The 72,089-nt window shown below is 40.8% G+C and overlaps 1 protein-coding gene across 1 annotated transcript; it reads right to left on the bottom strand.

Moving 5' to 3' along the window:
- Window positions 1-26,869: 26,869 nt before the first annotated feature.
- dnajc8 (DnaJ (Hsp40) homolog, subfamily C, member 8) lies at window positions 26,870-65,100 on the bottom strand (the record flags this gene model as incomplete). Its single annotated transcript, XM_043717118.1, has 8 exons — window positions 26,870-27,404; window positions 30,883-30,958; window positions 32,287-32,378; window positions 40,205-40,276; window positions 51,488-51,582; window positions 59,524-59,590; window positions 61,371-61,427; window positions 64,972-65,100. Coding segments are annotated over 8 exons (708 nt in total), but the record flags the coding sequence as incomplete, so codon positions are not given.
- Window positions 65,101-72,089: the final 6,989 nt, after the last annotated feature.

Below are 72,089 nucleotides of genomic sequence, written 5' to 3'. Positions count from 1 at the left end.
GTGAAAACTGGCAGCCTCCCGGCAGGTTCTTGGGAGGAAAAGCCTTCTGTCTGGGTACTAGAGTGATGTACTAGTGGTATTATTACCACACTATTAATCTACAGACCCAGGTCATGTTCTGGAAGATGTGGGTTCAAATCTGTCATGGTAGATGTTGGAATTTGAATTTGATTTTTAAAAATCTGTAATTGAGAGTCTAATGATGACCATGAAACAATTGCTGATTGTCAGGAAAAACCCATCCGGTTCACTAATGTTCTGAAACTGCCATCCTTACCTGGTCTGGCTGACATGTGACTCCAGACCCATAGCAATGTGGTTGATTGTTAACTGGCCTCTCGCAATTAGGGATGGGCGATAAATACTGGCCCAACCAGAGATGCCCATATCCCTTGTAGTGAATTAAAAACACCCCCACTGAGCAATGCCCCAACCATAACAACGATGACACTGACACACAATTAACTCAAAACACTGGCGTCCAACTGCTTGGCCCTAGCATCCTCTAACCTCCCTGAGCCCTTGTCAAAGTCACCCTCTCCTCCAAACTGCAGCTTCAGCATGCTCTCCCCTGGTGTTGGCACTGAACCACCCACCCTGGCTCGGCTGGGCTGGTACCTTTTAGAGATGAGAAATCCACACTCAGTTAGTGACCTGGTGGGGCATTATTAATTGGTGGCCTGCTGACATGATCAACCCCCAACCCAAGCCAAGGGCCCTACTGTTGACTGGCACAGTATCTGCTCTTGTGCGGAGGCCTGGCACCAAGACTTCACCGTTACCAACAGCATCAAGTTCTCTGGGTCATCCTGGTCCATTCCAAAGATGTGCAGGTCAGGTGAATTAGCCATGTTAAATTGCCCATAGTGTTCCGGGATGTGTAGGTTAGGTGTATTAGTCAGGGGTACATGTGGGGTAGGGGAATGAGTCTGAGTGGATAACTCTTCAGAAGGTCAGTGTGGACTTGTTGGGCCGAAGGGCCTGTCTCCATGCTGTAGGCATTCTATGATTCCACAAGGATGGAGTAAGTAGTATAATTCACTGGAGTAGAGTGCTGGAAATCAGGTCACACTTACTCCTGGCATTATCACCAATGTGGAAATTTAATGAAACCACTGAATTGCTCAAGTCTAATTAAGGTTAAAGGATTATGCACACAGGAATTTAATTGACAAGGAAGTAACTATGTATTGCAGTCAAACAGTTCATATCCAAAGGCAAGCAACGTGAATTGCTAACTTTTAACTCTATAACTTAAACTCTATCCTTTTCTTAAAATTCCCAGACACATACAGACCCACAAAGAAATAAGGAAAGTCAGAGGCATTGTGGGTGGGAAATGAAAAGAAAGTCAGAGAAGCACAGTTCGGGCACCAATTTGGATCAGAGGTTGATGAGTTTTTTTCTTACAGATTTCCTCCAATGATGTGAGGTTGTGGACAACCCTAATGTTCTGTCTTTCATTTGCTGGCTGTGCATTTACTCTTTTAATGCCTCTGAAAGAGGCTTTTCCTATTTTCATTTCAACAAGGGAATACATAGAGAAAGCAGTTTTTGGGGAAGCAGTAAGTAATATCAGCCAGCAGGAGATTCACTGTGACTTAACCACACAGGAGGGACACAGAGGTTTAGGGACTTCTTCTCTGTAGGCTAAAAGCTACTGCTACACAGCAAGGCCTGTAGTTCAGGAATCAATTGAATGGTGGATACCTTGTTGAGCTCTCCTGAGCCCAGAACAATTGGTTAATTGGGCAAAGACCTCCAGACAAACCTGCCCTGAACGAAGACACACAGACACACACAGATGGACACACATACACACAGACACGGACACATGCACAGACACACATACACACATGCACACAGACACACACTGACACAGACACACGTGCAACTTGGATATGGCATAATTACAAAAACACAACTCACAATGAGTTCCAGTAAATATTTTAAAAACTGCAACATCTTCTTTCAGTTACCTTGTTTTAAAACAATATGCTTTTACATCTCTCACTCTACAGTTGAAAAGAAAGTAGTGACTGAAAACGATGGTTTCTCCCATCATGATGAGTAGCAGAAAGAAATGGAGCTCCCCGAAACTTGCTCAGCAGGCAACTGGTTCAGTTTGTACCTGACATGCAGTCAGTTTCTAAATCAGGCCAGGGACAAAACCCACAAACTCTCTGCCCTAGCTTACACCTTGATCCCAGCGCAGGGCTCCTCCCAGAGCCCTGGGACCAACTCATTGAGCCCTGTCATGAACTCTTCTCAAAAATGGATGCTTGGTGACAAGGTGTCTCATCAAATTAAATACATTGAGCAACAGATGGGGAGGTGATGGCCAGGTGGTATTATCGTTAGACTATTAGCAATATTTGGAATGCTCTGGGGACCCAGGTTCAAATCCTGCTCCGGCAGATGATAGAATTTGAAGTCAATAAAAGAAATCTGGAATTAAGAATCTACTGATGACCATGAAAGCATTGTCAATTGTCAAGAAGAGCCCATCTTCACCTGGTCTGTCATACATGTAACCCCAGACCCACAGCAATGTCATTGACTCTCAATGGCTTAGCAAGCCACTCAGATACATCAATTCCTATGAAGTCCCATCAAAGAAATGGAACTGGACAGACTCATTGACACTGACATAGTCACGGAAAGGACAACGGCAGAAGCAGCCCTGTCGACCCTGCAATGTCCTCGTCACTAACATCGGAGGCTAACTCAAAATTGGAAGAGCTGTCACACGGACTAGTCAAGCAACAGCCTGATGTAGTCACAGACTCATACCCAATGGACAGTAACCCAGGCACTACCATCACCATCCTGGTAATGACCCAGACAAGGTGGCTTTACACTGGGAAGGGAGTTGCCCTGGGAGTGTTCAACATTGACTCCAGGCAGCCCACGCCCAGTGTTGAGTTGCTAGATCTGTTCGAAGTCTGTCCCATTTAGCACGATGATACTGCTGCACAACACAATGGAGGGTATTCGCAACATTAAGTCAGTCTCCACAATGACTGTGAGGTCATCACTCTTATCAATACTGTCAGAGGCTAGGAATACTGCAGTCAGTAACTCACCTCCTGCCTCCCCACAGCCTGTTCACCATCTACAAGGTACAAGTCAGGAGTGTGCTGGAATATTCCCCACTTGCCTGGATGGGTGCAGTTCCAACAAGAAGTTTGACTCTATCCAGGACAGAGCAGACCACTTGGTTGGCAACATACCCACAAACATCCACTCCCTCCACCACTAATGCTCAGTAGCAGCAGTGTGCACTATCTCCAAGAGGCACTGCAGAAATTCACCAAAGCTCCTCAGACAGCACCTTCCAAACCCACAACCACTTCCATTTGGAAGGACAAGGGCAGCAGATACACAGCGACACCACCACCAGCAGCTTCCCCTCCAAGCCACTCCCCATCCTGACTTGGAAATATATCACTGTTCCTTCACTGTCGCTGGGCCAAAATCCTCCCTAAGGCCATTGTGGGTCAACCCACAGTGAGTTGTCTACAGCAGTTCGAGAAGGCAGCTCCCCACTGGTTTCTCAGCCTCCGCTGCCCACATCCCACGAATGAAAAACAAAACAGTCTCAGAATGTAGTGGGCCCCAGCATTTCAATCAGAGGGCAAACACAAGAATGCAAAAACTGGAAGTGTTAGAGAAACTCAGTAGGTCTGGCAGCATCTGTGCAGAGAGAAATCAGAGTTAATGTTTTGTAACCAAAGACCTTCATTCAGGACTGGGATTTGAAGAATTGCAGAGAATAAGCTTTGCATTTAGAACATTAACTCTGTCCTTCTCTCACACCACAGGGAATGCCAGAACTCTGCCTTTCTCCAACATTGCTATTTTTATTTCTGGTTTCTCGCATCTGCAGTATTTTGGTTTTAATGTAAGAGGCAGCTTGGACCAGTGATGTCCATGAACCCAGGAGGTAAAATTTGCAAAATAGTTACCTCTTTGCGGTGGCAGAGAGCACTGAATTGGTCATTTGCAGAGCAGGACCTTACTGCAGAGATCCTGGAGATGCACCAAAGCAGTGGACCTGACCTGAAGGAAGATGACTTGAGTTAGGGAAATAAAACCTTCCAGGAGATAGTGAGATGCTGGAGACGTCACAGTCGATAAAGTGTGGTGCTGGAGAAAGCGCAGCAAATCTGGCAGCATCCAGGAGCAAGAGAGTCAATGTTTCAGGCATAACGCTCAGTCGGAGGGTTGGATCTGGGATGGGGTTGGGGGGAGGGGAGATTTGGAAACTGGTGAGTTCAATATTGATGTCGTGTGGTTGTAGGCTCCCGATGTGGAAGATGGGGTGTTCCTTCGCCAGTTTACAGATGGCCTTATGTGGGCGGTGGAGGTGGCCCAAAATGGACATGTCATCGAGGGAATGGGAGAGGGAGTTGTGATGGATAGCCACAGGAAGGTGGGGTCATTTGGTGTGTACAGACCAGGGATGTTCCCTAAACCATTCTGTGAGTTTGCGTTCTGTCTCTCTGATGTAGAGGAGACCATAATGAGAGTAGCAGATGCAGTCAATGCAGTTTGGTTGTTTACTCGCAACTTTACTTCCCTCCCGCCTCGACAGTTCACAGATCAATGACAAATTAAAGCCTTGACGTATGTTTCTAGTTTTGAGTTTCTAGCTAAATATAATTGATTCTTATCACCCACAAGCCTATATGTGAGGGTTGTCATCACGTACACTTTGATTCCAGTCCCAGAACTATGTTTATATTTCTTAACTGGTCCAAGTTCCTGATGTCTTTTTCCGCCCCCATGGATTATAACTAAGACTATTGTAATACTGAGAACTTCAAGGAAAACCTGATCTGTCACATTGCAGACAGCCTCAGAATGACACGTAACCTTACATATTTATTCTGTTGTGAAAGGGATAAAATGAAACCACAAAACATTGCCAAGCATTGCACAGCACACTAACCTAGATGTTAAAATTACATGTTCATCCTGGCTTTCTCTCAAGATGAATGGCTATGATTTGGAAAGCACTGCTTATTGTGTTGGTGAACATGACTCAGCAATAGGGCCTTCTCGATTGGTTGATTAAAGAGGTAAAGTTGCAATAATACTGTTCACACACTAGAGTGAATCAGGACTGGTGATAGTCTAACCTGAGGACCACCATGCCTCAGGTGAGGTTGAAAAGAACAGCCTTTCAGGGTAACCTCAGTCCGATGCAGGAACTGAACCCATGCTGTCGGCATCATAGAGATGTACAGCACGAAAACAGACACTTCAGTCCAACTCGTCCATGCCAACCAGATATCCTAACCTAATCGAGTCCCATTTGCCAACACATGGCTCATATCCCTCTATATCCTTCCATTCATATACCCATCCAGATGCCTTTTAAATACTGTAATTGCACCAGCCTCCACCACTTCCTCTGGCAGCTCATTTCACACATGTACCACCCGCTGCATGAAAAGGTTGCCCCTTCGGTCTCTTTTATATCTTTCCACTCTCACCCTAAACCTCTGCCCTCTAGTTGTGGACTCCCCTACCCCAGGGAAAAAAACCTTGTTTATTTGTCATATCCATGCCCCTCACGATTTTAGAAACCTCTGTAAGGTCATGTTACATTTTAGACCAGTCATCCAGCCAACTGAGTTAACAGACCCCCTAATTAGTTGGTTATTTTAATGAGAAAAAATACAAAACAAGAGCTGGAGAGTGGGATTAATTGCATTGTCCTTTCAAATAGCTAGGGCAGACTCAATGGGCCAAATGGCCTCATTCCATGCTGAGGTGCAGTTCACCAGGTGTCAGAAACTTTCCCATTGTTCAGCTATGTGGGTTATTTATCCTGGTCAAAACTGGGTAGTGAATGTCCACGGGCTATTTAACTGCGGGTATTGTGTAGGGTCACTGCAACCAAAGATGAACTTTATGCTATTCAACGTACACAATCACATATATTTCTAACGTGGTTTCCGGTTTTATCACAATTTTGTGGGGCCTTGGTAAGACCTCTTCTGAAGTATGGTTACAAACCTTGATCTCTTTAGAGGGAATGCAACAAAAGTTTGTTAGACTAATTTCTGGATGAGAAGGCTTTCTTATAAGGAAGATTGAATGGACTAGGCAAGTTTTCCCATAAAATTTAGAAGAATGAGAGAAGATCTCATTGAAACATAGAATTCATAGGTTAGGAGCTGAGAGGTTGTGTATCCGGACTGTGGTGACTAGAGCCAGGGGTCGTACTCTTAGAATGAGGGGTCAGTCATTTAGGACTGAGATGAGAAGAAATTTCTTCAGTCGAAAGGTTGTGACTGTTTGGAATTCTCTACATCTCTGTCATCATCACTTTTAAGACAGAAAATTGGTAGAACATTTTGATACCAAGGGAATTAAGGGATGAGGGAGGACTGAGTAATGGGGACAGGCTCCGTGCCAGAGACCTGAGCCCCGTTCTCTACATCTCTGTCATCATCACTTTTAAGACAGAAAATTGGTAGAACATTTTGATACCAAGGGAATTAAGGGATGAGGGAGGAAAGTGGAAGAAAATTAATTTGAGGTGGACAATCAACCATGACCAGGAGAAAGAAAGGACTGCAGACGCTGGAGATCAGAGTCGAGAATGTGGTGGTGGAAAAGCACAGCCGGTCAGGCAACATCCGAGGAGCAGGAGAATCAACGTTTCGGGCATAAGCCTTTCATCAAGAATGTCCCTCGGCCTACTGCATGTATTGCTTATTGAAAGCTTCATATAACATTGAACAAGTAAAGATATACTCAGTGAGGGTGGAAAGACAAAATAGCAAATGATATGCAAAAAAAAATGAAGAAGAGAACAGAAGGGCTGATGAAGGGCTTATAGCCGAAACAGCGACAGTCCTGCTCCTCGGGATGCTGCCTGACCTGTTGTGCTTTTCCAGCACCACACTTTTCGACAATCAACATGACCTTATTGAACAGCTAAGTAGGGTCAAAGGGTCAAATGTCTCAGAGGCCAACCCTCAAGGGAAGAGATGTCTGACGAACTCATGCAGTTTGTAACAATTACGGAGACGCGCGGGTTTTTGTCAGAAGACAGTTTGGGTGTTGTTTATTGAAGCTCCAAGTGAGAATCTAGCCCAGCCGACTTGCAGCACCATCTGCTTTGAACCTGCAACTACTTGGTTTCAAAGCCCTTCCTCCTCTTTTCAGCATCTTCATTTTTTTTGCATATTATTTTATTCTTCGCCTTTCCAGCCTTACTGAGTATAACTTTACTTGACTGAAGCTTTCAATAAACAATACGGGCAGCAGGGCTAGGGACATGCAAGTCTGAAAACACACCCAATCCAGTCTGAACTCGAAAGCAGCCTGCTCAGTACTTGGATGGAAGACCATCTGGGAATAGTGTGGGCAGTAGGTCATAAGTTCTTGTGGCACAGTGGTAGTGTCCATGCCTCTGGGCTGGAAAGTCCAAATTTAGACCTCACTAGGCTATGATAGCTATGCAGGAGGGTCATGTGCAAATTCCTTATGTACAAACCGATTTTAAAGTTAAACAAGCAGTACTCTCGACAGTGAAGGTACATGTCTTGTTTTAATCAGTTCACTTTGCTGCCTTTACAGAGCAGACTCTTTTATCAAAGTCACACTTCAACAATTTGCAACATCACCCCTGCCCCACTTCCTGAAAGCATTTAACGTGTTGTGACTTTGCTGTTTTCTCTGAATATGTCAGGTTTCCAGCATTTGAAAACGTGCCCTGCAACCCATTCTAAAAGGTGAAAGACTTAGTAGTAATCCAGGTTTGTTCAATATATGGTTTCAGTTGCATGACACTGTAATCTTTTGCTATAAATTCTGTGTCTTATGATCCTGCTCCACAGCCACCTGGTGAAGGAGCAGTGCTCCGAAAGCTAATGCTTCCAACTGAACCTATTGGACTATAATCTGGCATTGTGTGATTTTTAACTTTGCCCACCCCAGTCCAACACCGGCATCTCCACATCATAGCTACGAGGTCATTCAACTCATTGTGTCTGTGCTGGCTGAGAAACAGCTGGCTGCCTAATCCCACTCCCCAGCTCATGGTCTGTAATGCTACAGAGTCTGCCATTTCAAGGGCATATGCAAGTAGTTTTTTTAATGCAATCATGGTTTCTGCCCCAAGCACCCTTTGTACAAGTGGGTTCCAGAGGCTCGTCACCTCAGGATGACATTTCTCTTCATGTCCCCTCTAATCCTCTGTTGCTAGGTTATTGGCAAATTGCTTCCTCCTATCCAATCTCATTTCGAAATGTTGAACACCTCAATTAAACCTCTGCATAAACTCCTCTATTCCAAGGAGCACAATTGCAATATTTTCTTGCAGCTAAAATTCTCAAATACCAGCCTCGTAAATCTCCTTCCTACTTTCTCCAGCCTGATAACAACTTTCTTATAAACTCCGATTGTAGCACAGAAATATGCTCCTATTTTCATCGTTTGCTATTTACTAAATCGCTTCCCAAGGGTTAACTTGCTCAGGAGCCTTGCTTCATCAGTGGGTGATGAGTTCCCTCACTCTGTGCCTCCCACTGAGCAAATGATCAACAGCATAAACTCAACAAGTGAGCATTCCAATCTTTATTTGCTTATCTGCTATCACAGCAGTAGTGTTTCTACCTCCGACCCAGGTTCCAGTCCCACCTGCTCCAGAGGTGCGTATCAACATCTCTGAACGGGTTAATTAGAAGATCTCTATGTGCCTACCATCAAATTGAAGAACATGGTCTATGAATGTCAGTGTCGGTGTGGTGCTGGGTATATGCATAAAACACCCACGGACTGGTGGATCCCAACGAACAGTGTAATCAATCCAGATTGTGCTAAGAATTACACTAGTAGCCAATTTAAGATTATCATTTGAGCTCACACTTATGCATGCAAGGAAACTGCACTTATTCATATATAGCATCCTGCCTTTGCAAACAGGAAGAACATGTCCTTTTGCAACGAAGTAAAAACTTGGAGAGACAGTCATTCCTTGATATACTCCCGCAAAGAATGTCTTGTTCAATCAGGGTTGACTCAGCTGGTTAGAATTTAAACAAATTTCTGGCAGCTAACCGATCCATGGTGAAACCTTTACAAATCAGGGCCAATTTGCCTATTAGTCAGCACCCTCATCTCATATGGTATAAATTGTTGCTCCTCGTGAGATTTGGAATTCTTGTGATTCTACCCTGATCAATGCGAGGTAGAAAGTTTTGATAGAAGTGTCTCTTACCAGCAAATAGCTGTTGGCTTAACAGAATCAGATCTGAATTTACCACTTTTGGTTCATATGTGATACCACAGGTTCCCCAACAACCTGTGTCACAATGAAGGCAAAACTTTCATGAACCCACATCCTGAAAGGTGTTTTCATCAAACGGAAGTGAAGCAGAAGGAAGAAGTTGGACTGAGCTCCTGTTCTATTTAGATTAGATTCCCTACAGTGTGGAAACAGGCCCTTCGGCCCAACCAGTCCACACTGACCCTCCGAAGACTAACCCACCCAGACCCATTTCCCTCTGACGAATGCACCTAACACTGTGGGCAATTTACCTGACCTGCACATCTTTGGACTGTGGGAGGAAACTGGAGTACCCAGAGGAAACCCATGCAGGCATGGGGAGAATGTGCAAACTCGACACAGACAGTCGCCTGAGGCTGGAATCAAACCTGGGACCCTGGTGCTGTGAGTCACCGTGCCACCCCTGATATGTGACCACCCATCTGGAATTTCCATCATTTTCTGTGAATTAGGTCATAGAGAAAAATCTTCGTCAAAAATCAACAAATTTACACTCCTTAAAAGTACTGGGTAAACAAGTCCTCTGAGATTGAAGGATCTAAAGGTCACGTTGTTCTTCATCACAAAGATGACAAAACCCATTTTGTACAACATGAAACTGTGCTCCTTCTCTAGCCAACTTCTGCACACAGCTTTGTTTTATATTTTACCATCAGGCTAGAAACCAAGTGCATCCAGTCAAAATATGTTCCAGCAACAAACCGAGAGGTTTTACTCTTTAGTAAAGGGCTAAATGAGGAGAGAGAAATGTGAATAGAAATTAATGATAGCTTGAAAGAATTGTGCACAACCACTGAAGACTCCAATATATAAAATTCCTTTGTCGCAGATGTTAAAGCCTTGCACATATTTCAGAAGTACACAGACTCAGCTCGGAGCAAATGTAACATACAGGTTCTGTTGGCAGCTCGGAAGGCAAATGCAATGTTAGCAGTCATTTTAAGAGGACTAGATACAGGAGCAGAGATATGTTGCTGAGGCTGTATAAGGCTCTGGTGAGACCACACTTGGAACTTTGTGCGCAGTTTGTGGCCTGGGTCTGAGGAAGGATGTGCCTGGAGGAGCTGCAGTGCAGGCTATAGAATCCCTACAGTGTGGAAGCAAGCCATTTGGCCCATCGAGCCCTTTGAACAGCATCCAAACTAGACCCACACCCCTACCCTATCTCTGTAATCCTGCACGTCCAATGGCTAATCCCTCTGACTTGCACATCCCTGGACACTGTGGGCAATTTAGCATGGCCAATCCATTAACATGCGCATCATTGGACTATTTGAGGAAACCACAGCACCCAAAAGAAACCCACTCAGACACAGGGAGAATGTGCAAACTCCACGCAGACAGTCACCCAAGGATAGAATTGAACCCAGGACCCTGACACTGTGAGGCAATAGTGCTAACCATTGAACTACTGTACTGCCTTCAATCATGGCCGCAACCATGATCCTAGGAATGAAGGGCTTGATATGTGAGGAGTGGTTGAGGACTCTGGGTCTGTACACACTGAAGTGTAGAAAGATGAGGGGGGAATCTCATTGAAAATTATGAATACTGAGAGTCCTGGATAGACTGGACATGGAGAAAATGTTTCCACCAATAGGAGAGACCAGGACCCAAAGGCACAGCCTCAGAAAGAAGGGACAACCTTTTAGAACTGAGATGAGGAGCAATTTCTTCAGAGGGTGGTTAAACTATGGAACACATTACTGCAGAAGGCTGTGGAGACCACATCATTGATTGCATTGAAGACAAAGATAGATTAGTCAAGGGATCAAGGGTCACGGCATTGAGAAGCATATCAGCCATGATCAAATGGCAGAACAGGCTCAAAGGGCCAAATGGTCTCATTCTGCTTCTATATCTTATGGTCCAATGGCATAATTCAGTACAAAACAATAAGAGACCAAGATCAGAAAAACATTTGTATATCTATTGGTTCCCATTCCTTTCTAGGAAAATTATTCACCACAGGAAATTATGTTAAAATAAAAATTTGATGAGTGTAATTCCAAGAATTAATTTGCAGTTCCAAGTGAAATAAATAACTGAGTGGGAAATAAGGAGTAAATTCCCTGAATTCTTATTTACTGTGTGTTCAGAAATCCTAACAGAATCATGGAGTCATAGAGATATACAGCACAGAAACAGACTCCTGGGTCCAACTCATCCACACTGACCAGATATCCTAAATTAATCTAGTCCCCTTTGCCAGCATTTGGCCCATAACCCACTAAACCCTGCTATTCATATCCCCATCCAGATACCTTTTAAATGCTGTCATTCCATACACGCACTAGCCTCTGCGTGAAAATGTGGCACCTGAGATCCCTTTTCAATCTTTTCCCTCCCACCCTAAACCTATGTCCTCTAGTTTTGGATTCCACTACCTTGTGGAAAATACATGGGCTATTTATCCTATCCATACCCCTCATGATTTTATAAACTTCTATAAGGTCACCCTTCAGCCTCCGATGCTCCAGGGAAAACAGCCCCAGCCTATTCAGCCTCTCCCTATAGCTCAAACCCTCTAACCCTAGCAACGTCCTGAATCCTTTAAAGCTTCACAGCATCGTTCCCATAGGCGGGAGACTATAATTGAACGCAGAATTCCAAAAGTGGTCTAACCAATGTCCTGTACAGTTACAATATGACCTCCCAACTCCTATACTCAATGCACTGACCAATAAAGGCAAGCATACCAAATGCTTTCTTCGCTATCCTGCCTACTTATAATTCTACTTTCAAGGAAATATGAACCTACACTTCAAGGTCTCTTCATTCAGCAACACTCCCTAGGACATTATCATTAAGTATATAAGTCCTGCCCTGATTTGCCTTTCCAAAATGCAGCACCTCACATTTATTTAAATTAAACTTTACCTGCCACTCTTTGGCCCATTAGCCCATCCAATCAAGGTCTCATTGTACTCTGAGGTAACCTCCATAGAGTCATAGAGATGTACAGCATGAAAACAGACCCTTCAGTCCAACCTGTCCGTGCCAACCAGATATCCCAACCCAATCTAGTCCCACCTGCCAGCGCCCAGCCCATATCCCTCCAAGCCCTTCCTATTCATATACCCATCTAAATGCCTCTTAAATGTTGCAATTTTACCAGCCTCCACCACTTTCTCTGGCAGCTCATTCCATATACGTACCACCCTCTGCATGAAAAAGTTACCCCTTAGTTCTCTTTTATATCTTCCCAGCAGTGGCCTAACCAATGTCCTGTACAGCCGCAACATGACCTCCCGACTCCTGTACTCAATACTCTGACCAGTAAAGGAAAGCAGACCAAACGCCTTCTTCACTTTCCTATCTACCTGCTTATCCACTTTCAAGGAACTATGAACCTGCACTCCAAGGTCTCTTTGTTCAGCAACACTCCCTAGGACCTTACCATTAAGTGTATAAGTCCTGCTAAGATTTGCTTTCCCAAAATGCAGCACCTCACATTTATCTGAATTAAACTCCATCTGCCACTTCTCAGTCCATTGGCCCATCTGGCCAAGATCCCATTTTAATCTGAGGTAACCCCCTTTGCTGTCCACTACACCTCCAATTTTGGTGTCATCTGTAAACTTACTAACCATACCTCCCATGTTCACATCCAAATCATTTATATAAATGACAAAAAGCAGTGGACACAGCACCAATCCTTGTGGCACACCACTGGTCACAGGCCTCCAGTCTGAAAAGCAACCCTCCGCCACCACCGTCTGTCTTCTACCTTTGAGCCAGATTGATTTAATTTTCATCTGAAAAGATAACCTGTGCTCCCCACCCCACCTTTCCAAATCTGTTCTGCATCAGACTTCTTTCAACTTTAGCTCTGTAGGCTGGATGGCAGGTTTGTGATATGTAGTGTTGCCAACAATGTGGGTTCAATTCCTGCACTGCCTGCAGTTACCAGGATGATTCTGCCTTCTCAACCTCTCCCCTCACCTGAAACTTAGATTAAACCATCATCAATTGTCTCTCTGTAATGGGTGAGCAGTCCTACAGTGACTTTACCTCTACATTGTTTCAGACAAGATCTACCACTACATTCTGTAGGGAAAGAAAATTGTTTTGTTTCACCACGTTTTGGGAAAGATAAGCCTCTGAAGTAAGCTGTGATGTTGTTGTGACCTCAGTAGTCATGTGTTCATGTATTAATAAGAAGTTGGACCTTGTACAGCTTGGAGCACATCCCATCATGTACAGTGTATTCACAGATATTGTATCACCGTAACCTCAAAGTTAGGCCTTAGCTTATTGAAGACTTGATGAATCTACATTTATAACAATTTCTATCAGTGTGACAAAACTTAGGGATGGCTCTTGCCTATCTTTTACCTTGTTGAAGTTTTACATTTGAACAGGACCAGTAGATTTCAGGATTATAGGAGTGATCATTTATTACGTCACTTTTTCAGATTAGTTAATGCCTTAGGGTCTAGCTGGTGTTGGATTAATTTCTTGGCTCATGCTGATTTACCTGGTCTCTGTGTGAACAAGGTTGCATTGTCTTCCGCAACAGTTTGGTCAATGACAGGAATTTTAAGGAGTGCCTAGGAAAAGGGAAGAGAGGCAGAGAGGGATTTCCAGAGGTTGGAGCCTAGGCAACTGAAAACATGGCCACCAACTCAGGGGAGTTAGTGTCAGGGATGGCCACGAGGACAGAATTAGAGGAACTCAGAGTTTGGGGCTGGAAGAGATGACAGAGACAGAGAAGAGGTGAGTCATATTGAGAAACTTTGAAACAAGGATAATCTATTCAAAATCAAAACATTACTTGAATGCAGGTCCGTGAGTTCCAGTTTTAAAACTGAAGCATCTCCTTCCATCGTTCCCCTGGTTTAAAGCAGTATCCTTTCCCCAATTTGTCCACAATCCAAAATAAAAAGATGTGCCCAGCACTTTGTGCTCTAATGTCAGCAGTAGCTGTTTGGATGAGGTAATGAAATGACCATTAAATTGCACTGGACATTAATTAGCATGACAGGAAGCTAAAGCCTTGACAGTGGAGATGTAAAGAAACATAAATGCATCCTATGTTGTTGAAAAAAAACTAGCATAATCAAACCCAAATAAAAAGATTTGAATCTTTACAAATCTTTCAGCACAGATTGACCGCAAGGGACAGGTTATTGCAAAGTAGTCAACCACTGTTTGGTCTTCAAGTTTTACAATGGCCTTGAACTGGCTACACTTGTTTAAAATAATTAAGACCAAATCAGTGAGGGAAAATAAGGTCATTTTACCCCAACTCTCTCCGAGACAATCAGGTCATATGAGAACATAAAACATGGAACAGGAGTAGACCCTGAACCATTGAGCTTGCTCTGACATACATTATAATCAAGGCTCTGCTTTTGCTTCCGTCCCACTTTCCCATTAGCCGCCCAGTTCCCATGGTTCCCTGAGCCCAAACGTCTGTCGATCTTAGTCTTAAATATATTCAGAAGTCACACAACACCAGGTTATGGTCGAACAAGTTCATTTGAAGTCATAAGCTTTCAGAGTGCTGCTCCTTCATCAGGTGAAAGCTTGTGATTTCAAATAAACCTGTTGGATTGAACCTGTTGTGACTTCTGACTTTGTCGACTCCAGTCAAATGCCGGCACATCTACATCATTAAATACATTCAGTGATGGAGCATCCTCTCTGGCATTGCAAATTCCAAACATTCACAAGTCAAATTGTGTTGCCAAATTCGAAATGAACTCCATCTCCAAGTTCATCGACGACACCATCACAGTAAAACGGATATCTACCAATGAAAAGTCAAAATACAGAAGGGAGATAGAGGGCTTGGTGACATGGTGCAATGAAACTGCCTCTCTCTCAAGGTCAGTAAAACTTGTCAGTTGACTTCAGAAAGAAAGGAGAACACGCCCCGTCTACATCAACAGAGCTGAGGTTGAGAGGGTGGACAGCGTCAAGTGATGATATCCAACAATCTGTCCTGGACATACCATGTGGCTGCGACAGTCAAGAAGGCACAACTACGCCTCTTCTTCCTCAGATGGCTCAGGAAATTTGGCTTGTCCATGAGTACCCTCACCAACCTCTACAGATGCACCATTGAAAGCATACTGTCTGGTTGCATAATGGCCTGGTATGGCAACTGAGCTGTCCAAGACCAGAAGAAACTACAGGAGGTTGTGTGCACAGCTCAGACCATCACAGGAGCCAACCTTCCATCCATGGACTCCATTTACACGGTTCACTGCCACAGAAAGGCTGTCAACATCACCAAAGCTCCATCACACCCAGTAATGCTCTCCTACAACCTCTTCCTTCAGGCAGAAGATACCAAAGTCTGAATACATGCCTCAGCAGGTTCAAGAACAGCTTCTTCCCTGATGAATTAGACTGATGAATGGACTCTATGCCCTAATATGCAATGTAACCTGTATTCCTCTGTCTAAGTCTTTTTGTCCTATCATCCTTGCTTACTATGATCTGCCTGTACTGCTCATAAACAAAGCTTTTCACTGTACTTCGGTACATGTGATAATAAATCAATCAATCAATCAATTTTCAGTGAAGAAAGTCCTCAGTGTTTGGGTCATAAGAAATCAGCTCTTTATACTAAGGCCTTTGGCTTGTATAACTGGTCTGCCTAATTTGTTTTCATTCCACTATTTTATTCAATTTTTTTTCAAAAAATGTACGTTATTCATCAAGTTTATGGAAGTATACAATTTTTAACAGTTCAACTTCTACACTGCAGATGAGTTTTTGTTTCAGTACAGAATATAGTGTCTCAATTATGGGGTATACTTACAAACTATACTTCACATCGAACATTCTCTGGAGCACACATTGTGAGTGGTTATGGTTTCCAACCCTCTAATGAAGTAAATATTATGCACTTAGGCTGTGACCTCTTCCCATTGAGTCTTGGCTCCCCCAATCATAGATGTCTCTCTCAGCATGTAATCTTGTGAAATCTGCCAGTTCTTAAGAGTTTATTTGTACTGGAACATTGACGGGTTTCAGGCTGACCAATGAACGTCTTTCACCAAGTTGTTGGTTGTCAGCAGAAACTGATGTTTGTCTCATTATGCATCTTTGATAACAGTCGCTGGGCTGTTCAACTTAAACTTTGGAGCTTATTAAAATGCTACACACATTAAACATTCTGTGTATATGATTTACTTCTAATGTGGGTTGTAGATAATTCATCATCTGAACTATGAAATGAATGCTCAGTCTTGAACCCAAGTCACTCAGTTAACACTTCATATTGAGAACTCAGAGAAGCTATTAGTAGTATTATTACATAATATTATTAGCAATATAACCAGGGTACATTCAATATTAATACGAGGAACATCTGATTCTGCCAGTGAAGAATCATCCATTTTAATTTAATTTTATGTCCAGTCCAAACTGAAGTGATATTTTTTCATTGGTTCATAAGGCTGTTAATGTCTTCAAGATATGGAGATGCTGGTGTTGGACTGGGGTGGACGAAGGGCTTTTGCCCGAAACGTCGATTTTACTGTTCCTCGGATGCTGCCTGAACTGCTGTGCTCTTCCAGCACCACTAATCCAGAATCTGGTTTCCAGCATCTACAGTCATTGTTTTTACCAAGTTAAAAATCACACAACACCAGGTTATAGTCCAACAGGTTTAATCGAAAGCATGAGCTTTCGGAGCGCCGCTCCTTCATCAGGCGGTTGTCGCCACCTGATGAAGGAGCAGTGCTCCGAAAGCCAATGTCTTCAAGGGTTCTTTAGCTGAGATTATGCATTACATATTTACTGCCTGAACCCAACTAGACAGGAAAATCAAAGAAGTTTGGATGCTGAACTTAATAAGTCTTTCATTATTTTTAAATTCATGTTAAGTTGCCTCATTATTTGACCTGTTTTGAGCCACAATGCGTTATGTGAGTTACACCTGAGCAGGGCAGACATTGGACAATAGTAAGCAAAGGTGAGGAACTTGGGTTGAGGATGAGCTGAGCTTTCGGTATCATACTCAGTTTAAGGGAGATGGCGGGAATGCGATACTAAGATTGCATGATCAGCCATGATCAAATTGAATGATGGTGCAGGATCAAAGGGCTGAATGGCCTACACCTGCACTGATTTTCTATATTTCTACAGGGTGAGTGCCGTATCCACGGAGTCGGTTTCTGCAGTTTCAGTTACCCTCGGTTTACCGCAGCCCAAACATATTACAGGGAATGTTCCAGAACCAGGGACCAGGAGGCTGCTGGGAAGATAAACTTCCCATTTAAATGAATGGTTCACTCCCATCCACGGTTTCAGGCATCCGTGATAGGTCCTGAAATGTATCACACGCAGGTACATGGGGGACTATATATACATACATATATTTTTTTTTACTGCTTTGCATATTCTGCTACATCCATCAGCACACTGTTCCTGGTTTTTTGATCTCTTGCCTCCCTTTATATTTCTATTGCCTTGGCCAATGTTTGTACTTTAATCAACATCAGAGAGAACATATGTTTTCACTGCTATTTGTGTCATTGCGTAGTGAGCAATTAGCTGTTTACGTTTCCCTACTATAAACTTTAATCCTGATCCATGTGCTTTTTGATGTCCTGGGGTCAAAACATTTTTTCCTTGTGTATTTCTCTGTAAATTGCTGTAAATACAATCTTTTTTATTTCTTATTTGTTCTTGGGATTTGGGTATATTGGCATTGATTGCCTGTCCCTAATTGCGCATTGCTGTGGGTCTGGAGTCACATGCTGGCCAGACTAGGTTCGGTTTTCCTTCCCAGAAGGCCGTTAGTGAACCAGATGCGTTTGGATGACAATAAATTTCTGTTGCATTGTCGTATTTCCAGATTTATGTTGAATTCAAATTACACCATCTTTCATGATAGGATTCAAACCAGTGTTCCAGGATCATGAATCATAGAGTCATACAGTGTGGAAACAGACCTTTTCTTCTAACCTGTCCACACCGACCGTGTTCCCAAACTAAACTAGTCCCACCTGCATGCATTTGGCCCGTATTCTTCCAAACCTTTACTATACATGAACTTCTCAAAATGTCTTTTAAACATTGTAAATGTACCTGCATCTACCACTTTCTATGGTAGTTCATTCCACACATAAATCACTTTCTATGTACAGCAGTTGCCTCTCATGCCCTTTTTAAATCTTTCTCTTCTTACTTTAAAAATCTCCCCACCCTAGGGAAAAGACCCTTGTCATTCTCCTTGTCTATACTCCTTGTGATTTTATAAACTTCAATAAGGCCACTTCTCCCACACTCCAGTGAAAAGGACCCAGCCCTTCCAGTCTGTTTTTATATCTCAAACCCTTCAGTACCAGAAACATCATGGCCAATCTTTTCTGAACCGTCTCCAGTTTAATTATATACTTACTATAACAGGGTGACCAAACTGCACAAATCTTCCAGAAGATGCTCCACCAACATCCTGTGCAACCTCTACATGACTTCCCAAATCCTGTACTCAAAGGTCTGAGCAACGAAGGCAAGTGTGCTAAACATCTTAACCACCCTGTCTACCTGTGTCAAAAATTTCAAAGAATCATGTACCTGAACCCATAGGTCTCTCTGCACAACGCAACCCAGGGCCCTACCATTAATTGTACAAATCCTGCCCTGATTTGCCTTTCCAAAATGCATTATTTTACATTTATCTAAACTAAACTCCACCTGCCACTCCTCAGCCCATTGACTCAATTGATCACAATATTTTTGCAACATTACCTGGGTCGTTACATTAAAGGTCCAATGCCAATACCATGAAACCATTGCCTCCCCTTATGCATATGGGAGGCAAATGAGTGAATCTATTTCAAAATGGATTAAGCCCCTACCTACCCAATATTCATTATCCACAACTATTTCTTCAACCTGCTCAATTAACTTCTTTTCAGTGGTTTAATTTCTTATGTTATTTGGTATACCCAGAGTTCCACAGTTCAGTTTATGTCTGTATTGCAGCTGAAAATATGTTGCTGGAAAAGCGCAGCAGGTCAGGCGGCAACCAAGGAGCAGGAGAATCGACGTTTCAGGCAATTTGTTATAAAATGTTGTGCAGTTCTAATGCACAAAAGGGCATGTGGAGTGTGTGTGTGCACAAGCATGTATCAGAGGCAGTCCCTTCATCAGAACTCAGCCACTTCCTACTCTATAACTGGATGAAGTCCTCAACACTCACCCAGCTTCCTCCTACGTGAATTCACATACCTGCTTATGCACAAACCTCTTCCTGGTAGATTCATGGCCCTAACAAAAAAAGAGGGGGAAGAGCATTTATTTGCTATCATCTTCTTTTCATGCAAAACAAAAAGCTGTCTTTTCAGATGAAACAGAAGAAATGGTTTTACCTTCCTGGTGCTGAAAGTGTTGCAGTACAGTTGAGTGGGCTGCTCTAAGGTGCACTGGTATTGACACAGACACAGGTCAGGCACTGCTGTCAACTGCATCACCAATTGGTTAGACTTGTCCAGATACCAGAGACAAATATGCAAGGGAGTGGCAAAGACCAGACACAGTCCATTTCCCATGTAATCAACTCACTCGCAGATATTTCAAATGCACTAAATACATATTTTTTAAATTCCGTGGTGATTTTTGGCAGGTTGGTGTTTTGATTTGAAATTGTTTGCATGTAGGCTCCACATCTGTACCCACTAATTACTCAAAGACACTGAGTAATTGTCTTGATACTGTCTTTGAATGACTAAGATTTAAAGTAAAACACAGCTGAGAAAACATTTCAGTAAACTAGGTACTTTTGAGACCAAAGAACAGCAGAGGGAATTACATATGAGAGGCTGCAGTGAAAATGAGAAACTATGGTTGATAGGGTGGAACTGTCTGTCAGCAACTTGGACATGCAACCTTCACACAAATTTATTAGAAGCATCTGATCTGAGTGCACACATTCTTACTTTCCATGCAATTTGCATTGCTTAGTTAGAATTAGTGGGAGTGTTATTTTATGTTCATTCATGGGATAAAGGCATCTCCGGCTAGGCCAGCATTTATAGCCCATCCCTAATTGCCCAGAGGGCAGTTAAGAGTCAGCCACATTACTGTGGGTCTGGAGTCACATGTAGGCCAGACCCAGGTAATTTCAGCAGTCTCCTTCCCTCAAGGACATTAGTGAATCAGATGGGTTTTTTCTGACAATTGACTATGGTTTCTTGGTTATCAAACTCTCAATTACACATTTTTATTGAATTCCAATTCCATTGTTTGCCATGGCTGGGTTCGAACCTGGGTCCTCAGAGCATTATCTGGGTCTCTGGATTAACAGTCTAGCAATAATACCATGAAACCATTCTCTTCCCATTGTCGAACATTATTGTCCAAATAACAACACTCAACCATCAAATTCATCAAAATTATCACATTTAATGAGGAGGTGATGGCCTATTGATATTATCTGGTAGACTATCAATCCAGAGACCCTAGTAATGTTCTAGAGTCCAGGGTTCAAATCCTTCCATGGCAAAAAATGGAATTTGAATTCAATAAATAATTGAATCAAATGATAATCGTGAAATCATGGTGGATTGTCTGGGAATACCCATCTGATTCACTAATGCCCTTTAAGGAAGGAAACTGCGATCCTCACCTGGTCTGGCCTACGTCTGACTTAGACCCACAGCAAAGTGGCTTGCACTTAACTGCCCTCTCGGTAATTAGGGGTGGGTAATACATGCTGGCCTGGCCAGTGACACCATTATCATGTGAATGATTTTTTAGGAAGTAAATAATAATATCCTTTAGGGAAGGAAACGGCCATCCTTACCTGGTCTGGCCTATATGTGACTCCAGACCCACAGCAATGTGGTTGATTCTTAACTGCCCTCTGGGCAATTCGGGATGGGCAATAAATGCTGGCAGAGCCAGTGACACCCTCATCCTGTGAATGAATAATTTTAAAAAGTCCTCTGAATCCTCATGACATCAGTCCAGGGTGTCCTCACTTAAAAGCTGTGATTTTCAGGAATACATCACTGACTGATGCTGGTAGGATTTGGAGAAATGACTTGTTGGACTTTTGGCAAGACATTAACTGATGCTTGGTTTCCCACAAGGTATCGATGTTAAAGCCAGAGTTTGGACAATTCTTGCCCAGATAAACCAGGGTAAAAATTGAAATACTATACCATACTTGTGCAGCATTCTGCAATCTTAGCTGAAATAACTTGCAAAACAAAGCACTGAATGCAGAAGTACTGAATAAATTCAAATTAGATCTCTCTCCCTCTCCAGACACCACCAGATCTGCTGAGTTCCTGCTTTTATTTCAGATTTCCAGCATCCATATCATATTATAGCTTCTATGTAGCTTGAACCCAACCCTTTCATCTCATTTCCTGGAAATAAATCCCACATTGTTTTTTTTCTGATTGGATGAAATGCATATCAATCTCACAGGCCTAGATGTTCCAGGTAGTTATTGAATCATTAGAAATATTTTAAGTGCTTTAATGCCTCAATACTGGGCATTTTGAATTGGGGGCTGGGGGGGGGGACGAGACGACAGACTTTGCTATTACACCATCATCTTACTGAATTTTGAGGGTCTTTTGCAGGCATTACAAGTTTCAAATTGCAGGTGGCAAGCAACAGCAAGATCCTAGTGGAATTAATAGAGCGAAGGATCGGGCTCCCCAACAGACTTTAAAAACTATCCAAGAACTGCCAAAGACTTCTCTTTTGCTTTTTCTGGTACGCTCCTTGCAATAGTTAATGGCAATTAATCCTTCTGTCCATTCTAGCATAGCATTCTCTGTTCAGATCATTCTATGGGAGGATTTCCAAATCAGAAAATTGGGAAACTCTTGCCAGTTGTCTGTTTTTCAAAACTCAAGTAAACTGTATCCCAACACAATGATTTTTGAGCTGTCTCAGGTCCTCATCGCCAATTCCTCTCCATGAGATGCAAGTATTCCATCATGTCAGCCTCATCCACTTTATTGGAGCTCACCAAGGTTAGCACTTCATGCTGAATCTTTAGGGACAAAGTCTTGAGATTCTCTTGGCTTCTAGCACATTCAGGTCACAATCTCTACCTCTCATCATCTAGGAACTTCAACATAACTTTCTACTGTGAATCAGCCACAATATAAATGCCTTGGGGATATTGTGAACATGCCAAATTTCATTGGTTGACTTTATGCTTGCATATTGAGTTCAAGATTCTGCAGTGCAGGCTTGTCATCTCAGTTAGTCAATGCTGCTAATAATCCTCTACAGAAGCCTACTCCTACCCTCATTACCTCTTGCCACCCTCTCCCACTGGATTCTTCTAATCTTCATGCCTATATCAAACACTCTACTTCAAATTGTTTCATGTGTCAGAGAACTCCACATTCTCACCAATATCAGTGTGAAGAAATTCCTACCATATGTTGTGTTAATAAGAGGTTCTTAAATTTAAATAGCACCGTATAATTTAAAAGCTTTGAAGAGAGAAAGTGGGATTGAGCTTTTTGCAAAGCTCATTTCAGTTTTATCTTTTCTGTTTAATAATGCATGCTATACTCCTTTTGCTTGTGGTGAGTTTGCTTAGTCAGTTTTATTATAGGATATACTGAAGAACTTACCATAGAAAGTTATCCTGGACTGATAGTTAACTCTGTTCCCCTCTTTCTCACTCTACAGACACTGCTGCCTGGAGCACTTCCTGCTTTTATTTCAGATTTCCACCATCCAAATAATTTTGGATTTACATCATATTATAGCTTGTGTAGCCTGAAACTTTCCTTTTCACTACTTTTACTTCTTGGAAATAAACTCAATATACTTTTCATTCAACCAGGAAGAAAGCAATATCAACCTCAGGCCTAGACATTCCAGGTAGTTATTGGAACAGTGGGGACTGGAGCTACACATTAGAACACAATCTCAGACACAAGTGGCTCTGTGGAGATTCCTTGTGACTGGAATCCTCTGAGAAAGTGCTTATAATTGGAAAATCAGGAGGGTTCCAACTCACCGATGCTTAACAGTTACCCAAGAAAGATTGGAGGTTTAAAAATCTATTGTAATTCCTCGATAAATATTAAACTGAACTGTTGACTTGCCAGCAATCTATCCAACTACATCTCGACCCATCACACCACCACACTCTTCCCCAGTATTCAAAAGTGCCCCCAACTCTCCACATCCTAACCAAGCTCATCCCACTTCACATTAACCCTGCTGGATGCATCATTCTACCAGACTGACATGACACCAGAATCGACACGCCTAACTGACCTAACCCTGCCCCACCACTATACTCAGTAACATCTCCCAAGCTATCCTCTCAGCACTCCTGCACTTACCTGGCGCCCTGCACCTTCCCTTCACCCAAATGGCAACTTAATTCCTACGTATGTACCAACCATCCTGCCACCTTCAGTAATCTAACACCTACCTTTCCTCTGTCACTGTCAAAGTGGCTTTGGAACAAGTAATTCCTGAAATATGGCATCAGGTGCCATTAAAAAAATTAACATTGCAGCCGACAACTCGACTCCTGGACTGAGCAGACCTCACCCCTCCCCACCCCAGTTTTCTCCAGATGCATTTGGGAGGGCCAGACTCAGAAAAATCACTGACAGCTAAGCGGATAACTCAGAGGGTTGCAGTCAGTCAAATCTAACCAAAGGTAATCAGAATTTCTGAAGAGAATATCCTTTATTGTCACGTGTATAGAAGCACAGTGGAAAGTTTTTTTACAATGGCTGCCTCTAATGGCGCCATCTTAGGTACAAGTACGTAGGTACAAAAGAGAAATAAAAGAATAATAGCATTAGTGTCTAAAAAACAAGTTAGAAGATAGTTATAACATAGCTAAAGGACTGACATTACATTCTAGTAAAGAATTTCACATCGATATGACAATGCAGAGCTCAACGAGCATGTGTCTGACCATCCAGGCCGGGTCCCAGTCTAACAACACTCCATCTTTGCTCCAAGCCTCCAGTCTGCTCCACCAGACACTCAGCTGCACCAAGGTAAGTTGGGTAGTTCCGGGGCGTGCTTTTCCCCTCATGCTGCTCCAAGGCTGCTAAAATGAGAGAGAAAAAAAGTACAGGCAGAGCAGACGAGTTCCGGATGGAGTGCCCTACTATGCTGCCATCTTGCCAGAATTCTTGGATGTTACATAGGTATCCTCCTAATCTTCACCTTGTATGTTAGTTTAACACCAGTCTATTTTTGACCAAACTGCTCTCAACATCGGTACATTTGATAAGCCAATTTGAAAAATTAAAACTACATGCTATAACTCAATATTTTATATTACAATTTTACAGCAAAAAAACACTCACACTGGCCAATCTGCTGGCTCATGGCAGATTGTGTTTAGAAATATGGACATGAATTTGACCTGAAAATTACGCAAACAATGCCACTTGTGCAATCTGTACCAAATCAATCAAGACTACTCCTGATGCAAATCTGATCATTTCAATAATTTTAAATGTCAAGGAAGATACACTATGCTCACCGTAATCTTAGGTACCAACTGACCGCTTAAGTGGTGCCTTTCGGATGCTCATTAGAATTTCTGATACATTAAAGCAACTTTCTGGGTACACTGAGATGTCATGCAGTTTCTCCCCTCACTGGGACAGTGAGCAAGGCATCATTTCCAAAGTCCACAATCCATCACACCACGAGCTTTCAAATCACCATTAATTTTCAGAAACCGCTTCATTCAAGATATGGTTCATACAACTTCTTACCATACTCCACGGGAATGTGAATTTAAGAACACGGTTATGCGAGCATAAAGTCAGCTCAAGACGATCCAAACCTGAAACGGCTTTCAAATTGTTCCATTTTAGTTTGTACAGAATGTAAAATATTTTAGAAGCAAACTTTATGCGCATGCGTCAGAATTTAATATTCAGTGTGCAGCGTGTTTGTATTTTTAATGTAAAAATTGTAAATAGCATTCCATTTAAATGTGGGAAAGTCAAACATCTCAAACCTGCCACTTACTAATAAATCCCCATTTTGGATCCTTGCTTTCCTTTTTTAGGCCACTTTCCTATAAAGATGTTTTCTTAACCATTAGTCATTTATTAACAAAAAACTGATCCCTTAAGTTATTTTCATTGTGACCAATTTAATCTATTTACAATGCGCTCTCCACCTGAGACTGTTACAGACTTACTACTCCATGACTGCTGTCAATTCCAATTAAGCAGAAGCAAGAAGTGACTTCTCAAGATATTTGTCAAACATGTTATTTCAAATTGAGATTTAAAAATTGTAAGTCCCACAGATGCTAGCCTGGAATTCCTTCACTAAAAATCTCCACCAAAAAAGATCCACCATAAATCTCTTAAACCTGTCTATTATCTCCTTATGAGTGTTATATCTTGATTCTGTTAAGTCCAAGGGATGTTGTTTTTCTGTTAAACATGCTATATAAATGCAAATTATTTTCTCAAAATTGAAGGCAACAGAATCATGCTTTCACTTGGACAGGCTCTCCATCTCATAAAATGATACAAATAAGATGGATTGGACTGAATCGGATCATGTTAACAAAATGGATAGCTTGTAAAGTTCTTTTTTGAAAAGCATATCTTCTGGAGCTAGATGTTCATATGAGCACAATCTAACTACAGATCTCAAGACATAAACAAATTAAGTGAAAAACTGAAGGAAAAGTGTGATTTGGACCCAGTCTTTTATCTTTCGCATTCCAATATTGTCAACTACTCATTTGAAGAATGTGCAAATTTCTAAGAAAGAAATGTAGTTGATGTAAAAAAAAATATTTTCTGGTCAAGATTGAATTTGAGGTCGAGCCATTAATCTGAAGTAAACATGTAACAGCAAGATAAAAGGAGACTTAGATTGCTGATGGTAAGAGAACAGTGATAACATAGCTGGACAGCATTGCCACATGGAAGGGACTTAATGAAAGGAAGAACCAAACCAAAAATGAACCCTCCATGATTCTGGATATTATAACGTAACAAAGCACAAACCAACATGGCCTGAACTGATCAGCTTTTATTCACAAATTTTTCTTTTTACAATTTTTAAAATTAAAATTTCAAGTGGGATACCAAAACGGTTAGTGGGCAAACAAACAACAAACAAATGAGGAGTTCTGATGAAAAGTGATTAGCTGGAAACAATAACTCTGTTGCTCCTTCCATAAATGCGGCCATATTTAAGCATTTTCCATGATTGGAGAGAACTGAAAGTGATTGCATGACAATCCAAGAAGAATCAAAGCTCGTTTCACACTGAATTATCTACACTGACCTCAGTGCATCCAGAACCAATATTCACTCAGATATGGATAGTTAGCATTTTGTGAAATGGAATGATTTCATCTGTACAACTGTTGTCCCAACCTCTTCAGGAAAAAGGTGAAGACCAGCAAACTTTTAAACTCCATCTGTGCATTAGTACCTCATTTTTGAAGCTCGGAGCTTGAAATTTAAAGCATTTAATTGTTATGCAACCTTAATACTTGTACATAGAAGCCAAAATTCAATAAATACTTCAAATTATGATGCAATCTAATTATACATTATATGGAATCTATCAATTTTGAAAATAGAAAACACATACTTTGTTATTTCCAAACACTTTTAATGATTATCTTTGATGACTAAAGATAGACAAATTGTTCACAGTACAAAAAGGTTACAAAACGTTAAATTACAGGGCTTAAAAATTAAAGGTTTTCAAAAGGATAGAAGGCCATTATCAACCTCTTTTATACTGTACATTTACATCAAATTGATTTAGAATCAGGAAGCAGTGAAGCCCTGCTACATAGATCATCAGGGATAAAACTAAAAAATAATAATAGCGACTACAACACTTACAAGTCAGTAGAACAGACAGGGGGAGAAAAAAAAATTCTGTCACTAAACTGCAAACACTACTCCTAAGAGAAGAACATTGTCTGGAGTAAACTTTGCTATAGTTGTTTGCGTTTGTCATTTCCTATTATATTTCTCTGAAATATTTTCAGATGGCCTTATCGCTGCTCCATCTTAACCTTTGGTGGCTTGAGGAAACTCCTCTGTTTCTTCTCTTTCTTGCCTTTTTTATTGGCTTGAAAGTTTCTCCAGCTATCGACACGACCATCCCGACTTTCCTGTGGTAACCATTAAGGACAGTAGGTAATACTTAAAACAAAAAATGTGCACCAGTTATTAAAAATGGTATTTTCTATTACATTAGTAAATGAACACTCGCAAGTGTATTAAAATTGGTTGCCCATGCAGAATTGAAGCTGTTACAATTCAAAATTGCCACATTGATAATTGGCGAGGGGCAAAAATGACAGACCAAAAGACTGGGATATTGGTGGTGCATGGTCATGAGTGGTGAGTATTCCTGGATTGCATGAAGGAGAGTTTACTGCAGGAGTATGTGTCAGAACCAAGAGAGCATGTTGTTGAAGTCTGCCCTCTGTAGTTGAGATGATGCAGTAAATCTGGACATTGTATACAATCACTGCAATACATGGCACTGGGAGTACTTAGCAAGGGCAAAATTCAACCAATGTTTTACTGAGATAGAATCAAGACTACTGCTCACACTGATCTTTAGTAACTTACTGGACTTAATATTAATTCGCTGCAAACACAGTGACAGGGTGCGAATGAAGCCAAACCTGTAATTTTTACAGCAATGAATATCCAGCATTAAAGTGTCTGAGGGGGGAAGAAACCACAAGGGTTCACCCCCCCCCCCACCATGCCAATTGCAGGCCTCCCACCAATCAGGTATTGTCCATTTGTTATGGACTAGGCCAGACCCCTCAACACATTTTTAAGCAGGTAGCCCAGACTGCTACTTTGCTATTTGTTTTAGCTAGGTGTATAGCGGACATTCCGAGTAAATTAGCTGGTTCAACTGCAGACTTTTAAACAAACCAAATTTATTTACAAAATTACAGAATGAAACACAAAGAACAGACAATATAATACTGGATGACTTATCAAATCCAAACCAGACTTAATGATGCTGTTCTGAAAATACTTGCAAAAGTCCCAATACACACATCCCTTACCACAAACAGTAAAAATGGAGCAAACTAGAGCTTAAGGCTTGAAGTTAAAAGGAAAGACAGAGAGCTTCCAGTTTCCACTGTGATTGACTCAACTAACTCCTGAACTGAATTGAACTACACGGCTAGACAGCTGGCCATGCATCCTTGACAATACCAGTTTTTTTTTCAAAAGACGTTTCAAGCTTTTGGCCTGAAGCACTCTCTGTTGGGTAAACAACTAGGTCCCAAGGAACCATTCAAACTTCAGACATGATGGAGCCTAGCCAATTATCCCCTCCCTGGGGAAGAAAAAAACCTCAAGGGCAAAAGCCCTTCGTGTCGATTTTCCTGCTCCTTGGACGCTGCCTGACCTGCTGTGATTTTCCAGCACCACTCACTCGACTCTGATCTCCAGCATCTGCAGTCCTCACTTTCTACTTCAAGGGCACAGTAAGCTTGTAAAAGGCCAGCATTGTGACACATTGCTGCAAACCCCTGCTGGAGGTATTTTCTTTCAACCACTGAACAGACCATGCAGTTGGCCAACTGCTAGGCTAAAAACAGGATGCCAGGACAGTAATGAGGTTTTGCCATTGGGTTCAGCAGGAGCTTGCTGGGTTCATCTGCTGATTTCAGCCCCTCACCCCTTCTCCCTGGAAATTTTGCCGCTCATCATCTCTAAAGCTGGGAAAAATGGCAGAAATCTGATTACAGTGAGAGCTGAAGCCTTCAATCCCTTATACCATCACAATCCTCATATCAAAGACAGCTATTCACCAGAATATGCTGTGCAGGACTGTATTGAAGCAAAGTAGAAACACAATTCAAATGTTGTCAACAAGGCAACTTATTGCATTGAGAACAATTGCTGTAGAAAAACAATTTACTAAATCAACATAATTCTTGTCAAAGACCCAAAATCATTGCTTCAGACTGGTCTAGTGCACTGTGCCAAACTAATAATCCAAGGTACAAAGTCACAAACAGTACTCCATCTGGAGATGCAACTCAAGTTCACAATAACAATTCAGATTAATCATGCTTGGATGTTTTTCACATGCAAATAAAAATCAAAAATGTCAAAAAACAATGTCTACAGAATTTCTGTAATTAATCAGATAAAAATTCTGTGGGGAGTCAAAGGAGGAGATATTCAAGGGGTGGGAACAAAGTAATGATTACATTTCTAAAGGAGTTAGTTTTAAGGAGGGGTTGAAAAGCAGAACAATTTAGGGAGGTAATTTCAGATTGTACAGTCTGACTGACCCCACAGCTGCCCATGTCAAGTCTGTGCGATTACAGTTAACCAAGGTTCCAGAGCTAGCAGAACAAAAAAATATTGAAGGCAGGGATCATTGGACTGCAGAATGATACAAAACTAGGAAGAAGTGAGGCCTTGAACAGATTGAAACACAAGATTTAGAATCTTAAACTTGGGCCATTGAGCAAGTGTGATCCATTCGTTAATGTGGTATCACAACTCCAAAATCTAATAATAAAATGCATTTGGAATGTGATCACGATTTTTCATTCATTTTCCACTGCTAGAAAAGTTATTTGAAGTAATTAAGACATATCAATGAAAGGGAGTTCATTCTGAAATGAACAAGTACTAGTGAGTTTAGTTTTGTTTATAATCGATGAGATCAGTATAGCAACCTCAAGACGATAAACGTATTTGAATAGCAATTCTGGCAGAAAAGCATTGTTGACGGGAGGTTGCAAGGTGCTGTTGACAGGAACATTTGAAGTTCCACGTCTAACAAACACCATAAGTTGAGGAGAGGCAGTGGCCCAGTGGCATTAATGCTAGACTATAAATTCAAAGACCCAGGTAATACCCTGGAGACCTGGGCTCTAATCCCATCACAGCAGATGGCGAAATATGAATTCAATAAAAATATGGAATTAAGAGTCTAATGTTGATCCATTATTGATTGTTCACTAATATCCTTTAGGGAAAGAAATTGTCATCTTTACCCAGTCTGACCTACATGCGAATCCAGATCCATTGGTGACGTGGTGTACCCCTACGCCCTCTGAGCAATTAGGGATGGGCAATAAAAGATGGCCCAGCCAGTGACACACCCATCCCATGAAAGAATAATTTAACAAGTTGCTACCTGATTTTCATATAGACAACAGACAGTGCAGTTAGCTTCATTGTTAATCCTACTACAACATCCAGTCAAATAAAATATATTTCCATATTTAGGCTTGCTCAGCACTTAATAGTTACGTCACATTAAGGAAAACTCATGGAAATATGGCACACAGATGCGAAGTGTATAATCTATAGATTTTTTTTAATAAGAATCCAGAGTTCTTATAATATCAGCCACTAAATTACAATTTGAAGCAGATTATTTTTATCACTGTTTCAAGATGGATTATCAAATTGACTATTATGCATCACTCACTGCACATCTTGATGTCAAGGTAGTTATTAAAATAAATTAGCTTTTCAGAAGGAAACCATTTTCAGTAGTACTGCAGAACCATAACCACCGCTCATTGCTACACAAGCCATTCAAAACATGACAAGAATTAGAAATTGGTAAGTTAGAATTTCACAAACCTCAAAATTTTTCTGCCATTCTTTGTCACGTTTTGCTTTCTCTTCCTGCTCAATTTCCTCTTCTCTTTGTCGTTTCCTGGATTTAGAACGATGGACAGCATGAGAACATGTGCTCATAGATGAGCATTCAGCTGCTGAGATCTCTCTTTAACGTGTTATTTAATTGCCAGGATAGTGGGTATTTACAATTCCCAGCAAAACAAGGGGCGTTAAAGCTAGCATAGCCTGTTTCACAGTAACATCTTCCTATGATGATTCCTTGCTTTTTTGCCCCGATCTAAAGAGCTGGGAGACTCATAAAATCTATTTATTTTTACTGTATGATTACTAACTGTTGGTAAACAATAATGGGTGACTACAGGGCTGGACTTGGTAATGATCTTGCCCCAAACTCCAATCCTCAAACCATCAACACAGTGGAAAAATATGCATAGAACTAATGCATAGAAGCATACCCAAAGATTCAGACGCAGTACTGGGAGTAAGCCAGAACCCATGTAATCTTAGCTCAGTGTGAATGTGAGATGGGGGGGTGGTGGTGGTGGGGGGCATGGGGGGGCGAGAAGAGAGAGGGGAGCAGGAGAGCTGGTAGAGGGTTGGAGGAAAATAAAAGCTATAAATCAGTAATTGGAAAGGCTTCTCTTCCAACCCAGAGAAAACAAGTGTCACCAAGACGGAAAATTTGATTTAATTTTTGTACTAAATACATCTGAATTGAGAAACATTTAGAACAATAAAGTGGGAATTAAGTATCTGCCTCTATAAAGCACTTAATTTAGTAAAACATTCCAAGGCACTCCATAGAATGGTTAACAAAAAAAAGGCGGGTTATGTGGGATATTTGGATAGATGGCTGAAAACCTGATCAAAAGTCTTTCAGAACAGTCTTGCCTTTTAAAAAGTGAAGAAATTGCTGAGCGTTGGGGCCCAAGCGACTGAAGTTCTAGTCAACATTCGAGTGATGAAAACTGGGATGACTAGGACAGTCGAATGAGAAAATCAGGGTATCTCGGAAGGTTCTAGTGAGGTCAGAAATTAAAGCGTGAGAGAACAAGGAAGTGAGAGTCCGCGGTGGGGTGGGGTTGGGGGGGTTTAAGGTCACAAAGGGATTTGAAATAAGGATCTTTTTAGTTGAATAAACATATTATTAGACCATGTCCCAATACAAAACAGCCAATATGGCAGTGTTGATTTGAAAGGATTTAGCACAAAGTTTTTAAATACCGGATAATTTAAATCAAACTCCTTAGAGTAAATAGTAGGCATATATTGCACAGCTTTGTCTTCTCATCCAAAACCAACAGTTTATAATGATCAACACTTTATAAACGGCCATTTTAAAGTGTGGGGGCTGGAAACAAATGCAAAATGTTCAGCAGAATACGTTTTAAGATGATTACGTACCTTTCATGCATATCCTTGGCTTCACGCTCCTTTCTTTTAATTTCTAATTCAGCAAACAGCTTCATAGTTTGTTTGTGCACCGACTGCTTAAACTGGCAAAGTTGAAAAAAAAACAACTCTGACACAACTCAGGACACAATGGATAATTGCTCAATCAACACATTTATGATAATGCAAATAGCAAGACCTTGTAACTGGCTTGAATCCCATGGCTGAGAATTTCATTCAGTTACAGAGCAGATGTGCAGAAAAAAAAATCAGAAATACTTTATTTCTTGCAAAGATGTATCAAAATACTGCACATTATAATTTTAGTATCTGAAGATGAAAACCTCTGACAGCTCCAGGGACTTATTTAACAATATCAGGGAAATCTTTGAAAGTAACCAGGAAAAGCTCCACGGGGACATCAGAATTCTACTGCCCATTATGCAACTTCTGCTTCCATTCACCTGATTTTTATTATTTCTCCTGTAGAACATCAAGAACTAATAGTGCAATTGGCACTATCTTTCTGAAGTTAGGAGTTGCCTTCCAGAGTAGTATTTGCAATGTTTGTGCACCAAGATTTATGAATCATTGTTTCTGATATTGTTATTTTTTCTCGTTTCATGTGAATCATGTTTGATGTAATGCTTCCAACTAATAGCACACATATCTAAATATAGTTTATTAAACAGACAGGCTGTGTGTTATTCCAGTGCAGCCTAAAAAATGTGAAACCACCCAGTTTATGGGTAAAAGTTGCGCATGACTTATAAGCCACTATCCCCGAAGTATAGCTCTTTATCCTAAATTCAAATTAGCAGCAGCCTGGTCTAACGTCCCATTAGCTGAAATGGCATGAGTGTATAGCATCGAGTGGGAATAATTTATTCTATATGAATATTAATTTCTAATATAAATAATCAGGATACAAAGACTTCACTTGAAATTTGAATTTACTGAATGTGTTTGGATGCTTTTCCCAAAACTGGAGACCTCTATCTCCTCAAAACACATATCACCACAGTCCAGAGGAACACTGATAAAAAAAACTGATGTTTGTTAACACCACAGTCTTAATTGTCTTAATTTCTAAGTATCTAAAATTATTGAGCTATGACAAATTACACACAAGTAAATAAAATATGAAGTAGCAGCATAGAAAGCAGAATTCTCAGGACTTGGTATTTCTTATGCATTTATGGATTCATCATGGTTTGTACATTCCAATAAGGAAACTTCCATTTCAGAGATGTGCAGGACATAGGCACCAATAGGTAAACACAACGCATGCTGGATTTCTTACATAACCTTTCTTACATAACATTACTTAATTGATAGAGGCCACGACATCCAATGCATAAAAATAAATTCCGCCCGATCACTGCACTGCTAACAAGGGTCAGTTTTATCCTTTGAAACAAACATTCATTTTCATAACTTGGTGGGGATTGTTTACTGAAACACAACCTGAATGAAGGAACAGCAAGAAGCAGATTTGTATAGATACAGTAGATATACAGGCAACATGCAGTGTACAAAGTTCAAGATATAACTGATGAAAACTCATCATGAACAGCAACATTGATATTTCAACAAAATTAAAAGTCATAGAAGCCACTTATTCTTTAAAAATAACCAGAATAAAGTTTTGGGATAGATAGGCAAGTCAGAGCTCCTTTCATAATGATTCGGATTTGAAAATCCCTCATAGCTAAACTTAAATGCACTCAACTCTCACTTCTCCAAATAAAACATGTGGCAGCCCATCACTACAGGATAAATTATTTATCTTGTAAAATTACTCATATTTACGAGCTGTAAAACTACATTAAGGCCTGCAAGATCTGCTAAACTTTAGAAAAATGTATCCTTTGGGTTTATTTCAAGATAAATTGCGAGAATTAAAGGACACAGACATCGGCAAAACATCTATGGCATTCTGCTGCAATCATTCACACAAATGATTCGAATCTCGTGCACTCATCTTTTATAAACAATGAATGCTGTTCAGGAGTTTCCTCGTAATTCCATGTCTGGTTGGTCCAGTGCAGCGAGAATTTTTAAATTGAAAAGTTGCTTGGTTAGGAAACACAGCCAGCACTGGGTTTAGGGGTGTTTCTCAAAGTCTAGTTCAGTCATGCTTGCAATGACAGATGAGAGAAAAGTACTTTTAGGAATAAAAGGGGAACAAGAATGGTGGTAATGATAGACCAGGGAACAATGGACCAGTAAGTCTAACGTCAGTGGTTGATAAACTATTGGAGAAAATAGTGAAGGAGAAATTTAGAGAGACAAGGCTTGGTCAGGGATAGTCAGCATGGCTTTATTGGAAGGAGGTCATAGGGTCAAAGAGTCAGAGATGCACAGCACAGAAACAGACCCTTCGGTCCAACTCATCCATGCCGACCTGATATCCCAACACAATCTTGTCCCACCTGCCAGCACCCAGCCCCTAACCCTTCCTACTCATATACCCATCCAGATTCCTTTTAAATGTTGCTATTGTACTAGCCTCCACCACTTCCTCTGGCAGCTCATTCCATACACATGCCGCCCTCTGTGTGAAAACATTGCCCCTTAGGTCTCTTTTATATCTTTCCCCTCTCACTCTAAACATATGCCCTTTAGTTCTGGACTCCCCCACCCCAGGGAAAAAATCTTGTCTATTTATCCTAACCATGCGCCTCATTATTTTATAAACTTCTAAGGTCACCCCTTAGCCTCTGACGCTCCAGAGTAAACAGCCCCAACTTATTCAATCCTCCAACCCTGGCAACGTCCTTGTAAATCTTTTCTGAACCCTTTCAAGTTTCACAACATCCTTCTGACAGGAAGGAGACCAGAACTGCATGCAATATTCCAAAAATGGCCAAACCAGTCTGGTAGACATTTGAGAGGAGGTGGCTAAGTGTTTGGATGAGGGTAGGGCAATTGATGTAGTTTTTTCTATGGATTTCAGCAAGGTCTCTGACCAAGTCCCACATGGTAACCTGATAAAGAAGGTAAAAACTCATGGGACCCAGGGTAACGTGGCATGATGGATCCAAAATTGGCTGAGTGGTAGGGGACAGAGTGTGGTGATAGACGTTTGTTTGTGCTACTGGAGCCCAATGTGCAGTGGCATATCAGAGGGATCAATGCTGGGTCCCTTATTGTTTGTGATATGAATAAATGACTTAGACGAGAATGTGGGTGAGATGGCAACTACGTTTGTGATGTCACAAAGGTTGGCAGCGTGGTTGAATAGAAAACAGCTGTTCCCTTTAGTTGAAAGGTCAATAGCATAATTTAAAGTCAAAGGCAGAAGGTTTAGAGGGGATTTGAGGAAAAACATTTCACCCAGAAATTGGTGGGGATCTGGAATGCATTGCCTAGGAGAGTAGTTGAGGCAGCGAAGTACTTGTATGAGCAGCTGAAGTGTCATAACATTCAAGATCATGGGTCTGGAACAGGAAAGTGAGACTAGTGTAGGCCATGGTATATTTTTTGAGAGTACAGATGTGATGGGCCAAAGTATTGTATGATTCTATGATACCACTTTATAACGTTTCTCTCTACTTAGAGCTCTTTTCCAAAATCCTAAAGTGAAGGTTTCCTACAGGAACTGGTGAAAAAGCAGTAATATAATGGACTACCACAAATAAACCATGTCATTATTTGGAGTAGCACTAAAACACTGTGGGGTTTATGTTGGGCCTTATATCAGTGAGTCAGAGTTAGACAGCAGCTACGATGCTACAGTCTAATTTCTGATGAAAATGTTGGGGAAAATAAATCAATTCTCTGCTCTTGAGCATTTTCATAAGGCTTTAAAGCAAGTCGTATTTATCACAGGTACGATATGTTTCACGATTGAACAAACAATTGCTTTCCTCCCCCAGTTTAAAAAAAGTAATTGAGAGAGAAGAAAAAGTGCTCAAGAAATTGAGGAAGATATAAGCAGATGATATACAAGTTAATAGAAAAGCAACAATATCAAATAACTTGGAACCTATTCACTTGACAAACCCTAACAACACAGAAATACTTTATAATCAGCTAGAGATTTAAGATACTGCCTTTATGATTGGCAAGTAGAAGGCTAATAAATTTCTCAGTTATCAGAGATTAATAAACTAACTGCTATTCAGTTTCATATTTTGATACCTATGATAACAGTTTGTACAATAAACTGCATTCAACACTACAGCTGGGCTGTTGAGGAGAATGCTTCCTGAAGAAAGATTAATGGGAAGTTAACGGCTATTTTCTGCACTATCCAGCTCTTGGTTTACAGAAATCACAGAAGTTTGTACCTCCCACTTCCCCTATAAACTTTGTTGAAAGACAGGGAACAAAAAAAAGCTAAAAAGGCAAAACAAAAAGCACCTTAGAAACATTATTCCTGCTCCCTCATGCATCCATTATTGCTCACATACAGTACACTCCTCAGTAACAGTAGAGGTTAACTGCATCAGAATAAAACACGCTTGCTTGTCAAAAACTCTCATGATTTCAAGTTATTTCATGACATTTTGGCTGAGACTTAATTGTTTGATCCAAGCCCCGGAGAGAAAGTTGACCAGCTTTACACATTCCTCTCATTAAGTGCCAAGTGTCTGAAAGCTATTATTATTAATTTCTACCAGGCTTGTTGAGAAGACGACAATATAAGATAAACAAAGGGTGAGATCGGGTGGACAGTGAGAGCCTTTTTTCTAGGATGGCGATGACTAGCACAAGGGGCATAGCTTCAAATTGAAGAGTCATAGATAATAGGACAGATGTCAGAGGTAGTTTCTTTATTCAGAGTAGTAGGGGTGTGGAACGCACTGTCTACAACAGTTGCAGACTCGCCACTCTACGGGCATTTAAATGGTTACTGGATGGGCATATGATGAGAATGGAATAGTGCAGGTTAGATGGGCTTCAGGGTCTGTACTGCGCTATAATGTTCTATGATAAAATTGAAAACCCAGATAAGAAATTAATAGTAAAGCAAGAAAAAAAATGAATTCAGCTTTCAAACTGTTGAGTGGTTGGCATATTAGGATTTCTAAAGCTTACCATTCCATCCATAGGCATGATCTTGAGTACACTAAAATCAGCAAGAAACTGGTCATAGGACAGAAAATATTAATATTAATTTGGTAGAAATATAGGTACGTTGTTTCTTAAATGGTGAGAATAATGACTAATGGGCCTAGGTAATCTTGTTCATAAGTAAGAAAGCTAGTATGCAGGTGCAACAAGTGATTCAGAAGGCAAGTGAACTTTTAGCCTTAGCACAGGAGGACGGAGTAGAAGAGAAATCAATATTTTAGTTATGCAGAACACAAGTGAGGCTATACCTAAAGTATAGCACATTATTTCCTTTGTCTAAACAAAGGATATCCTTACCAAAGAAAGTGTGCAGTAGATTTGTCAGACTAATTCCTAGAATTGTTATACTGTCCTATAATGAGAAACTGAGAAATCTTGGCTTGCATTCATTGGAATTTCAAAGATTGAGAGTTAATTTCAAAGAAATTTATAACATTTTTAAAGGGAGAACAGAATAGATGCAGAAAGGACGTATCCCCTGACTGTGGAGTCTAGAACCAAAAAAGACTTCAGAATAAAAGGCAAATCACTTCGGATAGAGATGAGGGGGCATCTTCACTCAGAGAATGGCGAATCTTCAGAAATCTCTGCTTCAGGTTTCAGAAGCATTGAGTATGAAAATCAAGAAATAGAAATGAGCCTGTGTAAAATAAGAGCTGAAATAAAACACTTTCCTTTGTTATGATTCACATGATGGGAAGTAATTGAAGTTTTTACTGGGAAAACTCGACCGTTGAGTTCAAGATAGAAATTTATAGCTTTCTGATTACTAATGTCACAAGGTAGCACAGGAATATGGCGAAGATAGATGATCAGCTATTATCCGAATAGCAGAGCAGGTTCAAGGTGCTGAACGGCATATTCCTGCTCCTATATTGCTGACAGGGAAAAATTACTAATGCTAATGATTTGACTTCGACAGAAAAATTACTCACAAACAATAAAAATCAGGAACGTACAAGGAGTGTGCAAATCACACTTCCTAAGAGTCACAGTTAAAATATATTCTCATACCTCATCGTCATCACCAGTAGAGATAATAAATACATGTCACAACGCGAAAATGGGTCATTTGGCCCAAATAGATTGTATTAGTGTTTACCCACCTTGCAAACTAATAGTTCCTCTAGCCACGACCATAATATAATGTTGAACTTTTGACAATTTCCATCTCAGATACTCATCAAGTGAAATTTCACAGTCACACAACTTTGTGTAAATTTCAAATCTATACTTTTTACAATTTGTAGCTGACTCAATATTCTAGATACGAAATCAAAAATTGCTAAATCTCAGCAGGTCTGGCACCATGTGTGGAGAGAAATCAAAGTTAACGCTTCGGTCCAGTGACCCTTCTTCAGACCTGCTAAGCTTTGCTAACAAGTTCTGGTGCCATTTCTGATTTCCAGCATCCATAGTTATTTAAAAACCAAAAAGAACTGCGGACTCAGTAAATCTGGAACAAAAAAAAAGACATTGCTAGAAAAGCTCAGCAGATCTGGAAGCATCTGTGGAGAGAAATCAAAGTTAATGCAACAGGTTCAATTCTGAGGAAAGGTCTCTCGAGCTGAAACGTTAACTCTGACTTCTCTCCACAGATTCCATCCCCAGTTTTCTTTTTGTTCTGGTCCCTCATCTACAGGAAGCAATCTGCTTCAACTTATCCTTTGGTAATTTCAAATACTAATATCTGTATCATCAACTACTGCATAATCTATATTATTTTGATGAAAGAAAAAGTTGGATCAGCCAAGTACTTCCAAATCTATATTTTCTCAGATGAATCAATCTGTACTGTACCTTACCAAAAGCTGCAATTACGTCCCATCATGTGAATCCTAACACTTTTATTTCAACTCTTATTTTACTCATTCTAGTCGCAGCCTCATTAACCAAGATGTACTGCCTTCTTGCATTTACCAGAACTCTCTTTAAAGTACCCTTAAAAAATTTCAATACACTAAGAAAACTCATTGCTATTTCTTATGCTGGTCATATGATATTCATCAACACATGGGTATGCCTTCTTGATAGCGCAAAAAGTTGTACTGTACCAAAATGTAATACGACAGCTAAGTTGGCAGGCAGTAGGCTAATGCAGTAGAGAGAGACCCAAGGTTCTCCAGACAATGGGTTCCCAATCTGACTGGGAAGGTTTAAAATGTCTACTGTTGACTCTAACCTGCTCTAGTGCATCCTCAAATGGCTGCTTAAGGCATAACAAGTTGAAATTCAGCAGCCAGCTATTTATTGCCTTTGTGTACAAAGATTTGCTTTTCGTACTTTAGAAAGTCGTCCTTTGTGTAACTTTAAATAAACTTGCCTGAAACTATTGCTTGTTAATAATGTTTACACTTATTTATAAAGATGGAAAAAACTTTTCAAAATGTTACCCTGGCATCTCACTTTATAGATTTGGCTAAATCATAAACTTTCCTGATGGAGTTATTTTATATCTAACATATTGAAGTCCTGAAATTCATTTCAGAAAAAAATTCTAAATCAAACTATTTCAGTAAAAATACATACTTGGTCTTCTCACAAATGGGAATACAAAAACAACTGCAGAAAGAAATTTGGGCTACCATTTAACTGTCTGCCTCAATGATAAATTGTTAGAAATAAATGCTTGCTACAGTGTGCTGCTCACTTTGGCTGGCGCTCAAGGAGCCCATTACAGAGCAACTATCGCAATATGAGCTGCCAAGGTGCTCAATCTTTTTTAGTGCCTAATCCTATTCCTTAAACGCTACCAACATGTGAAGTATTCTCCCCTGTTGAAATGCAAAGCACGCACTCCATAAGGTTCATCTCTAGAATCATCAGCGCCATAACTTATATCTCTTACGATTTCAGGGTCATCCTCTTCCAAAATAGGTGACTTTCCTTCCTTCTTCAATGCCTTTCTTTTTTCTTTCATCTAAAATAGCAGAAAAAAATTAGGAGTCATTAAAGAATCAAAATGCTTTAGAATACAATACAAATGACCCATTTGTGAATTATATATTATACATTTCCCCAGGAGTTAAATACATTGCACCACTTGATACAATATAATCAGAACCGATCCACTTCAATACCTTGTCTGTAGTGAGTTTTTAGAATTGGACCAAGGGAACAACAGTTACCAATTTATCAGTGACTTCACCAGAATAAGTAGGAGAAAGAAAAATAAAAAGGCATCCAGGATTAATTTTATCAATTGCTATCCAGAGATATTTATTGTAAAGTGCTATACATAGTCAATGACCTATACAATACTCACCATGACAGAATATGGGTGATATGTAAAGATAAACAATTTGACCACCACTAAATCGATTAAGTAGGTATTTAGGCAGGAAGGCCACACAATTACAATATTAGTTTGGCTATTAAAGATACTAGTTAAAGAAACTGATGACACAAGCAGTCCAGGTTTGTGCACTTTAACACTGCAAAATATGCCACAACATTTCACAAAACACAAAAAGGGCTGAGAAAAACAATGGATATCACAGGAGACCTGAAATATATTTTGTTGAAGCTTTTCATCTTTGTGTCATCAGGACATTTTTCAAGAATGCCATTTGAGGGAAAGCCAACATGCATACTGCCTGAGAAGAGGTATCAACTGGTTGATAAGTGGATTCTGGTCAGTAGAGGTGTTGCCACGGAAAATGTACCAATTAATGATGTTTGACAGTTAACTGGCTGCCTTTGTTTAAATTTTAAACCAGGCAGTTTCTCTGATTTCTCAGGGCAATGCCTTGACCAATGAACAAGCAAGCGGCTGTCACCTATTTTGAGTTGAAATCAGCAATACGTGTACGCATTCTGTCTACAAAGACCATGCTTTTCCTGTGTATTGGCATATCTGGCTTCCAGTACACACGAGGGTTTCACACTGACAGCCTAACAGAATCCAAACTCTGTTGTCATTATAATTCTCCACATTCTCAGGATTATCCAGCAAATGGTGCTCCAATTCTAGGTTTGCCATGTGATACATTTACACATAATGAAAGCAACATAAATTATTACATAGGGCCATTTTACAAAAAGGCATGCTGAGTGTGCTTATTTCAACTTGAAATAGATGACAGCCACTAACTAGCTCCCTTCTCAGGGCAGTATCTTGACTGGAGTTTATCTGCCTGGTTTAAAATTTAAACAGTCTGGGGGTTTACTATCCAACCATTAACTGGTGCATTCTTCATAGCAATGCCTCTACCAGAGTTCACTTTTCAGCCAACACTCTTTTCTCATACAGCAATAATGTTGGTTGTCCCCTCAAATTGAGAGTTCCCCAGACGAGTGTGCAACAAAAAGGCTTCTACAAAATGAGGTGCTTTTTTCAGCAATATGAAGGATATCAGAAAAGCACAAGAAAAAACTGACTGAATATTAGCTTAGAAATTCTGATTTTAAAGGTTTTTAAAGATAGGTAAACTGGTACATGGCAAAGGGAGTTCAGAAAGAATTAAAAGTGATAGAAGCTGGGCCGGCACCAGGGACCCGGGTTCGATTCCAGCCTTGGGTGACTGTCTGTGTGGAGTTTGCACATTCTCCCAGTGTCTGCGTGGGTTTCCTCTGGGTGCTCCGGTTTCCTCCCACAGTTCAAAGATGTGGTCAGGTGAATTGGCCATGCTAAATTGCCCACAATGTTAAGTGCATTAGTCAGGGGTAAATACAGGGTTGGGGAATAAGTCTGGGTGGGTTACTCTTCGGAGGGTCAGTGTGGACTTGTTGGGCCGAAGGCCCTGTTTCCATACTGTAGGGAATCTAACCTAATCTAATCTGCAATGGCTGAAATAGTAGCAGTGGTGGAAATGAACAAACAGTAATGAACAAACATAAAATGAACAAACAATAGATCAGATAGAAGAGTTCAGGGTGTGGTTTGGGAGGAGGAAGTTGTAACGTCCAAATACGTTGCAAGGACAAGAAATCTGAACTCACCACATTGATGGCGAGAAGAAACCAACTTATGTCAGCAAAGACAACAGTAAGAGGTGAACTGGAAGCAGTATCTGAGTTTTGGTGTTTGAAGTATTAAAAATGGCCACCTAATCAAAGAACCAGATGATTACTACCTACCCAGTTTTCAGAAAACAATAAAATAAGCAGAAGAGGAAAGTTACAGAATATATGTAGAAATATTAACCTTCATTTTTACTCACAATCACAGAATCCAGAAGAGAATTATCTTCATCCAGGGTATGGTAACTTAACAAGCATAGTAAATTATAAAGAACACAAATCTGCAATATAGCTGAATAGGTGGATGCACAAATCATATTGTCAGAACATGTCCAACTGGGAATACTGAAAGTACTGAAAGTAAGTGAAAAATATATAAATTGTTGATACTAGGGATATTTTGAGAGGGACATAATGCGTGTGCTTATATTTGCATGTGTTTTTATTTTATTGATTGCGATACCAGATTGTATGGTAACTGGTACCCACTGGTTTCTGCAGCAAGGATCAACATCTACAAGGGATGAGGTGAAAAAGGGGAGGAAATAGTTGTAATTCTGCTTGGAGCCTAATGCAAAAATTATAGATAAGGGAAAGCTCTTTGGGCATATTTCGACAGGACTAAATTCATGAATAGTTAATAGTAACTACACTTGATGCTGCCTGTGTGTCAGGTTGAAAGGGAACTTGCTGGTTCTTGGACCACCAAACAGAAGGCAACAGGCTCCAGGATCCATCAAGGTTTGACATTTACATGCGCCAATTATGTGTGAGATGAATATCAGTTCCCAGCTGGGATGCTAAATGGGCATCTCCAACTCGGCAATTAAAAATATAATCTAACATCCTGTTCTACATCTTTGAACAGCTTTACCACAGAGTAGTATCAACAACAGAGTAAAAGACTCCTCATTGCTCTAGGTGGTAATAAGGTTATGCAAGAAAACAGATTAAAAAAAGGGTTGTCTGCTGAAAGTAAAGGAAAATTCCACAGGTCAACCAACTGCATTCAACCTCCAATTTTGATAATCAATTTTTAACAAATGTCTGTGAACTGAAGTTGAGAGAGAAAAAATGTCTTGGTTCAAGGTCAACAATTTAAAGCCACAAAATAGTCCTTTGATATTTCTGACAGCACCAAGAAAAGCAATGTAACTGAAGGACCATCAGATAATGTTACCAGTTTGATTTTGTATAACCAAGTTTTGTAGATGATACAACAGAGCTACCTAGGGGTAGTGCAGAGAATTGCTGACTGTAAAAGAGAAATGAACACAAGTAATGAACACAAGTCCTCATCACAAACATACAACGATTTTTCTCTTCTTTATCTCATTTTTTTGTTGGTGCCAGTCCCTGCTCCAAACCATTCGGTGGGCACCAGTTAGTTTACATTAATGAAATGGTCATTTTCGCTAGGATCTGGACCACGGTACTGGCAGGTCATTTGATCATGAAGTCCATCACACCTACCCCTGACTCACTCATCTTCTGATGGTTGTGTTTTTACAGATTTAAAACAGACAAGGCTTTCCTCTTCCTGAAGCAATAATCTCTTTCTTTTGAATTTGTTGTTTCTATCTCATTAATAAGAATTGCAGCTTTCAAAATGGGCCAAGACTCAAAGTCTAATTAAATAGACAGGATCATAATGAATACATTTTTGAAATAAAAATTGAGCCACAGCATCATTAACTATTATAGTCAATGTTTAGGAGATCAAACAGTGTAAGATCATAAATCTGAAGTTCCTTTCTTAAAAATTGGTATAAGCTACATTTATAGTAATTTTTCAGATTTATACTGTACTCTTAATACTAAATTAATGTATCATAGCTAATATTGGACAGCATATTAAACCCACTCATCCCGAATTTCCATCTAATTATTTTATTCAATTTACATTAATTTCAATTGAAACTTGAGCAAATACTTTTAGAAAAATTGCTTGATCCTAACTGTAGGATAATTTGAATCTTTCTTCAAGCAAAATATGACTTTAAATTAACAGTTGCACATTTTAAATGGACACTCTGGATGCTAACAACACTGGCATTTTTTGTCACTGGAATTCTACTTCAACCAGTTACATATTGACCTAGAAACTAAAGATCAGGAAACAGCAGATAATGTTGCACAGCATACAGAAAAAACAAAATATTTATCCATCTTTTAAAATTCACTCTATTCTACAACGTTTAACAAAGCAGCACCCCGTCATTCTGAACTTACAGATGAAGAATGACAAGTAAATGGCCATTAGGAACTCTCCGCCTCAATGTCGACACTAAACTTAAGGTATGGTGTGTGAAAAAAGCTGCATTTCAGCCTGCACGCATTAATGTGTGTCCCACAGAGTTATATTTCAATTGGCTCAAAATACTTCCACCATTACCAATATATGTGACAACTTGCATTTTGTTCAAAGTTTTACTCGAGGTGTTTTGGAAGGATATATTCTGTAACTACCATTGGGCTTGACTCTCAGTTGGATGGAGAATTGATAGATCTGCACATAATGAAAACATAAGACCATAGGTGGCAAGAGCAGAAGTAGGCTCCTCAATGAATCAAGTCTGCTCTGCATTTCAGTGAGATCATGGCTGATCTAACAAGAACTAGGAGCAGGAGTAGGCCGTCTGGCCCTTCGAGCCTGCAACGCCATTCAATAGGATCACGGCTGATCTTTTTGTGGACTCAGCTCCACTTATCCGTGCTCTCACCGTATCCTTTAATTCTTTTATGTTAAAAAAAACTCTCTCAATTTTAAAAACATTTACTGAAGTAGCTTCAACTACTTCACTGGGCAGGGAATTCCTTAGATTTACAACCCTCTGGGTGAAGAAGTTCCTTCTTAATTGAGTCCTAAATCTGGCCCCCCTAATTTTGAGGCTATGCCCTCTTGCCCCAGTTTCATCTGCCAGTGGAAACATCCTCTCTACTTTTATCTATTCCCTTCATAATGTTGTATGTTTCTATAAGATGCCTCCCCATTCTTCTTAATTCCAATGAATATAATCCCAGTTTCTCAGTCTCTCCTCATAAGCCAACCTCCTCAACTCTGGAATCAACCTAGTGAACCTCCTCTGCATCCCTTCCAGTACATCCTTTCTCAAGTAAGGAGACCAAAACTATATGCAGTACTCCAGGAGTGGCCTCACCGCTGCAACATAACCTCCCCGATTTTAAACTCAACCCCTTCAGCAATGAAGGTCAAAATTCCATTTGCCTTCCTAATTACTTGTACCCGCAGACCAACCCTCTGTGATTCATGCATAAAGACACCCAGGTCCCTCTGCACAGCAATATACTGCAACTTTTTATCAGTCAAGTAATAATCATTTTAATGTTACTCCTTCCAAAATGGATGAGTTTACATTTATTAACATTGTTATCCATCTGCCAGACCTTTGCCCACTCAAAGTATCTATGTTCCTCTACAAAGTTTCACAGTCCTCTGCACACTTTGCTCTCCCACTCATCTTAATGTCATCTGTAAACTCTGACACACTACGCATGGTCCCCAACTTCAAATCATCTATATAAATTGTGAATAATTGCAGTACATGGTAGAAGATTTGTTAAGCATGATCTGCCCTTCATGAACCTATGCTGCACCTGCCCAAAAGGACAATTTCTACCACGATGCCTTGCTATTTCTTCCTTGATAATAGATTCAAGCATCTTCCCCACTACAGAGGTTAAGCTAACTGGTCTATAATCCCCCACCATTTCTCTACGTCCCTTTTTAAACAGTGGCATCACAATTCCTGTTTTCCAATCTGCTGGGACTGCCCCAGAGTCCAGCGAAGTTTGGAAAATTACCACCAGTACACTTGCTAATTCTCCTGCCATCTCTTTTGGTACCCTGGGACACATTCCATCAGAGGCAGGAGACTTGTCAAGCCTTAGCGCCATTAGCTTGCCCAAAACTATCTTTTCCATGATAATGATTGTTTCCAGATCCTCACCTACCTTCATCTCTGTCAATTACTGGCATCTTATTAGTGTCCTCCACTGTGAACACTGATACAAAATGCCTTGGCCATTTCCTCATATTCCATGACTAAGTGACTCTTCTCATCCTCTAAAGGACCAATGTTTACTTAGCCACTCTTTTTCGTTGTATATATTTATAGAAACTTTTGCTGTCTTTATATTCTGAGCTAGGTTTTTTTCTCATGTTCTATCTTACTTTCTTTTATAGCTCTTTTTGTGGCTTTCTGCTGACCTTTAAAGTTGTCCCAATCTTCAAGTTTCCTGCTGTTCTCGGCCACTTTGTACGCCTTCTTTTTCAATTTGGTAGCCTCCTTTATTTCCTTAGACACCCTTGGCAGTTTATCCCTTTTCTTACAGTCCTTCCTTTTCACTGGGATATACTTTTGCTGAGCACTTTGAAAGATTGCTTTGAAAGTCCTACACTGCTCGCCAACTGTCCCACCATAAAATCTTTGTTTCCAGTCTACTTTAGCCAAGTCCTCCCTCATACTATTGTAATTTCCCTGGTTTAAGCACAGAACCCTGGTATTGAATTTTATCTTCACAATCTCCCCAAAGATAATCCCCAAAACTCCACTTTCCTGCTTTAACACTTGATTCTCTTACTGTTTAAAAGTCTATCCTCTGAGGAGAATTTTCTCCTCATTTTGTTTTCAATGTGCATCCCCCTTATTCTAAGATTATGCCCTCTGATCTTACACTCTTGTACAAGGGGAAGCAAACTTTCTACCTCTACGTTGTCAAATCCCCCTGGAATTATGTATGTTTCAATAAGGTCAACTCACATGCTTCTACATTCCAATGAGTACAGGCCTAATCTACTCAACCTCCAAGCCAGGAGGGAGTGAGGACTGCAGATGCTGGAGATCAGAGCTGAAAAATGTGTTGCTGGAAAAGCGCAGGTCAGGCAGCATCCAAGGAGCAGGAGAATCAATGTTTCGAGCAAAGAAAAAGGGCTTATGCCCGAAACGTCGATTCTCCTGCTCCTTGAATGCTGCCTGACCTGCTGCACTTTTCCAGCAACACATTTTTCAGCTCTAAGCCAGGAGGTCTAGGTTCAAGTCCCACCTGCACCCAGAAGTGTGTCATGACACCTTTGAACAGATGGATTAGAAAATAGCTACCTTTTCTTAGATAATAGGCCCAAAACTGTTCACAATATTTCAGATGTGGTCTGATTTAGAGCCTTGTAGAGTTTAGCAGAACCTTCCTACTTTTATATTCCATTCTCTTTGAAGCAAAGGCCAACATTTACCTCCCTACTACTGGCAGATCTTAGATATCAGCTTTTTGTAGCTCATAAACGAGGATGCCCAAATCACTCTTTTCTATTTAAATAATGTTCAGCATCTTATCTCACAAACAATTTATATGTAGAGGTCAACTTAGATGCAGCATTGACAATAAATTCAGCTGTATGCGAATACAAAGCTTTAGTAACAATATGCTGTTCCACATATTAACAGAAATGGCTGTAGCTGAAAAATAGTAATTCTAAATTTTGAGACATGGATAATTTTTTTTAAAAAAAGTATCAGCACTGATGCACCATAAAATCAAAACGTACACTGCTTCACAGAATACTTAAATATGAACAGTCACCCAAATGTATAGTGATCTTTATCAATTTGGTCAATGGACTGAAGTGTGATAGATGGAGTTTAATTTGGATAAATGTGAGGTATTGCATTTTGGTAAAACAAACACGGGCAGGACTTATACAATTAAAACTAGGGCCTTAGGTAGTGCTGTCAAACAGAACACCTCGGGGTTCAGATACAATAAGTCTTTGAAGATAGCATTACATACATATAGGGTGGTTAAGGCATTTAGTATGCTTGCCTTCATTATTCAGATCTTTGAGTATAGGAGTTGGGACGTAATGTTAAGGTTGTACAAGACATTGATGAGGCCTCTTCTAGAGTACTGTGTCCAATTCTGGTTGCCCTATTATAGGAAGGAGGTTATAATGCTGGAGAAGATTCAGAAGAGATCAACCAGGATGTTGTTAGGAATGGAGGATTTTAATTATAAGGAGAGGTTGGATAGGCTGGGAATTTTTTCCACCGGAGCGTAGGATGTTGAAGGGTGACTATGCAGAGGTTTATAAAATCATGATGGGTATAGATAAGGTGAATGACAGGTGTCTTTTCTTAGGTTGGGAGAGTTCAAGACTCGGGGCATCTTTTAAAGGTGAGAGGAGAAAGATTTTAAAGAGACATGAGGGAGTTTTGTTTTTGTAAAAACAGAGTGGTTCTTGGGAGGAATGACCTTTCAGAGGAAATGGTGGAAATTATAACATTTAAAAGCCATTTGAATAAGTACATGAATAGGAAATGTTTGGAGGGATATGAGTCAAGTGCAGGCAGGTAGGACCAGTTTAGTTTGGCATTATGGTAGGCATGGACTGGTTGGACCAAAGAGTCAGTTTCAATGCAGTATGACTCATACACAAATGTATATTTAAAATAATGCAACCATAAACACACTGGACCATGGTACAGAGCAAATTAAAAATCATATAGAGCTTATCCATTTCAATTGCCTTTAAGAGTGCAAGAGAAAAATAAACTCATGATGTGTTTTACGAAGAAATCAAAGCTTGCATGACATCAAAAGTGACTTCTACGTTCTGAAAAGAACATTGCGATTCAATAGCTCTTGCTCAAGTGAAGTCAGATCAGTATGTGCCTCGATTCCCAAATAATTTTCTTGTTTAAGTTCTAATTTGGCAGAATCACACGCCTCCTGAGGAAATCCACCAAGCAATGTTCCCAAATGACCACAATCGACTTAACATCTGTCCTACTTATCCACATTAAGACTACATAGTCCCTATCAGCAATTGGCCCGTTTCTGTGCCATATATTCTTTGTTAAAGAGTACAGGCTGGTACTCTGGGCTGAGCCTGAATGAGCTGATCACACGCCATAACATCAATATTTTCTGATAATGGCAACTGTCCAGAGATTCTGGATCTTCAATTTCCAGTCTGAACTTACCATCATTAAAGAGGAGTGGAGTTTACAACAGAATTGCTTCAATTATACTGTGCCAAATCTCTTCTACATCCTTTAACCAGGAAGGGCACATGGAAGAATCATGATGCTTAACCCAAGGTATGCAATTAACATAACCAGTTCATATTTATAAGAAATAATGCAATTAAAAAGCAGAGAATGATCAAGCTAGAACTTACCTAGAATGTAAAATAATATGACCAAGGAACCAGATGAAATGAAGTTGCTCACAAAGCATTGTGCAGTTGAAACAAGGGGCAAGCATATTTTTTAAAATCATTCGATAAGAAAGGAATAAGTGACAAGAATGATTGAAGAATTTGAATACACTTATTTGGAGAAATAAAGCACATGTGAAAATGAGGAGAGGGTCATAAAGGAAAATAACGATTATGAATCTCACTTGAAATAGACCTCCATTAATTGATTTTAAATATTACTAGACACAAGATTTAAGTAATAAAGCAGTTGACAAATTATAGAATTTATTTTGACTTAACTATTCTGGATTGATAAGAGACTGGCCTATTCGAGTGGAACAAGGGCATCAGTGTATGATCCACTATGCAGTATGGCACTGAATGAGAGAGATCAGGAAAGCCATGCCCCTTGATCTGTATTCTGATTAGCCAATCTCAGAGGTTCAACTGTCAGTGACCCGGGCACAGGGAAAGAGACAATTTAAAACTACACAGACCACAACTGATCACTATCAATATGGGCACTGGACGAAGGTATGGGAGAATGCAGTTCAACTCAGCTGTAATTAATTCCTGATAAAGGGTTCCTGCCTGAAACGCCGAATTTCCTGCTCCTCGGATGCTGCCTGACCTGCTGTACTTTTCCAGCACCACTCCAATCTTGACTGTAATTAATCCGATTGAATTGTCAGTATTGCACATTCTTTTTTTGAATCTGCACGAAAAGGTTCCCTCTAACTATAGGCAAGTAGTCCACTACTTGACAATTTCTATGCGTTATATAACTACCTTAAGCTTTTTGAAACGAATCTCTGGCTTGAGTCATATGTTGACAAGACAGAAAATCAACTGGATACCAAAGGTCAGATAATACTGTAGGGTATCACAGAATCCCTACTGTGCAGAAAGAAGCCATTTGGCCCATCGACTCTGCACTGAGCATCACATCCAGGCGCAGCCCCAGCCCCCCGCCCCCTACAACTCTGCAATTTTTCAACATTAATCCACCTAACCTGCACATCATTGGACTGATGGAGGAAACCAGAGCATCCAGCAGAAACCCACAGAAACACAGGGAGAATGTGCAAACCCAACAGAGACACAGCCTCCCAAGCCTGGAATCTAACCCTGGTGCTTAGAGGGAGCAATGCTAACCACTGAGCCACCATGCCGTCTCAAATTAGAGGATTTAGATTACTTGGTGTAGAAACAGGCCCTTCGACCCAACAAGTCCACACTGACCCGCTGAAGCGCAACCCACCCACACCCATTCCCCTACATTTACCCCTTCACCTAACACTACGGGCAATTTAGCATGGTCAATTCACCTAACCTGCACATTTTTGGACTGTGGGAGGAAACCGGAGCACCCGGAGGAAACCCACACAGACACAGGGAGAATGTGCAAACTCCACACAGACAGTCGCCTGAGGCGGGGAATTGAACCCGGGTCTCTGGCGCTGTGAGGCAGCAGTGCTAACAACTGTGCCACCGTGCCGCCCACTATTTGGATTATATTAGGTTCTACAATAATAAGAGGGTTGAAGCTCTTTGTGCCATCCACAAATGAGAACATTTAAATTTTACATGATTTAGGACATGCTGAATGTGTTATTTAAAATTGAGGTGGCGCATAGGTTTATACTTACTTATGGCCAAAAGAACACGCTAAGCTTTAAATTCATTAACAATTAACAAAATAGGCTTCATTGATACACAGTCTGTAAGGCTTTTAAAAACTGATTGAAAACATAATTCATTGTAGATATTTGCTCATATCAACAAAACATTACAATTTACCTAAAAACGGGAAGGAAAGGCACACAAATCCAATTTTTCTATGCTTAGACATAGTTATAGACATAGGAATTTCCAAGTATTGTCAGCAGAGAAGGACACCAGCTGAGAAATGTTCAGGGTCAAGCCCAAATGATTAAAATAATTGCTCACATTGTGTTCTATCGTTTCCTTAGCGGCTTGTATCACATCGATAGCACGTTTTTTCTGTTCTGGCTCCAATAACAGCTTGTAAGCTTTGTCAACAGCTAGTGAGAAGCAATAAGAGTTAGAATTTAATTTCACTTATTACAAAGATATCACTTCCTAAGTCAAAGGTACATTTCCACCCCCACAGAGAACATCAATGTGTTCTGGATTAGTGGTGCTGGAAGAGCACAGCAGTACTGCTCCTCAGATGCTGCCTGAACTGTTGTGCTCTTCCAGCACCACTAATCCAGGATCTGGTTTCCAGCATCTCTGTCATTGTTTTTACCTAACATCAATGTATTACCCAGCCACGTAGTCAAGGTGGCTCCAGATTGAAAACAATATGCATCAAAGCATTGGTCGGGATGCTTTGACACTGCACTTTCTCTGTCTCCAGATGTGTTCAGATGATGAGTAGCCATTGCTCATTTAGAAACCAAAACAACCCACTCACCCATAGTTACTTTTATTTATCAACTCAAATTACTTAACAGCAAACACCAAGTTAGGGGCATATGGAAAAACACACTAGTGACAAAATATAGCAAGTATAGCAAGGAGAGATGAGTGGAGGCAGTTTTTATTAATTCATTCAGCAGATGAGAGCATCGCTGGTTGGCCAGAACTTATTGCCCATCCCGAATTGCCCTTGAGGTGGTGGTGAGCTGCCTTTTTGAATCGCTGCAGTCCACCTGCTGTGGGTAGACCCACAATGCCATTCAGAAGGGAATTCCAGGATTTTGACCCAGCAACAGCGAAGGAAGGGCGTTATATTTCCAAGTCAGGATGGCGAGTGGCTTGGAAGGGGCCTTGCATGTGGTGGTGTTTCCATGTATCAGCTGCCTTTGTCCTTCCAGATAGAAGTGGTCGTGAGTTTGGAAGGTGCTGTCTGAAGAACTCTGGTGAATTTCTACACTGAACTTGTGGATAGTACACACTGCTACTACTGAAGAAAGTGGATCCTTGTGGATGTGGTACCGAACAAACAGGTGGCTTTGTCCTGGATGGTTTTAAGCTTCTTGAGTGATGTTGGAGCTGTACCATTACGCAAATGGTGAGTATTCCACCACACTCCTGACTTGTGCCTTGTAGATGATGGACAGGACCTGTAGAGTCAGGTGGTGAGTTACTCACTACAGTATTCCAAGCATCTGACGTGCTTTTGTTAATGATTCTGGTTGAGTTTCTGGTCAATGGTAACCCCACGGATATGGATAACGAGGGATTCAGTGATGATAACAACACCGAATGTCTAGGGTCAGTGGTTAGATTGTTTCTTATTGGTGATGGTCATTGCCTGGCACTTGTGTGGCACAGGCGTAACTTACCATTTGCCAGCCCAAGCCTGGATACTGCCCAGATCTTGTTGCATTTGAACCTGGACTGCTTCAATATCTGAGGAGTCACAAAAGGTGTTCAACATTGTGCAATCATTGGTGAACATCTCTACTTCTGACCTTATGATAAATGGGCAGTCATTGATGAAGCAGTTGAAGATGGGCTTTGGACACTATCCTGAAGAATTCCTGCAGAGATGTCCTGGAGCTGAGATGACTGATCTGCTAAAACATCTTCCTTTGTGCCAGGTATGATTCCAACCAGCACACAGTTTGGCCCTTATACCCACTGATTCCAGTTTCTTGAGGGCTCGTTGATACCATACTCGGTCGAACACATCCTTGATGTCAGGGGCTGTCACTCTTGCCTCATCGCTGGAATTTAATCTTTTGTCCACATTTGAACCAAGGCTGCAATGAGGTCAGGAGCTAAGTAGCCCTGGAGGATCCAAAACTGGAGTCACTGAGCAGATTATTGCTGAGCAGACACTGCTTGATAGGACTGTTTATGATACTTTTCATACAGTCAGTGTGATGGGTTGAAGTGTCTATTTTAATGCAAGCAGTATCAGGAATAACAGTGACAAACTGACAGCAAGGGATCAGTACTTGGAATTATGATGTTATGGCCATTACGGAGACTTGACGATATCACAGGGGCAGGAACGATTGTTGAATGTTCCAGGATTTAGATGTTCCAAAAGGAATGGGCGGGAAGGAAAGGTTACAGAGGTGGAGGAGTGGCATTGTTAATCAGGGATAGTATCAGAGCGGCAGAAAAGGAGATCATCGAGGAGGGTTTGTCTACAGAGTCATTATGGGTAGAAGCCAGAAATACAAAAGGAGCAGTTACTTTATTGGGAGTTTTCTACAGGCTCCCTCTATAGCAACAGAGACACGGAGGAGCAGATTGGAAGGCAGATTTTGGAAAGGTGCAGAACTAATAGGATTGTTGTCAAGGATGACTTTAACTTCCCTAATATCGACTCGAACTAACTTAGTTCAAATAGTTTGGATGGAGCAGTTTTTGTCAGGTGTCTCCATGAAGGGCCCCTGACGCTATATGTAGATAGGCCAACTAGACGTGAGGCCATATTGGATTTGGTGCTTGGCAATGAACCATGCCACGTGTCAGATTTCTAGGTGGGAGAGCATTTCCGTGACAGTGATCACAACTCCCTGACCTTTACTATGCTCATGGAAAGGGATAGAAGCAGATGCTATGGGAAACTATTTAATTGGGGGAGGGGGAATTACAATGCTATTAGGCAGGAACAGAGGTGCCTAAACTGGGAACAGATGTTCTCCGGGAAATGCACGACAGAAATGTGGAGGTTGTTTAGGAAGCACTTACTGATGGCACTGGGACAGGTTTGTCCCACTGAGGCAAGGAAGCGATGGTAGGTTGAAAGAACCTTGGATGACAAGGGATGTGCAACATCTAGTCAAGAGGAAGGAAGCTTACTTAAGGTTGAGGAGGCAAGGATCAGGTAGGGCTTTACAGGGTTAAAGGTAGCCAGGAAGGAACTGACATGGACTTAGGAGAGCTAGAACGGGGCAAACTTATATGAGGAACAAGATGATGGCCAGAGTGAGAGGAGGCCCAATAATGGATAGTGGAGGGAACTTGCGTCTGGAGTTGGAGGAAGTCGGGGAGGTCCTTTGCTTCAGTATCCACGACTGAGAGGGACCTTGATGTTTGAGGACAGCATGAAATAGATGATATGCTAGTACAGGTTGATGTGAGGAAGTAGGATGTGCTTAAAATTTTGAAAAACGTGAGGACAGATAGAGGATCCCCTGGCACAGATGGGATATATCATAGAACATTACAGCGCAGTACAGGCCCTTCGGCCCTCGATGTTGCGCCGACCTGTCATACCAATCTGAAGCCCATCTAACCTACACTATTCCAGGTACATCCATATGCTTGTCCAATGACGACTTAAATGTACTTAAAAGTTGGCGAAACTACGACCGTTTCAGGCAAAGCATTCCATACCCTTACTACTCTGAGTAAAGAAACTACCTCTGATATCTGTCCTATATCTATTAAAGCTATGCACCATCATGCTCACCGTCACCATACTTAGAAAAAGGCTCTCCCTGTCCACCCTATCTAACCCTCTGATTATCTTATATGTCTCTATTAAGTCACCTCTCAACCTTCTTCTAACGAAAACAGCCTCAAGTCCCTCAGCCTTCCCTCCATACCAGGCATCATCCTAGTAAATCTCCTCTGCACCCTTTCAAAGCTTCCACATCCTTCTTATAATGTGGTGACCAGAACTGTACACAATACTCCAAGCGCGGTCACACCAGAGTTTTGTACAGCTATAGCATAACCTCGTGGTTCTGGAACTCAATCCCTCTATTAATAAAAGCCTTCTTAACAACCCTGACAACCTGAGTGGCCACTTTCAAGGATCTGTGTACCTGGACACCGAGATCTCTCTGCTCATCTACACTACCAAGAATCTTACCCGTAGCCCAGTACTTTGCATTCCGGTTACTCCGACCAAAGTGAATCACCTTACACTTGTCCACATTAAACTCCATTTGCCACCTCTCAGCCCAGCTCTGCAGCTTATCTATGTCTCTCTGTAACCTACAACATCCTTCGTCACTATCTACAACTCCAGCGACCTTAAGTGCTGTCTGCAAATTTACTAACCCACCCTTCAACGCCCTCATCCAGGTCATTTATAAAGATGACGAACAGCAGTGGACCCAACACCGATCTTTGCTGTACACCACTGGTAATTGGACTCTAGGATGAACATTTCCCATCAACCACCACCCTCTGTCTTCTTTCAGCAAGCCAATTACTGATCCAAACTGCTATATCTCCCACAATTCCATTCCTCCACATTTTGTACAATAGCCTACTGTGGGGAACCTTATCAAACGCCTTGCTGAAATCCATATACACCACATCAACTGGTTTACTTTCATCTACCTGTTTGGTCACCTTCTCAAAGAACTCAATAAGGTTTGCGAGGCACGACCTACCCTTCACAAAACCGTGCTGACTATCCCTAATCAAATTATTCTTTTCTAGATGATTATAAATCCTCTCTAATAACCTTTTCCAACACTTTACCAACAACTGAAGTAGGTTACTACAGGAAGCAAAGGAAGAGATTGCTGTGCCTTTGGCGATGATCTTTGCGTCTTCACTGTCCACTGAAATAGTACCAGATGATTGGAGGGTGGCAAATGTTATCCCCTTGTTCAAGAAAGAGAATAGGGATGATCCTGGGAATTACAAACCAGTCAGTCAGTCTTGCGTTAGTGTTGGGCAAAGTATTGGAGAGGATTCTGAGAGACAGGATTTAGGACACTTGGAAAACCATAGTTTGATTAGAGAGTCAGTATGGCTTTGAGAGGGGCAGGTCCTGTCTCACAAACCTCACTGAATTCTTTGAGGATGTGAAAAAACACATTGATGAAAGTACAATACTGGATGTGGTGTACATGGATTTCAGCAAGGCATTTGATAAGGAGGCGTGGGATACAGGGAAATCTGGCTGTCTGGATAGAGAATTGATTGGTCCATAGAAGACAAAGGGTGGAAGTAGATGGAAAGTATTCAGCCTGGAGCCTGGTGACCAGTAGTGTTCTGCAGGGATCAGTTCTGGGACCTCTCCTCTTTGTGATTTTTATAAATGACTTGGATGAGAAATGGAAGGGTGGGTTAGTTTGCCAATGACACAAAGGTTGGTGGAGTTGTGGATAGTGTAGAGGACTGTTGTAGGTTGCAACAGGACATTGACAGGATGCAGAACTGGGCTGACAAGTGACAGATGGAGTTCAGCGTGGAAAAGTGTGAAGTCATTCACTTTGGAAGGTCAAATTTGAATGCAGAATACAGGGTTAAAGGCAGGATTCGTAGCACTATGGAGATACAGAGAGATCTTAGGGTTCATGCCCATCAATCCCTCAAAGTTGCCACCCAAGTTGATAGGGATCTTAAGAAGGCATATGGCGTGCTGGCTTTCACGAGCAGGGGATCAAGTTTAAGAGCTGCGAGGTTATGCTGCAGCTCTATACAGCCCTGGTTAGACAATACTTGGAATATTGATCAGTTCTGGTCACCTCATTATACAAAAGAGGTGGCAGCTTTACGGAGGGTGCATTGGAGAGTTACATGGATGCTGCCTGGACTGGAGGGCATGTTTTATGAAGAAAGGTTGAGGGAGCTAGGGCTTTTCTTATTGGAGCGAAGAAGGATGAGAGGTGACCTGATAGAGGTGTACAAGATATTGAGAGGTATAGAAAGAGTGGATCGCCAGAGACTTATTCCCAGGGCAGAAATAGCTATCATAAGGAGCCATAATTTTAAGGTAATGGGAGAAAGGTTTAAGGGAGATGTCAGAGATAGATACTTTACACAGAGCGGTGGGTGCATGGAATGCACTGCTGGCAGTGGCAGGAGAGTCAGATACATTACAAACATTTAAGCTACTCTTGGATAGGCACATGGAAGATAGTACAATGAAGGGTATATAGGTTAGCCTAATCTTAGAGTAGGATAAAAGGCCAGTACAACATCAAGGGCCGAAGGGCATGCACTGTGCTGTAATGTTCTATGTTCATCACCAATGATTAGAAGTAGACTGATGGGACAGTAATTGGTTGGATTTTTCCTGCTTCTTACATATAGGGCATACCTGGGCAATTTTCCCACATTGACATCTAACTGTCAGGTGACACATCATTTTTCAGTATGCCTGGTGCTGCTCCTTTCACACTCTCCTGCAATCTCCATTGAACCAGGCCAATGCCTGGCTTCATGCTAATGGTTGAATGGGGGAATTATGCAAGGCCATGAGGTTGCAAACTGTCCTGTAGGAGGATGCAATGGATGATCCACTCAGCACTTCTGTCTGAAGATTGCTGCAAATGCTTCAGCTTTGTCTTTTGCGTTGTGTTGAGCTCTTCAATGATTGAGGATAGGGATATTTGTGGAGCCTCCTCCTCCAGTGAGTTGGTTAATGGTCTACCTCCAGTCCCGACTGGAGGTGGCAGATCTGCAGAGCTTAAATATGGTCCATTGGTTCTGGGATCACTTTGACCAGTGGTTTTCCTCAAGGATTGGTGCTGCGTCCACTGTGCTTTGTCATTAACGATTTGCATGAGAACAGAGGCAGCGTTGGTAGTAGGTTTGTGGACAGTGAAGGTTATCTAAGATTAGACAGGTTGTTGGTGAGCTGTGCCAATGGGCCGAGGATTGGCATATGGAGTTTAATTCAGATAAATGCAATTTGGCATGGCAAATCACAGCAAGACTTGTACAGTCAATGGTAGGCACCTAAGGAGTGTTGTTGAACAGAAACCTAAGGGCTCAGGCACACAGTTCCTTCAAAGTGGCATCACAGGTTGACATGTTGAAGAAGGCGTTTAGCATGTTTGCCAGCGTTGGACAGAGCATTGAGTCTAGGAGCAAGTGATGGTGGCATCAGTGGCATTGTTTGTAAGGGATGACTTCGTGAGTATGATTATGTCAGGCTGTTGCTTCAGTAGTCCAGTGAAACAGCGGTCCCAATTTTCATACTGGCGTCCCCCACTTCTTGATGAAGGGCTCATGCCCGAAACGTCGATTTGTCTGCTCCTCGGAAGCTGCCTGACCGGCTGTGCTTTTCCAATACCACACTCTTGACTCTGATCTCCAGTCTTCAGTTTCCCCCAAAATGTCAACAAAGAGGACTTTGCAGGGTCACAGGGCTGTTTCAATCACTGTCTTTTCCAGTGCTTAGATCGATACCAAGAGGGTCTATCTAGTTTCATTTCTTTGAGACTTCGTACAAACCATAGATACAACTGAGTAGCTGGCCAGGCCATTTCAGAGGGCAATTTGAGAGTGCTGTGGGTCTGGAGTCGGATGGCAGCCAAACCAGGTGAGGATGGCAGATTTCTCTCCCTGAAGGACAACTGACAATGGTTTCACTATCATTAGTAGATTCTTGATTCCAGATTGTTTTGAATTTAAATTCCACCATATGTTGAAGTGGCATTTGAACCCAGAAAATTAGCTAGGTTTCTGAATTAATAGTCGAGTGATAATACCACCAGACCATCACCTCCCCTGACATGTCAAGTACATGCATTGATTAACACCAGTTGTGTTGAATTTCTTGTTATCTGCGTACTTCCATGTAAGTGGTGCCTTCATTGATTAAGTCATCACAGAAGCTTAATTTCTTATTTTTCTCTTTCTCACTGAGTTTTCACTTTTCCCTATTTCTCCTTTGTTGAATGCATTGAAGCCTTGCTAAGTTACAGGTCATTAAAAGATGGGCATTCTACAAATGGTCATTATTTATTAATCAACGTCCATAATATCGCAGACTATTGGAAATGGCAGAGGACTGCATTCAAGTTAAATTGCTGGCTCAACTTGACATCCACATGTGAATACTTGCAGGAAGAGTTACTAAACAGCCTGACCCATGGACACGAAGCATGCAATCCTTCACTGAGTTCAACCAAATAAATGCTGTCAGTAAATTAATTTTAAGCTATATTGAATACCACCAGTCCACTCATTTTAATAATGAACTTGTCAGCTAAACTTTAGTTTTCTAAACATAAAATGTTAATGAATCTTTATAACGTACCATTGCAGTCAGTTTTATTTCTTCCATGGTTCCATTGTCTTACCTTCAAAAGCCTTTTGTGCTCTGTCAGGATCATCTTGATTTTTGTCTGGATGGACCAAGATTGACAGCTAGAATTATGAAGAAAATTATTTATGAAACATGCACATTTCAAGATAAGCAGACTCTATAGAACTTACTAGTGAGGTAACTTGCAAAGACACAGAATATACATTTTAATGTGTGAAAGACAACAATCTTGAAAATTATATTCTTAATTTTTATTTTCCCTTTCTATTTTTCACCCTGCCTTCATTAAAGTCTTCAAATCTTCCAATTTTATTAAATATTAAAAAATTTCTTGATCCTTTTCCTTCAATATTGATGGAACCAAAAGTAACAAAAACTACTTAATGTAACTATTGATTTAAGACTAAAATGAAGCCTTAACTAGCAGCTTAGGCTAAAATGAAAATTTGTATCAAACTCATTACATTGTAGACCTTGTGTTGACACAGCATTAAGTATTGCTCTTAAATACAAACCCACAACAAGGAACAAATAGTGACACTATGTCAATGATTAATCTCACTCCTGATCCCAGTAACTCAGTCAGCAATAAACAGCCTGCCATAGTGCTGAGTTACACACACCAGGAGGTTCCAAATCTGAAGTGTGAATTGTGCCAAATTAGCTGTTTGGAGGTGGAAATAGAGCACGGCACTACAATAGGCCTCCAGTGTGCTCAGATTAGGATTGCTTTAAAAAACATTCAGACAAGAGATCTTGCTCCTGATCTATAACCAGTGACCACTGCCTGAAAGTACATACGTGTGGACGCTGGGTGAGGGTAGCCTGACGATACTCACTGTCTGGGCTCACAGCTGAAGAATGGCCACTTGGGCGAGGTACCGAAGGGCTGCTTGCACCCAGAGAACTATACCCCAACGTGAGTCAGCACCTTGAGGAGGGGAGAGAATTTGGAAAAAAAAGTGTCGATTTTCACAGGCTAGTAAAGGATATGCTATGTTTAGTGCATGATTTGGCCCCAGTGAATTAAAATAAGAAACATTGTCAAATTTCTTTAACATGATTAAATTACTTTTAATTCAACAAATTAGAGAAAAATTCAAAATAGTTTTAAAAAAGCGACAATTACCTTTAGTGTCAATTCCTGTTAAGTGAATAACTTGCTTGCATACACAAAAATTCCCGAGTGCAGTGAATTGTTGGAGAGGATTATCTGTCATACATTTCCTCCTGAAGGTGTTGACTCATGCTGGTGATTAGTTCCACAGGCACTGGTAGTATCTCACCAGTGTGGATAGTAGCTGACCTTCATTTGAAGGATTCAATGTCATCAAGCTGTCCAATGGGGGAGGGGGGGGGGGGGTCATCACGGTCAAGCCTAGTGCTGATCTCACCCAATGTCCCCACAAATGCACTTTCTAGACAGGACTGTTAAAACTTCAACCACTGCCCAGGCTGAGATTAGAACCTGAATTTTTCTGGTTCAAAAGGATCAGTTGAATTTTGTCTTTACCAAATGGGCCACCAGTTCAGAGGGAGTAAGAGTCGGAAGAAGCAGAGAAACATTTTATTATAATTTCTATTAACTTTTTTCACTTTGAATAGTAAATAGTTGAAGCGACAGACATCATGCAGCATCTTATTACTAATGATAACTGCATAAGGTGGGCTCTAACCAAAGAAAAGTATATATAATTAGGGAAGAAAACGTATTCACTTAACAAGAATTTTCAACCAAAATAACATACAATCAATAAAATGTATTTGATGTATGTATGAAATTGCATTGGCATTTTCAATTTTTATTCACTCAAAGACCTCAACTGTACCCAAGATCTTTGCTACCTTAGCTTGTAGAATGGCAAACTGAGATGTGTCTACCTGTCTGAACCGCTTTTTCAGCTCTTCATCTGTTGCTTCAGGGTCTATCTGTAACACCTGTGTAATAAAGCATACAGCAACAACTACTATAACAGATTAAGCTTTTAATTTTGTAGGCCACATTAACAAATTAAAACAGAGCAAGTTAACTGAATGGGAGGGTTGTTATTGTAGTATGATTTAAAAGTTACAATTTGCAAAGACTTGACATGAATGTTAGTATGCAACTTACAAAGTGGATTCTAACGAATGAAATGAACAAAGCTATTGAATGCAAAAATATTGGCAATCAGTAGCTTATTTCTATCCTTATCCAAAAACACAAATCGTGGAGGTGTACCAATAGGGTGCAATTTTCAGCAAACAATCAAATCGGCATAAATATTGAGGAATATCAAATATGACTTGCATCCAGCACAAATTAATTTCCCACAATCTGTTGTTAAAAAAATACAAACTGCAAGTCAGCCGTACCTGCAAGCTGGAAGTTACAGGACTAAATTAATAAGCAATGAGTTTGGCCCAATTGCATCCATGTCCAGACCTTCAACAAGACTCTCCCGATTGTTTTTCATAAGAATTGGTTTAAGTAACGACATTATAGGCATGTTTTTAAAAGAATCCATAAATATTTAAAAGATAATTAATTCTGAAGTGACCAGTGCACATAATGAATTGAAAAATGTGGTGCTGGAAAACACAGCAGGCCAGGCAGCATCCGAGAAGCAGGAGAATCGACGTTTCGGGCATAAGCCCTTCTTCAGGACTTATCTTCAGGCCACCTTCAAAGTGAGCCAGCTCAGCTTTTGGCTGACTAAGGAGAGAAATAAAAGTATTTGAACACCAGGACCTCTGACTCAATATTAAGGTTATGCTTTACCATACAGAAGCGATTCTGCGCTCTGAAACACTTTGGAGACTGGAATTGTTGAGCAGGCAACTAAAAAGTGCCCACTGGAAAAGTACCACTAGCGGTTCTTCACTAGAACACCAAAATCCAAAGCCATGAAAGGCAAACCCAAAACTGCCATGCCTATATTCCTGAAGAAGGGCTTATGCCCAAAACATCGACTCTCCTGCTCCTCGGATGCTGCCTGGCCTGCTGTGTTTTTCCAGCACCATATTTTTCAACTCTGGTCTCCAGCATCTGCAGTCCTCACTTTCTCCTAGTGCACATAATGAAACCAGTTTACTCATTTTCCATCATTTAAAATCAAGTTACTTGCAAGTGTTGGACAAGACAATCTAATTAAAAATGTGATAAATTTTGCAATAACTTCATATTTGGTTGCAGGACCATGTTAGCATTCTTAATTATATCCAAGGATTTGCTTTTAAACATAATGGGGAAAAAAATAAAGAGTTAAATCCTAAACTTCTGCCTAATTGTACTGGTTCATGGAAGACTCATGTTTGTGATATGCAAATTAGTTTTTGGAGCAAAACCAGAATGAAAACTTTGGTAAACTGCTACAATTTTGAACAAGAGTGTGCCTAGCTTGTGTACTGAGCCCAAAGCCGAAACTACCACTTCATACAAACAATATCAACAATATAGGACCATCATCATAATAAAATTCCCCAAAACATTTCACACCTAGTCAATCATGCACATTAAGTTGATGTTGAACATAGGAGACATGATAAAAAGTTTGTTGAAAGACCTGCAGATGAATGAGAAGGAGTACACCATTTGGCCCCTCGAACCTTCCCTGACATTTAGTAAGATCATGGCTGCTCCAGATTCCTGCAAAACGCTAACAAGAGCTCACCAAGAATCTGTCCACCCTGCGACAAGAATATTCAAAAACTCTGTTCCTAACAAGACAGTAGGAGCAACGTGCCAAAGACATTCAACACAGAAAAACATGCACCATCTGTTTTAAAAATGTATGATCCCTTGTTTTTAAAACAATGATCCCTAGTTTTAGATTCTCCTAAAGACAGAAATATCTTCTCTACATCTATCCTGATGTTGCTTCACAGAATATCTTAATAGCGGAGAGAGAAGTGAAGAGGTCAAAAGCTATAGATAGGGAGGGGAAAGGCCAATGAAGAATTTCGACAAAAAAATACATCTTTTAAATCTGAAGCATTACTAGACTGGAACCTATAATAAGTCAGCCAGAACTGGGGTGATTGAAGAGTGGAATTTGGCACAAGTCTGGATATAGGTAAAGACTGAGTTTTCCAGCACATCCTAAAGGGTCGGAGATGAAACAGCCAGCTAAGAAAATATTGGAATGGCCAAATCTGGACGTGATCTCAGGAAGAATGAGGGTTTCAGCAGATGAGCTGAAACCTGGATGGAGACATTGATGAACTATGCCATCTTCAAGTGAGACAGCTCAACTTTTGGCTGACTAAGGAGAGAAATAAAAGTATTTGAGCACCAGGACCTCTAACTCAATATTAAGGTTATGCTTTACCATACAGAAGTGATTCTGCGCTCTGAAACACTTGATATTGGAATTGTTGAGCAGGCAACTAAAAGGGCCCATTGGAAAAGTGCCACTAGCGGTTCTTCACTAGAACACCAAAATCCAAAGCCATGAAAGGCAAACCTAAAGCTGCCATGCCTATATCCCAACACCGAGATGCTCCTCACTCAAATCAGCTCATGATATGTTGTTCATCATGTCTGATGCCAGAATCTTGAAGCAACTGCTCTACATAGAACCGGGGCATGCCAAACGTTACTGCTGATTTATTGAAGTCTCCAACTTGTGACATATCCACATGAAGAAAGTCCATTCAGGGAGGCACCAAACAAACAGAGAGACTTTATCAGGAAAGTACACAGTAGTAGTAGAGCAGTTGGAGAAAGCATACAAACTCCCAAAAGCCTCATAACTGATCATCCAAGCACCACCCACCCTACATGAGAGAGTTTGCAGATCATGCAGACTTAATTACCTCAGAACAAGAGTGAAAGCATGTCAAGACATTCATGATCTCAGGACTCTCAAAGGCAAAGAATGAGCAATAATGCAAATGAACATAAGCAGCTTTAGCAATTGAAATAAATAGATTTGGAAGTTAGGGGCAAACATGGTTTAGCTTGGGAAAGAGGTCAGAAAGGGGGTTGGATTACATGGCCAATAAAGACAATTTCTGGCAGTATCAAAGACAATGGCTTGGACAGGTTTTGTTCTTAGCCAGTACTGAATGTTGGACTGGTAGTGTGTAAAGGTGGAGGAAGGTGGGCAAGAGAGGTGGTGGGGAAGTACAGCTGGTTGTTGATCAGGATATCTGTGGAACCCGACAATATTTTAAAATGATGTGGCCAAAGGAAATTTGTAGATGAAAAATATTAAGCAACCAAAATTTCAAGATTAATGGGATCACGGAGAGCAGCCTTTGCAGAATACATCGGGTACAACTGGATAGATAAGAATTTAATCAGATAATGGCAACTCCACTCAGCTGGATAACAGAAGAGAGATATAAGAGGAGAATTGCACTCATTGACAAACAAAGGCAAAAGATATAGCACAGTTAAAAAAGGACAAGAAAGGGTGGTCAGTGACATAGGATGTCACCAGTCCAAATTGGAAATTGTCCAATTTGTCACTAGTACACAAGTTGGAAACAGACTTACTTCGAATGGATTTAGATTGATGTAGGTGGATCCAGGTCTTGTCAATCTTTCAATTTGCTGTTTTGGGGTCAGAACAGAGTCCCTTTTTTCAATCTGTTTTACCTGCAAGAATGTGAAAATTACAGTTACAAAACATGATTTTTAAATTATAAACATTTATGGGCACAGTATAAAACAAACTGACGATTTTGGAAAGCAAGTGCAATCATTGTATCTTAAATGTGTAGAGTTGCCTACCCAATCATAGGGGTATTTTCTCATGGGGATTTAAGCCGAGAGTCACCATGTCTCATGCGAGGCGGGAGGTTGAGAAGGGGAGCCCTTCATGGCAATCACAGCTGATGCAGGAATTGAACCCACACTGTTGGCATCACCCTGCATCACAACCAGCTGTCCAGTCAACAGAGCAAACCGACCCACAATAAATATTTAACAGCAATCCATTGCATTTATATAGACTCTTTAACATAGCAAAGCATCCTAAGGCATTTTGCAGAATATTCACCACACGAAATGTGACACCAAACCACAGAAGTAGACATTAGGATGGGTGACCAAAAGCCAGGTCAATGAGAATAGATTTTAAGCAGGATCTTAGTAAGCCAAGAGCCTTGGCAGCTCAAAGCATTTTCCTCAATGTGGAATGATGAAAATTGGGGTGCACAAAAGGCCAAAATTAAAATAATGTAGATATCTCAGAGGCTTGTAAAACTAAAGATTAGAGCCAGAGGGATACTGTAAAACTAGACATATTTGAATATAAGGTCAAGAATTTTAAATTTGAGGCATTCCTTAACTGGAAGCTAATGTAGGTGAGCAGGTACAGAAGTGATGGCTGAATGGTTTTTGATTATAAGTTTGATATGGGCAGAATTTCAGATCATCTTAAACATAGAGCATATAACATAAGTAGGCAGCCAAAAGGGGCATTGATAGTCAAGCTGAGAGGCAACTAAGGTATTTGTATAAACAGATGCAATGATAGGAACATAATCAAGTTGCAATTCTACAATGCTATGCAGCAAGATATTGCAGCCACTGTAAAAGGAAAACAAAAACTTTAAGGGAAAGTAAGAACGGAAAAAAAGGCTCTTTGTACATGGAAATTAAAATGTACTTATGGCGCAGTGGTCATGTCCTTACCCCTGAACCAGGATGACTGAATTCAAGTCCCATCTGCTCCAGAGGTGTATAATAACATCTCCAAACAGGTTAATTAGAAAAATAGATTAAATTTAGGGGTATTGATATCTAACAAGAAATTCCCAAATTTATTTTGGACACTAAATCTTTTTTTTAAAATTTGCTTAAATTGGACAGAAAGTATATGCCTGACTTTTTCACACGTTAAAAAAAGGCAGGTTGAGATAAAATACACACTATTTAGGATATAAGCTTGTAGGTTTTAAGCTGTGTGAGCCATGCATACCTAAGTTGCAACGTGCACCTTATCTAAACACATTCATTAGTAGAAAAGAAAACGAGAGGAGTACGATTTATGTATTTTCGAGCTACTTCAAGTCCTGTTATAATTAATCAATGCTATATAGTGCAATGGAGATCAATGCAGGGGCAAGATGTGAATGAGAAACTTACAGTTCCGCATGCACAGTAAATGGGAAAATGGCTGTGGGCCTCAAATGGTCCGACACCCAGATTACTGCCTCCATCTTAATTCAGGCCAATGTCCTGCAGGACACATGCGGAGCACAGTTTTAAGGGACAGATTGAGTAGGGTGCATGTTGAGCTTCCTTTGTTAGGAAGGGAGAATGAAAAGATTCACACAAAGCAAAGCCAAGAAAAATGTGTCTTCTGTATTTCTATGGTAGGCCACATTTCGAGCATTGTTTGCCGTTTTCATCAGCACACGAAAGAGAGGGTGCAAAAGAGATTTACCAAAATGTTGTCTGGATTTGAGTGGATTAGCTGTAAGCTAAGTAGGGCAAACTTCAACTGTTTTCGCGAAAGCGTCAGAAGCTGCAGGGCAACCTGATTGTAGTGTATAAAATTATAACAGACATGGATACTCAAACTCTTATTCCCAGGGTGGAATGTCAAATACTAGGGTTCATAGGTTTAAGCTGAGAGGTGAAAAGGCTTAAAACGAACGTGAGGGATAACTTTTTCACGCAGAGGGTGGTGCGTGTATTGGATAAGCTGCTTGGGGAAATGGTGGAGGAGAGTACAATTACAGCATTTAAAAGGCATCTGGATGGGTACATGAATAGGAAGAGGTTAGCAGGATATGGTCCAAATGCTGGCAAATGGGACTAGGTCAGAGTGGGATGTCTCTGGTCGGCTCAGACAAGTTGGACCATAGGGTGTGTTTCCATGTTGTAACTCTATGACTCAGAGTAGCTGAAGACAAAACAATCTGAAAATTAAGGCTGAGAAAACAGTTCTGACAAAGAACTGTATAATAGCAGAGCAGTTCTCATGATCTGTCGTAAAATGCAGTTCAAATGTGTTTCGCTTTGTTTACCTTTTATTACCATTAAACCTATAAGTCACTATTTGTATAAAATCAAAGCCACCACAGCATGCAATTAATACTGTGTATAGAATACAGGATAAGCCCATACTAACAAATAAAGACCTACTTAAACTATACAAAGCAAAACAAAAACAAACTGGCTTTTAGAAGCTATTTTCCCATATGACCTCATTTTAATTCACCATTTTTTAACAGGTCAATCTTCAGCCACAATTAGATGATCCATTGTGGCCTCTGCCAGTTGTCTTCAACATTACAGACACCAAGCTTCAGCCGATTCAATTCACTCCACATGCCATCAAGAAGTAGTCAGAGGTACATGTCAGTGCAAAGGCTAGGGATCCTGACAACATTCTGGTAATAGTATTGAAGACTTGCGCTCCATAACTTGCCACTCCCCAAGACAAGCTGTTCCAGTATAGTTACAACACTGACATTTACCCAATGCTGAAAATTGCTTGCAAATATCCTGTACACAAAAAGCAGGAGAAATCCAATCTGACCAATTCCCACCCCATCAGCCTACTCTCAATTACCAGTAAAGTGATGGAAAGTGTCACCAACATTGCTATCAAGCTGCTCCTGCTCAGCAAAAACCTGATCAGTGACATCTAGTTTGGGTTCCATCAGGGTTAGTCAGCTCCTGACCTCATTACAGTCTTGGTTCAAACATGGATAAATAGTTGAACTCCAGAGGCAAGGTGAGAGTTGACAGGCTTTAATATCAAGATTAGATTAGATTACCTACAGTGTGGAAATAGGCCCTTCGGCCCAACAAGTCCACACCGCCCCGCCGAAGCGCAACCCACCCATACCCCTACACATCTACCCCTTACCTAACAATTTACCTGACCTGCACATCTTTGGACGGTGGGAGGAAACCGGAGCACCCGGAGGAAACCCACGCAGACACGGGGAGAACGTGCAAACTCCACACAGTCAGTCGCCTGAGGCGGGAATTGAACCCGGGTCTCTGGCACTGTGAGGCAGCAGTGCTAACCACTGTGCCACCGTGCCGCCCACAAGGTGACAGTCGGCCAAGAGAGTGTCATCAAGGAGTCCTAACAAAACTGGAATCAAGGAGCAAACTCTCCACAGATTGCAATCATACTTAGCAAGTAGAAAGATGGTGTGGTTGTTGGAGGTTAGTCAGCCAGCTCCAGAAGTGGGGATGATTATCAAATATAATATTCAGCATCATTCAGATAATGAAGCAGTCCATGTTCAAATGCAACAAGATCTGGACAATATCCAGGCTTGGACTGACAAGTGGCAAGTAAGACTCGTGGTACATAAATGCCAGGCAATACCCATCATCAATAAGAGACAATCTAACCACTGCCCCTTGATTTTCAAACATGTTATCATCACTGAACACAGACCAATAAGGCATGAGTCAGGAATGCATTTGGAATAGTCCCTATTTGTCTGGATGAGAGCAGATCCAACAATAGTCAAGAAACTGGAGACCATCCAGAAAACACAACTATATGATTCGCATCACATCCACAAACATCTACTCCCTTCACCACTGATGCTCAGTAGCAGCAGTCTGGACTACACCCACGATGAACTTTAGGAACTCACCAACCAATCCTTCAACAATATCTTCCAAACACACAACTGCTTCCACTTAGAAGGATAAAGACACCAGATACCTGGGAATATCACCACCTGCAAATTCTCCTCCAAGCCACTCACCATCCTGACTTGGAAAAATATTGCCATCCTTGTTGCTGGGTCAAACCCTGGAATTCCCTCCCTAAAGGTATTGTAAGTCAAGCCACAGCACATGGACTACAGAGATTCAAGAAAGCAGTTCACCACCTTCTCAAGGGCAACTAGGGACCATCAATAAATGCTGGAATGGGCAAAGACTGGCCTTGCTAGTAAATCTCACTTAATGAGCAAATAAATATACTATCACAGTATATTCATTCCCATTATGCTAACCCGGCTTCCCCAGCAACACACTCACTTAGCAGCCTTCTTTCTAAATCCATCTATTCCTTCCACTCACTAATCCCCTCCTCCTTCATCCAAATTTCTCAGTTTTGCCCAGACTCAGTTTCTCATCACGGCTACCAACGAATGGCTGCAGATCTTTCTCAGCTGGCATCACTGGGATCCTTGTTGCCAGGGAAAAGTGATTGGAGCTCTGATCCTGACAGCTTGGGGGTTGAGGGAATGCTGCCTCTTGCACTACCAGGTGGTTGAGGGGGTAGCCTTCAGTGGAGCTCATGCCAACAGCTGCAGCCAAGAATAAGTAGCTGAGACCACAGTCACCCAGAATCTCCCGCAGCTGCCAGCCAGGGGACGGAACCTGAAGCCACGTGAGGCTGCAACTGACTGTGGGCCAAGTAACCATCTGCATCAATGTCCCTACATCCCATGTTCGAAATGCAGCCAGGAAGACAGTCCAGCTGAGAAAAGCATTCTGCACACTGAATAAGGGGGCTACTGATATTGGTGGACTGGCAATAACCGGCAATGGATTAAAGAAAGAGGGGCTAAGTGATAGCTTCCCCAGGCAGGCAGAGGTCTAGAAAAAAATTTTAAAGGGGCAAAATTCTGAGAGCCAAAGTTGGAATGCTGCCAAACGGAAATTTTGCATTTCTGCATCAGATTTTCATTCCTTGTTAGGTATGGAGCAAGTCAGCCATCACTGGGCACATAACTCCAAGGTACCTATTGACCAAACAGCATTATATGAAATCTGCAGAAAGAAATAAAATAGGTAATACATAGGTTAGGATATGGAAGGACTATCTAAAAACCTCAACTCTGGTGGTTCAACTCAAACAAATTTTAAAACTCCTGAAATATTAGTATAACTAGTTTTATGCCACAAGTACCAAAAACCTGGTATCATATCAGATTCCAATAGTGAACAGCTGCAGACAGCCTGTCAAAATCTAAATTTGAGTCAATAAATAATGTACTTCTAAACACTGAAAAGATACACCATCGCTGACACTTGCCAAGTTTCTCAAGCATTCCATCAAAGTACTATTTATGACCAACCAACATTCCCACAGACAGTAAACATCTTGATGATCAAAAACAGAGTAGTACAATTCTGCCACAAATTAGGAGATTGCAAACTGTCTCATATTCACATCATACCCCATCTAGTATGAGAAGGGTTACAAATGTCAAAGGTAAAAATCAACAATGCTCTTTACAACATTTCTTTTGTGAAATCCAACGAAATCCCTCTTTAAAAACTCCCAATTAACTGACTCCAATCTTTTCTATAAATCAAATTACTGTATATCGCACTCACCACACCCCAAATGACTAAAGATTTAATTCTTCAACAGACTGATGTGAACTTACAATGAATCAATAAGTCCCATGTAGGTGCCAATCAGGACACAAGAGCTGATCCATTTTACAGGTGAGCAAATGAAAGGATCTTTAAAATGATAACTGTCCTGACATTTGAAAAACAGGAGCACACTGAACCATCAACTGACAACCAGCTCTGCACCCAATAATCTACAAACTTAACAAGATTTTAATGCAACAACTTGATTGCTGGAGTGTGGACAACGCAACAGCTCAGTGTCAAAGTTCCAGGTACACTGATAGTGCCAACTAGGGTATAAGGAAGTGGGCTTCACTGCTGGTGCCATTTCTCCTTTTGAACATTAAACTTGGGTTCCATCTGTCTTTTCAGTGTATTGAGATCAAGGTGGGCTTGGTTGAATAATGTACTGCACTTACAAAGGAACAGAGTTTTGAAATGTTCAGGACACATCTACTCAACATTCAGCACTAAGAATAAGGTAATTACTCATTTTTCTGATTTAGTCTGCAAACTGGTGGCTGCATTTGCCTCCACTACAATGACAGCAATTCAGAACAAATTACTGAAGTCTTAAGGGCATGCTAAGAATGTAATAAAATGCTATGGAAAGACAGGTTTTCATTATTGTAGGTGGGAGCTGCAGAATCTTTAACGTAGGTAGATCAGCCACTGCAATCCTCATTAACTCTGTTGCTTGGAGAAACATTGGCCTACTGGAAATGCCACCAGACTGTGATGTTCTTCATGCTCATGGGTTCAAATCGCACCATAGCAGATGGAGAAGTTTGGATTCAGTTAAAAATCTGGAATTATACATAAGTTTAGTGGCTTATACATAACTACTCTTGATTGGTGTAAAAGTCATGTGGAAATCTGTTGTCCTTATCCAATCTGGCATATATGACCTTAAAATCCTCAATGTGGTTGACTTTCAATTGCCCTTGAGCAAGCCATTCAGGGCAATAAATGCTGGTTTAACCAGTAATAACTGCACCCTTTGAAAATATATAAAATCCTTCCTGCTGAAATAAGAACTACAATTTAAAAGAAAACTGCTTCTAAGTGCTTATTTTCAACATTCCCATTTTTATCTCAGATATGCAGATTCTGCAGTATCTTGCATATGCCATTTACAAGACCATCAACAGCTTTTAGAAGACTCTGGAAACGTCAGCTGGTTACATACAAGTGTGCTGTGCTTTCATTTTTAAAGCAACAACTTAATACCATTCCAGGATTTAAACATGTAATTCACAACAGTACAGGAAGGCAACATTGTCAAACACTGCTTTCAAACTTACGCATTGAGC

Source organism: Chiloscyllium plagiosum, chromosome 27 (assembly GCF_004010195.1).
Source record: "Chiloscyllium plagiosum isolate BGI_BamShark_2017 chromosome 27, ASM401019v2, whole genome shotgun sequence".
NCBI classification, from domain to species: Eukaryota; Metazoa; Chordata; class Chondrichthyes; order Orectolobiformes; family Hemiscylliidae; genus Chiloscyllium; species Chiloscyllium plagiosum.
The sequence above is the reverse complement of the archived record's forward strand: the minus strand, read 5'-3'. Positions and strand labels throughout refer to the sequence as shown.